Below are 72,089 nucleotides of genomic sequence, written 5' to 3' on the forward strand. Positions count from 1 at the left end.
CCAAACTGAAATAAAACAATAAACAGCATATTTAATCTTTGAGTATTTATTAACAAAATGTCACAATATTAATGAAAATACAGTAAACACTATACTGTAATGGAAATGGGTCACAGCCACACTAATATTTGACTGTTTATGCCTTGTTCATACATAGCAATCTATAATAAAACATACAGTATACAGTATAGTGTCTTTCACTAAACTTTCACAATATTACAGTACAAATTATACTGTAATGGAAATATTACTGGGTCACAACAACACTGTAAAGGTGTTATAACAACAGTAAAAATGTCCAACATCGACTAGTGCACTACATCAACTGTACAACTCAGTGCACCAAATAATTACACTTTTTACAATGGTTAATGTTCTTAACACAAAGGCTAAACATGATAAGAACTACATTCTTGTTACATCTCACCATTTAAGGCTTGTGCAAACATAGCAAACTAAAATAAAACATACTGAACATGTTCAGTGTGTTTGGCCAAAATGTGAGAACAGTACAGTACACACTATACAGTAATGGACATATTACTGAGTCACAACCACACTACAGAGGTGTAACAACATCCCAAATTAACTTCTGAACATTAACTGTAGAACTCTGTGCATTTAACAATTTAAGCATACTTTATATTCTTCATAAATGAATAATGTGTAAATCGAGGTGGAAAATACCCAATCAAAGGGTAGTGTTAAAATCTCACAGTGGCGTTTCTTAAACAAAAAGCTGTTTTGCCAGAGACTGCACTCTAGGCTGGAGAGCATTCCGTGCCATTGACATTAGTGAAATCAAACATGTTGGCAAGTGATTTTAGGTAATTTAGGTCTAGTGAGTAAATCAGACTGAAGAGAAGACACATTGCATGTGGGAGGTCCTGCATTTTGTCCATCACTACTTGGCCTTCAAGAATGATTCCAATCAAAGAAATACAAGGAATTGGGGAGTTGAAGATCAGTGTCCTCAAATTAGATCCACAATGGCACATCCAGGACTGTGTTGTAATGATCAGACACCTAGAAAAAAAAACCCAAGTATAAATATTGTGATCAGCAATCAAAGGATTTTTTATCAATGCATGTTTATCAGAATGCGCACAAGTTAATAAGAAAAATTCTAATGACTAACCATAATCTAAAATTATATTGACATGCATACATTTGAGTTTATGTAAATGTACATGCTTCCAACAAAGAAATTTGTATACACTTTTTAAAGTATGCAGTATAAATGACGTTTATTATTTTGAAGACTTAAACAAAAAAGTTAACCACATTTGTATATTAAAGGAATACTTCTCACTCAAACTGTTTACTAGTTCCATCTCAACTCTAATGACTCTGGTGCTGCTGGAAACTTCTACAACAGCACTTGTTCAGCCACCACAACAATCAAACCCTGGATAGAGACACCAGGAAAGACCAGAAATCAAGAAGAAAGAATAGGCATTTATGGACCTTGACAAGGTAATTTCCATCACCACCTGACCAAATCCATCGACCGTCAAATAGCTGTAGCAATTCCGATGGCAAAGAATTTCATTTTTACCTTAGTGTCACCCATAACAGTTTTTAGTCACATTCTTTCTGGTCTTCCCATTCTTGATCTTTTGTCTAGCCCAGACTATCCTGTGCATCAGCCTATCAAATGATCATAACCCGTTCTCTGTCTGTTCTTGTGTGTGTGTTGATGTGGAAGTTTTGAGTTTTGAGAGATGTAAAGTATAAAGTGACACTGGAAAGCGTGGGCAAGAGTAAAAACGTCCATTTTTTATTGTTTACTGCTGCTGTACAACAGGACCATCACTCCGCATGTAGCACGAGCGAGGCCTCGATAATTTGTTACACTGAGTTTTTATAAACATGATTCAAACACAGAATCTGAAGAAAGGATAACATCATCTACCATTGGCTAGATGGACAACGCCTGATCATCTCCTGATGATCCTCCTTCTTAGTAAAACTTTCCATCACAGACTGTGTGTGTGTGTGTGCTGAGACATTGAAGGGAAATGCTTTGAAATACAGTGTAGAAGAAATGGATTTCCAGTAAAGTCTCCACACAGATTTTCTGTGCTGATGTCACAGTATACAACCCAAATCTCACTTCCTGTACCGCATTCAATGATACCTCCTACACTAGAAAACTCACAAGAAAGTTTAAAGAAAGAAAAAACAACAGAGGGCAGGGATAAGGTTGAGCTCAGAAACACTACTGATCCAGACGAACCTGCAGGACTGATGGACAGCGTTACAGGCCGTCATGTAGCGCTGAAATGCCTGCAGGACTCTGATCCAAAAACATCCTCAGCTTTGCTTCCGCTCCCTCATCCCTGCCCTCCAACTGGGGCAAAAGAAACACACCTAATGGTAAGCTTTGACTCTCTAAACCGTGTGTTTGTGTGTTGTGTGTGTGCGTGCATGTGTGTTTGTGTGTGTGTGTGTGTGTGTGTACGTGCGCGCGCTTGTGTGTGTAAGTGTGTGTGCGTGTGTGCGCGCTTGTGTGTGTAAGTTTGTGTGCGTGTGTTCGCGCTTGTGTGTGTGTTTGCGTGTGTGCGCGCTTGTGTGTGTGTGTGTGTGTGTGTGTGTGTGCGTGCGTGCGTGTGTGTTTATGTGTGTTATGGACGAAGCGGCATTGTAAGTTCGGGGTATGACAAAAATAACTGTAACACAAATAATAACACAAACAAGTAAAGAGATTGCCAAAGAGAGAGAGAAGGGAAGGGGTGAGGGTGAAGAAAGGGGAGGGGAAGGGGGGAGAAAAGGAAAAAAGTTTTTTTTAGTTCAGTTGTTAAAGAAATATTTTGTTCTGTTCCTTTCCGAAACAGGATTCTATGAAACGTTGTTCCGATTCTTTACCACGAGAGGGCGGTCCAACACCACCGTAAGCTCGAAATAGATTATATTATTATTATTATTATTATTATTATTATTATTATTATTATTATTATTATTATTATTATTATTATTAATATTATTGTTGTTGTTGTTGTTGTTATTATTATCATTATTATTAATATTATTATTGTTGTTATATTATATTATATTATATTATATTATATTATATTATATTATACGTTTATCTTAGTATCTTAAAGTAATTGCAACTGAGTATAAATTCATTGTGTGTGTGTCTTTGATAATATTGATGATGATGATGATGATGATGATGATGATGATGATTCTGTTATTGTTCTTCAGGAAAAAGGGACATCTCAGCACTGATAGTTTACACAGGGAGATAAAGTGAGTATTTCAATCTTAATTTAAGTGTGTGTGTGTGTGTGTATGTGTGTGTGTGTGTGTGTGTGTGTGTGTGTCTGATCTGGCTGCCTAATTATTAAGAACAAAACCATTTGTGTTCATACAGAACTGCTCCATCAACAAACCCAGAAAGGACGAAAGGCCAGAGGAATAAAGTCGTGTGGAATTTCATCAATGAAGATGATTTAGATTTGATTAAAAATAATTTCAATAAACCATTATTAAACCATGTTAGAAAATATAATGAAGAGGTTTTAGATTTTACGGAAAATAATTATTCTAATAAACCATTACGTGATAGAAAAGATTTAAAAGATAAGTTTTTGCAAATGCTTAAAAACCAACCAAAGTCTTTAATGGAAAACAAATATAATCAACAAGCATTTGCTATTTTAAAAAAGACAAACAATGAAGTAAATAATGAACAATGTGATTTATTTACCGAGGAAAAAGAAGAAGAAAGTATGAATAATGAGATTGAATTAATCGGTCCATTTGTTCCAAAGGGTAAAAAACACAGTGAGGACCTTTTAATTAAACAACTTAAAAAAAGGAATAATTTTTCTGAAGCTTGGATATACACAACAAATAGTCCTTGTTTAGGTAGAAAATCTCATTCCCCCAGTTTCATATACCCTGTTTGTATAATTTAATCAATTTGGCAATAAATCATAAGATTAAAATGTACATTGGTTTCTCAAAATATTATATCTTTATCAAAAACATGTATGAATTTATTCAAAATCTGGAAGACGATAGACTGAGAAACTGGAATCCTGACCATAAATTTCAGGTTCAATTCAATATTACAGAATTCATATGTACACGTAAAGAAAATATGAAAATAAATGACAATAAGTGGAAAGCAGCCCGTAATATAATAAAGAACATTGTTTCTGAATATTCAACCTTAGAAATGACATACAGCGAGTGGCATCAGACAGGATCAGAAACATCAGTAATGTTTGAATCCACACTGAGAGAAGAGATGAAGAAGATGATGGAGAGCTCTGATGAAGAGTTCAATAAGATTACAAAGGAGTATAAGAGCTGGTGGACTCTAAGTGTAGATGAAAATCTAAACAGACACATAGTTCCATCTGTTTTAGAACACATCCAGGGCCTTTATCCTAATCTGGAGTTTTTCCAGGTTGATTTGGAGCAATGCTTGAATTTGGCTAATGAGGAATAATTGGAATATAATTGGAATAAATCTCGCTAATGCTAACTTGTCGCTTTTGTGATTTATTGTTTCTTTAATGTCTACCACTGTTTTTAGAGCTAAACACACACACACACACACACACACACACACACCACTGTCATTATTTGATTAATTAATGACATCGTTGTTATAATTTTACATAAAATGTTTTATCCCACAGAGAGGTTTAAGTGCTCAAATCTGATTGGTCAGGAGGTCTTGCCTTTAAGTGAGCTCAGACTCATTGTCATTTATCAGCTTTGGTGTTGCATCCCGTTACCCTAACACGCATTCGTGCATTATTTCTTACTGATAAATCTGGAACAGTTTCCTTCCCAGATAGAAAAAATGATGATCTTATTGTTGCTTACTGTTGCACAATTTTTTATTCAATTCAATTCAGTTTTATTTGTTATTTTATTTGCTTTGAACAATGAACATAATCTCAAAGCATGAAGTACAACTGAAATATAATCTAGGGTTTCTGATTTATTCCTGTAACAGATGCTGTAGTAAATTCTGTATAATATAATATTAATAACCCTACAATATATCGCAGTTGAGGTGTTTTAGCTCGCTGTGTCATGAATAATGAAATGTCCTCACTCAGAGAGATCCTTTACTAGAGTTTGGAAAGTTTTTATTACATTTTGGACAGTACAAAAAGTTAAAGATTAATATTAGACTTATTGTAACATTGCGGGTGCCTTTTAGCCTCTTTATAGTCATGTAGCTGCAATTAGCACAACACGTGACACCTGCTAGAGTAGTGCAGTAATACTGCCTGGAGGGGATAGGGACGGTTGTGGCTGTGCACAGCAAGTTTGCTCTTTGCTAAGGTTCAGCAAGTTTCTGATCAGCTAGGGCAGATCCAGGCTTTACGGCAGCCTAAAGGGGCCCACACCTTCGGGTGATGCTCCTCGGGCCAGCAGCTTGTATCCGGTCACTTCCACATTTCCAGAAACATATTTGGCCCCCCGCAGCTCTATGTGGGGCAGCCAGTGGACTGCAACGCATATACAGTATCATGCAGTGTTTGTTGGTGTTTGAGATGCAGCTTTGATGCAGGATGTTCTGGTGTGTTACATTGAATGTAAAGAAAAGCCATGAGAAAACATAAATTACGCTCCACCTGTGTGTGTGTCAATTGTCAAAGTAATTGTACCCCTTTGAAGACACAATATTTGTATTCCTCTCTGATACTACGTACTTTGCTCCCCTTCCAGCTGGTCTCCTGCACACGTCCGCCAGCTCTCTACCTTTCCCTGTCATTGTACCAACAATAATTGTCCCTATTCTCGACATATATTCTTGCCTTTCCTCTTCTCTCTCTGTCTACGATACCCTTCTCCCTCCTCATCTTCCTTGTTCAATTTCCACATAGGTGGCAATTGTAGTTAACCCGGGCCTCGACCGATTCGGTATGGAATTCACACTGAAATACTATGTTTAAATTTGGCACGTTTTATGCTGAATGCCCTTAATGACGCAACCCTCTCTATTTATCTGGGCTTGGGACTGGCACAAAAGTCATTGGCTTGCAACACCTGTGGCTAGATTAAATATATTAATATTAATCTAGTGGTATAAATGATTAGAGTGGATCAGAGGGGCATATTTATCATATAATGTTTTCTAAATAAACAGGAAAATGAATTCAACTGAATTAATTTTTGTAAACAAACGTTTATTGTTAATAAAACATACGTATAAATAATTATACAGTGAATTAATTGTGAATGTGGATCACTTTTCATTGCTTTGACACAAAAATCAATAAATAAACTTTAAGCATTAAAATATCATGAATTCTTTTCTCCCACAAACTCAACCTGCAACAAAACTCTGTATCTACTGCACACAGGTTTACATCCTGTTGTTAAAACCAATCTTATCTTATTTCTCACCAATATACTGATTTAAAATAAGTTTTTTCCATGCTTTTCCAGTTTCCCATCCCATAACTGGGTGACGCATGTTCTTCACGACTCTGCAGAAAAGTGACAAAAGATTCAAACCAGAATTCCACATAGATATTATCATCAACAGAATTATTTCCAAAAAAAACTGAAAGACTTAAGAACTGAACCACAGTAGTGCTGTAGCTGTAATGCCAAAACTAAGTGATGAAAGGCCAGTGCCATTTTGGCACCCTCAATCTTATGGACCGCAGCAACAGACATGGCCACAGGGTGGAGAGGCAAATCAGTGAGGCAGCACAAACTCTTCACCCTCCGGGGATAGTCTGTTGGGGTCATCAAGCAGTAAAGTTAACATGTTTGTATCCCTCATTCACAGTGGAAGAAACAGAAGACGATACTCCCTTATACTGCTGCACCCCATCAGCCTCCTGGGTCACACTTCTTCACCGCTCCCTCACTGCACTGATCACCCCCTCCATGCCAAGACTGTCTGTGTTATGCTGCTGCTTAATGTCTTAATCGTGCACCTGAGTTGCTGCAAGTAATATTCTTTAAATCAATTCCGCAGCAAAATTTTTTAGAAATCAACAAGTTAGAATAACGGCTTTAGCTATACATTAAAAAGTGATTCAGTAGTTAATATTATAGTGATGAATGGTGGGGACATGGCTTTAGTACTCTAGTACTGGGTCTCAGGGACTTTTAAACTAATTACATTTTTAGCATTATGGAAGTTTAGGTTGTTTTTTATGTTTCATTATTATTATTATTATTATTATTATCATCATTATTATTATTTTTATTATTATTATTATTATTATTATTATTATTATTATTATTATTAGTATTATTACAATAAGCTGGTTCAGACTACACTGTAATCCCAAACAGTTCTACTAGCTCATAACTAATAAAGTGTTGAGCTCTGTGAAGATTTATGCCACTTTAATTGAATAGGGCTCAATATTTTATAGCTACTTTCTGTGGAACGCTCAAAAATTTTAGGAACCATACAATAGTGTCATGACGTTATTGACGTCATGACGTTCTGGTGGGTGGGTCTTATCTCTCCCTCAGGAAAGTGGAGTCAGCCATCTTGAATTTGCCCTGATGCGGGAATGTTTTTGCCAGCACGTGTGGACGTGGAACACAGTTTAATTTGTTTTAATCTGTTTGGAATGTGCAATTTTCCCCCGCTTCAAACCACCACTACCTTAGTTATTTTCATTAGACTTATTGCCCTCGTTTTCTTAAGCGCCGTCTTATCATCAGCCCTGATTTGTTAAGTAACTCTAACGTTTTTTATTTATTGAATTTCGATAAATAGTCTTACATTTTGAACTGGGAATACATTTGTTCAATGTGCACAGTGAATATTTGTTGTAAATAGTTTACAAATCCAAGTAATTGTAACTTTAGAAGTTTTGAACTACATGTCCCATAATGCATGTTTGCCCGGTGGAGCAACATTGACGGTGGAGGTTAGTTTGAACTTTCTGGCAGACAGATAACGAGAGCATAACGTTATACCTGCTTCCCGGTTGTTGTTTTCGCTGTTCGCCGTTAATATATGTGCGTACTTTGAGTATACTTATTTCAATAAGTGTCCGCGTTACACCGTCAATATTTTACGTTGTCGAGCTGTCTGTATGTGTGTGCTATCGTGAAACGAACAATAATAAACATAATGTGAGTGTGTTATGATGCTAACTAGGCATGTGTTTGTATTTCTTCGTAGGCATAAGTGTGTGGCTTTGATAATCATCTCGAAATTTTTTTTAACAGTTCAAGTAAGATGTATTATGAAATAGTGTTATTAACAATTGGTTTTATTTTATGTGTTTCCACAGTTGTTCTTTTGCTATTTATTTAAATGTTTTTATCTCAGCTGTGGGATCCACAGTTGATCACTTGAACCCTTTATTAATACTGTTTATACTGTTAATATTGTTAAAACAACAACAGAAATAGCAGATCTATAAGCACATAACTTTGATGCTTTGCTTGTTAATAACTAACTTGCTCATCTTTTAATGTTTTAAATTTTACTATTTTTTCATTTTTACTATAATTCGTGTACAATTAATGTTTTTGATAGGTTTGGAAACTTTTTTCTGTATATTCACGTTTTAAATTTCATTTATTATTATGTTTTATTTTAAAATGTTTTTGAACATTAACAAATCATCTTTGTGTGCATGTTGTGTACAGATATCGGACTACAAAGAGTGCTACAGAGAGTCAGCGTTTCACCATCAGACAGGTGCCAACAGGTGAGTTTTTTAGGTTTTTTGCAGCAGAACAGACTTAATCAAATTACTGATGTGTTGTCAACTGGTTGGCATAATCATTTTCTCCCTCATTCAAAATTTTACAACACATTTTAACTTTTTTGCCAAAAGTGCAAATCAGGGCTGAAATGGTTTAGACTTTAATTGAAAATATTTACATTGCAGGCTGAAGTTGGCCTAATTTATTGGAAGTGCAAGTTGTGTTGTTCAACTTCAAATACCCGGGGAAAATTATTTTGGCACTATACTGTACTACATAGCCAATATTCAAGAGTGTCCCCCCTGCCATGTCTCTATGTCAGTTGCATTTGTACTTTTCCATCATTTGAAGCGATGAAAGCTCATTTGTCAAGATCTCATAATGATTCATGTAGAGTAGATGCAACTGAAGGACCATGCAGTTTTTTTACATGTCCTTTGTATAAGGGAAAACAGCCATTTTCGGAGGAAATTCTATTTCGTCATTTGAGAAGTCATTTACGAAGTCATGAGATGGTAGCATGCCCATTCAAGAACTGCAATTACAGAACAAATAGCTACTCAGCATTTAATGCACATAAAAGTAGAAAACATGGTGGTGATTCCGACTTTGGTGAATGTGTTGTATTGGCAGACAATGATAGTTGTAGTTCAGTTGTAGTTGCAGCAGAAAGTCTTGGGGAACCTGCTGAAAGTCACAGTGCAGGGTCTGCGGACACGTTTGATCTCGATGAGGTAAACAGTCAGTGTGACACAGACACTTTGAGAGCCCAGTTGCACCAAAACTTGGCATCATTATTCCTAAAGATGCATTCTATTCTTCATGTATCTTACATGGCATCTCGGGAAATAGTGGAACATTTGACTCAATTATTTTGACTCAATTATTCAAACATGACATTAGAGAGGTCTTACAGAGTCATGTCATCACTGTCAGTGAAACACTTCTAAATGAGGTTGTCAGTACTGTTATGGACCGTAATGTTATTGTCAGTGCCACAGCTAACGGGAAGCAGTTATCCTCAACAAAGAGAAGGAAAACCTTCATCGAAAATAATTACCCTGTGGTAAAACCTGTACAGTATCTGCTACAGCCAGGACACACAGCAGTGCATGTTCCCATTCTTGAGATGATACAAAAAATCTTCAATCATACAGATATTCTGGACAAAATTAAAGAAACAAAAGTGGCACAAAACAGTCATTATGTAAGCCACCAAGATGGTTTGTACTTCAAAGAGAACACATTCTTGTCTTCAGATAAGTTAAAGATAACACTCATTTTGTACATTGATGATTTGGAAATAGCCAATCCACTTGGTACATCACGCAAAATACACAAAATCTGTTTAGTTTACTGGATGCTTGCTGATCTTCCCAGTAAATACCGATCAGCCCTGCATGTAATTCAGCTTGCAGCTTTATGTAAAGTGGTTGACATACAGACATTTGGCTATGAAAAAGCTCTTGGTCCTTTGTTGAGAGACCTCCGCACCCTTGAACAAGATGGGGTATTCATTGAGTCTATTGGTAAGGTAGTTCAAGGAACAGTCATGTGTGTGGTGTCCGACAATCTTGCAGGCCATGATTTGGCAGGCTTTTCAAAGTCTTTTAGAGCAGAATATTTTTGCAGATTCTGCACAGCAACACAAGCTAAACTTCAGACTCATGAGGTTGCAAGTGGTGAGTTCAGTCTTAGGACAAAAGACAGCCACAATAGTGATGTGTATGCTGTAATGCATGGGGATAGTCAGAGTCAGAATGGTGTTCAGGCAGATTGTGTCCTGAGCCAGCATCTAGAGCATTTTCATACCGTAACTGGCTTTCCACCTGATGCCCTCCACGATCCTTTTGAGGGAATTGTGCCCGTAGAGCTCGCGCTATGTATCGGAGAGATGATCCGTCGCAAATACTTCACCCTTGAATATTTGAACGAGAGAATTTTATCGTTTCCATACCAGCACACAGACAAGGTTGACAAACCTCATAAAATACCACAGACCTTTGCTGTAAAGAAAAGCATTGGTGGTAATGGCCATGAAAATGCCACATTGCTTAGACTGCTTCCTTTGATTATTGGGAATGCAGTTCCTGAAGATGATGGATCATGGACTGTGCTTATGGACTTAAAAGAGGTTGCAGAGTTATCGCTGTGCTCAGAATTCACAGAGGAGTCCATCCAGTATTTACAGTCCAAGATACAGGATCATAGAGAGATGCTGAAAGAAGCCTTTCCAGATTTCAAACTCCGTCCTAAGCATCACTACATTGAACACTATCCTGACCTTGTACGCCGTTTTGGGCCACTTGTACACTTGTGGACAATGAGGTTTGAGGGTAAACACCGTTTTTCAAGAGAGTTGTACACGACACACAAAACTTTAAAAATGTGTTAAAAACGCTTGCAGACAGGCATCAATACATGGTAGCATACCATCTCAGTGCCCCAGGATTCTTCAAACCTCACCAGCAGACATCAAATGTCTCTTCTGTACTGGTATCAATGCTTCCAAATGTTGCCAAGACATACATTGAACAAATAACAGCAAGCAATGTTATTTACAGCACATCAAAGGTCTGCATTGATGGAACGGATTATGATGTAGGAATGTTTTTGTCTGTGGGACAAGAGGGGGGACTGCCTAATTACTGTAGAATTGAACAGGTTCTCCTGGTTAACAGTAGTGTTGTCTTTCTTTGCCAAGAGCACAAATCATACTACATTGAACACCTGAGATCTTACGAACTTTTCCCAAACAATCTGGCTGTTCACACCCCATCAGAGCTAAATGACAAAACACCTCTCTCCGCTTACAACATAGATGGTAGATTGCTCTTGACACCCAAACGTTTCATATTATTAAACTGAAGATTTGTTGAAGCAGGTAAACAGATGAACTAGGGCTGCACGATAAATCGCATGCGATTGTCACGTGCATCTCGTCTCGGAGCGGCATTTACTACACACAGTTCACTGACAAGCAGGTAAATATCGCATTCATAATTGCAGGCGATTCATCCGCGATTATGAATGCAATATTTCCAAACTTGTCAGTGAACTACGGCTCTGTGTAGTAAATGCCGCTCCTTCTGAAAGCAGCTGATGGCGATTTACTACTAATCAAGGAACCGGCTTTACTGATGAGATGTGCGTGACAATCGCGTGCGATTTATCGTGCAGCCCTTAGATGAACACGTTCACACACATGAACACATTCTCTTGGAGCTGTGCGGACCAGTGAGTCCATGAATAAACTGCCCCACTACAACAGCTGGCCTTCCATACATCCCATCGTTCAAGTGGTGTCCCAGTGTTTGTGTGGATCAGTGGGTATGTGGATATGTATATGTAGTGTGCGTCACCTTCACTTTTCATGAAAATTAACAGGTTTTTGTCTTTTACGAACCAAAAGATGGCTGCTGCCCAGAAACATGTGCTGCGTGTGTATGTTGCACGAGACACCGCCCTGAAACTTACTCTACTTGAGCGACCAAAGTCAGTGGAGGAGCTGAAAGAAATAATGCAAGAGAGGTTCAAGCCGAGACTGGATGGGGACTTTAGCTTGCACTATGAGGATCCGGATTTTGATGGTGATCTTTGCCTTCTTGTGGACATCCAGGAGTTACCAGAGAAGGGCACATTGAGAGTCATCAGACCTGAAGGTGAGACCTCATCTACTGCATCTTCTGACACAGACATACTCCCACATGCACCTGCGTTATTGCGCCAGAAGAGTTGGCCTGATCACTTTGTTGTTCCTGGTTTTGATTATGAAATAGAGCATACACTAGAAGAAGGAAATCGTGTTTATGAAGAATCAGGAAAATTGCTGAAGTTAAAGAGGTCACAGAAGAGTGAAATCCTTAAAAACATGGCAGAAACAGATCTACAGTTTTAAACCATACCCACATGAAAAGGAATTGGCAATGGCTGCTCAAGCTTTGATTACAGCTCATCCATGTCTCAGAATGACGGCTGGTGAAGACGGGGAGTTGGGATGAAAACGTCACATAGGGTACAAGGTTGCGTCTTACCGTAACAATCTGGCCAAAGCTGGGGTTGCAGAAGTAGCCATCAACACAGGGAGGCGGAGCCGAAACAACCCCAACAATGATCACCCCCATCAAAACATAAAGAAAGCTCGAAAAGCTGAGGTCAACTACATCATCAACCTACCGAAGGATCAAACCCCAGCCACTCTGGAAACAATGAGAGAAGAAAGTCGAATGAGTGTACATGAAGTCGAAAAGACTGAGAGAAACCAATTAGTCATAGGCAAGCTCATGAACACAACCTATGCCCTTCGTCGCCAAGAAATTGTTCGATCTCTTGTAGCTCCACGGGTGAGAGACATCGTGGACAGATGGCCAGCCCTACTTATGGAGTCACAGGTAAAAATAAATAATTAAAAAATCTTTATCATTATTTTACTGTTCTCCCTGTTGAGAGCAATTAATCAGTATTACTCTTTATCATGCCCACTTTGAACATGATTGACTTTCCAATATTTAAATTTAATATTTTAATATTCACCAAAAAGCAAATGGCAGATGTAAAAAGTTGACAACACATCCCGCTTTGACATATTTTTGCCATTCACAGTAAACAAAGTATACAGAGGTCTATTATTTTAATTTTCTTTAGATAACATAATACTTCCTGTTTTAAATTAATGACAATTAACTTTCTATTTTGACCTTGGTTCTGACTCATCCCTAATAGAATTGCCCTTGGTTTTGCTACCTGCCAACTGAAAACTTAAAATACATTCACAATTCTGTTTCTAATTCATCTTTGTACATTTCTGTGTAATTCTGTCCATGTACAGGTGTTTGCAGAGTTCCACCGAATCAACAACGTTAACCTGCGCAATCAATTCTACAAGGAGCTGGACAGACACGCGCCTAAACTCATCACCTTGTTCAGAGACAAGGCCACCAAGACTGGCAAGATAGCGGAGGAGCTAGCCAAGCTCATGAGGATTTATGACCTTCAGGTGAATTTTTAACTTTGCATGTTTCAGAAACAGATTATTAACAGATTGTTTGCAGATAACTGTAAAAAGCCATAGTGTGAATTGCCTTGACTGTGTCCTGAGGTTAAATGATTATGCCATGAACTCAACATTATCTCATCAGAGATAGACATCTTGACAAGATGCATTCAGAAAGAGGTACCCTAAAGATACTTTAGCAGCTTCAATTTGATGAAGTCCAAATAACTACTGTTTTCGTAAAATTTGATTCACAATTTTAAGTGTTTTTCCTTTGTGAGTTATTAAAGTATTTACAATAGAAAGTTATAAATTTGAAAAATGTTTTACTGTAGAAATGGTGACCTGACCACCATCAGAATATGGAGCTATTTAACACTTTGATTTTTTAAAGGAACACGCCGACATTTTGGGATTTTAGCTTATTCACCGTATCCCCCAGAGTTAGATAAGTCCATACATACCTTTTTCATCTCCGTGCATGCCGTAACTCTGTCTGACGCACCCACCGCTAGCCTAGCTTAGCACAAAGACTGGAAGTAAATGGCTCCAGCTAGCATACTGCTCCCAATAAGTGACAAAATAACGCAAACAGTTTCCTATTTATATGTTGTGATTTGTATAGTCACAGCGTGTACAAATAACAAGGTCATGAGACACGGGCATCTTTTAACAGCATACATACAGGGAACTATATTCTCAGAAGGTGAAGCACTGCTACTTGGGCGGAGAGATTAGAGCAACTCTGAGCGAACTCTTTGCTCCTCATCAGGGGGCTTCTCAGGTGCTGCGAGCAAATCACTCCGCCCAAGTAGCAGTGCTTCGCCTTCTGAGAATATAGTTCCCTGTATGTATACTGTTAAAAGATGCCTGTGTCTCATGACCTTGCAGAGTTACGGGACGCACAAAGATGAAAAGGGTGTGTGCGCACTTATCTAACTCTGGGGGATGCAGTGAATAAGCTAAAATCCCAAAAAGTCGGCGTGTTCCTTTAAGTGTTTTGTGTAATTACTATTGTAATGGATATTTTTTGTCCATCTAGGAACAACGTGATGTAAATATGAGACGGGCCCTCGTCCTTCGTGCACTTCCTGTGTACCTGCGCGAAGATGCCTTCAAGTTCTTCAGGACCTGTAATGTAAGTGTACTGGCCTCACTATCAATCCATTTGCCTAGCTATTCAGTCAGCTTAAACATATGACATCACTCAACGAACTCTTGGAGAACCAGGGGGATATTCCTGAAAGCAGGTTAAGTGAAAACTCGAGTGATGCAAAATGAAAAGACAACTTCATTTAAAACTGAAGCTACTGACACTGAAGAATGATTTGTTGAGCTAAGTATTGAGGAGGTTTTTGTTTTTTTCCCCTCTTTACAAATGTAATTGCCTGTTCTACCTCTGATATAAGATGTGACACTGTTTGCCATCTTGTAAAAATTTTGCAAATTTTGTAAAAACAAAATGTTTGTCATTTCCTTTTGTTTTAATTTATCTCACTTTGTTTTGACTGATCCATTTTGATTCATGCCTTTTAAAAAGCACATTGTGTTTAATAATGATTAAACACAATTTAGATTACACAGATGATTATAACTGTGTAGTGGGCCGACATCGGTATTTCAGTTTAGAATTAATTTTGAGTGCATGTCCCACATTGAGCTGAAGAATATTTAAAATTTTGAGTGTATTTCCCACATTATATGAGTTGAGGAATATTTAAAATTTTGAGTGTATTTCCCACATTATGAGTTGAGGAATATTTAAAATTTTGAGTGAATTACTTCCTAATTATAAGTTGAGGAATATTAATATTTATAAGATAACATTGAGATAATTTAAGGCAACTGAACATGTAATTTTTGTTTTATCTAAACTTAAAACATTTAAAAACATCACACAAATATTTTTGTGTAATCTGTTACAAAATAATTTTTGAGTTCTGTGAACTTATTAGGGTTTACAGTGTACCATATCTCAGAATATGGACACACACACATTGAGTCCTGAAAACAGAGAAACACGTTGCTCTTTTCTGAATTGCCCAATGTTTTAAAGTAATCAGACATGGCTTTGGAGAGATATAAATAAGAGCACTGATTATTTTCAAAGCCAATTGTTCTAATGTTGTAATAGCTAGTAGTATGAGCTAGCAACAGAGCTTCATCATTATTACACTACAAACTCCCTAGATGTCAAAATGTAGTCAAACAAGATTCAAAGAAATTTGACGTATACCTCTTTATACCATAATGACAGCTCATCTCCTGCTTTGAGAATTTGAGAGCAGCAGATAATATTTCCTATATACTGAAATGTCACCTGATTTTTTTTCTGTATAGCTACAACATTTTGGAATGTGGGTTTCAGCATTAGTGAGGTGGAGCACTGATCGTAGCCTGGCATGCATCAATGTGTGAGACAAAGAGAAAGCAAAGCAAATAAGACTTATATCTACTATCATTACATTAGTCTTATTTACTTTTCTTTCTCTTTGTCTCACACTTTGATGAATGTGAAAAGTTTCCGAGAAGAGTATCTCTTCTCAGAAGTGTGGAGAATGCTCCTCTCAGCAATAGAAGACCAACTCATTAAAAAATGCTGTAATAATTCTGCAATAATCCTGTAATAGTGCTGAAAAATCCTGTATTAATGCTGCAATAATGATGTCAATAATGGTGTAATAATTATCCTAATAGTTGTACAATTATGTTCTATTAAATGTCTTGTAATGCTGTAGTTATGAACTATCAATTATGCCATTATAAAGTTATAAGACGTTCTATATTTTCTATAGATGTTCTATAGAGCAGCAGTGTGCTAATTGGGCTACAACTGTAATAACACAATTCCTACTTCTGATACCTGTGAGGATTACTCCTTGATTGTTAAGCATGATATTAAGAGAAACAGATGTGTTGCCGAGGAACACTAAAGAAACATTAAAGCCTGAAGCCCTCGAGTCCTGCAGGATTGCCAGCATAATTTTCTGGGCATGCAATTAGCCAAGCGTCAGGTGAAGATCTGCTAGCAGTATGAAACTGATGTCATGATTATTTTATACTGATGATGTAGTTTAACAAACACCACATAAACTGTATATTCATTATATTACATATAAGCATGTGCTTGTTGAACATACTGCTATAAACTCCTCCACCCTTCTGAGAAAGCTTTCACAACATTTTGGAAGTTGGGTGTGGGCATTGCTGAGTTTGAGCACCATTGTCACACGTAGTACTCATGTAAAAGAAAGTGAAGCTTATAAGACTCATGTTAGGAAAATATGAAGAAGTAATATAGTGTAGAAGTAAGTACTGCAAAAAGAGTAGATGTCTTTTGTTACTTTTCACCCTGCTCTGGAAAAATTTTGAACCCCCTTATTTTTCTTTAACCATCCATCCACACCAAAATGGCTCTCCAATGTGAATCAGTTTCAATTTAGTCATAATCAATTTAACTAGAAACAAACCCAACATTGTACTGCAGTACTTGTCTGCTCTCCAGTATTATAGCATTGTTAAAGATTAATGTCACTTTGTACAATGTTCAGACTGCTTTTTTAAGGGGGACTTGATGTTAACTTGCACTGACTTTGTGACGTGTGTGTGTGTGTGTGTGTGTGTGCTTGAGACATTGATTTGAAATGCTTTGAAATACATTGTAGAAGAAATGGATTTCCAGCAATGTCTCCACCCAGTTTCAGTTTGCTGATGTTACAGTATAAAAACCCAAATCTCACTGCAAATGAGACCATACCATATTGAATGATATACCATATACCATATTGAACTACCTACAAAAGAAAACTCACAAGAAAGTTTACAAAAGAAAAAACAAGAGATCCAGACGGACCTGCAGTAGACTCTAATCCAAAATCATCCTTGTCTCTGGTTCCTCTTCCCGAACCCTGCCCTCCATCCGGGGCAAAAAAAAACCACACCAAATGCTTTAACTCTTTAAACCGTGTGTGTGTGTGTGTGTGTTTGTGTGTGTGTATGAAAGTGTGTGTGTAAGTGTTTTTGTGTGTGTGTGTTCTGTGTGTGTGTCTTTGTGTGTGTGTGATTTGTAGTTGCTAAATTTTAATATTTTTTTTAGGTTGTTTTGTTTTTTGTTTCCTTCTGAAACCATTGTTGTACTAAAACTGTAAGATGATTGGCCAAAAAAAGAGAAAGAGAGAGAGATAAAAACTGTCTATATTTCTTTGTTTGAAACAGTCTGATCTATCACACCGGACCCCCTCTTCCTGTCCAGAAGAATTAATGCTTGTCTCACACACACACACACACACACACACTCTCATTTATTTTCTACCGCTTATCTGAACTACCTCGGGTCACGGGGAGCCTGTGCCTATCTCAGGCGTCATCGGGCATCAAGGGAGGATACACCCTGGACAACCTACCATGCATGTCTTTGGACTGGGGGAGGAAACCGGAGTACCCGGAGGAAACCCCTGAGGCAAGGGGAGAACATGCAAACTCCACACACACAAGGTGGAGGCGGGAATCGAACCCCCAACCCTGGAGGTGTGAGGCGAACATGCTAACCACTAAGCCACTGTGCCCCCGCAATCACACACTACGGACAATTTTCCAGAGATGCCAATCGACCTACCATGCATGACTTTGGCCCGGGGGAGGAAACTGGAGCACCCGGAGGAAACCCCCGAGGCACGGGGAGAACATGCAAACTCCACACACATGCAAATAAGCCACATAAAATATATATAGCCTTAATTTCTTTCCGCTACTCCACACCTGTCCTTTATGTATCCTCCTTTATGTGTCCTTAATTTTTTCCTCTATATATTCCAATCCTCATTTTCAAATTCATGAATTGTTTTGTCAGTGTTTTCTGTTTGGTTTTGTTCTGTTTTTAGTTATATAGTTTTGAGTTTTTATCTTATTTCTTGTCCAGTTATGTTTTTTCCTTTTTTTTCTCATTGTTTCCTGTCTTTGTTACCTTGTCATTGTATAAATAAATTCTGTTTGTCTGCTATACCTGCGTTTGGGCCTGGCTTTTTATCCTGATAAACACCGCCTGTGTTGACAGTGACTTACAGTAACATTTCATAATACTAGTACATTCCGATATATGTAATTTTCATTCATTAAATGAATATAATAAAAAAAACACTTAAAAACCCATTAACAATCATCAACAATCTTTCACTCTTCTGTCCAAGAAGGAACACGCTTCTTAGGATAGTGCAAGACTTCAATGGAGTCTTCTTTTTATGTACGCCATCAGGAAACAATAATCTCATGATGCTAACGACCACAAGGCTTCACTGTACGAATATTTTGTGGAAGTGAAGGAGACTGTCTTGGGTCTGCCCTACAGACAAGCCAATAAGCATTAAGAACCAGGGGCTGACTGGAACGTAAAAAATTCTCACACACACACACAAAAGAAAAAGTTTCTGCTTGACTGTCAGAAAGTTAATCTACACCTTCTGACCAATCAGAAACCAGTATTTAACAGAGCTGTGTTTTAAAATAAATTAAACTTTGGGATGGATGACGGATAACTTTGAACATGTTTACACAGCAGCTTTACAACTGCATGTTCTATCACATATTCATTATTAAGAATATCTTTGATTGATGTTTTAAAAAGTATGTTTTGAATATTTTTGAATACTTTTCATTGATGTTTTAAAAAGCAGAAATCATGTCAAACGGAGTCATCTCATCTGTATGATTTATTGTTCCTAAGAATAAAATTCACTGATAAAAGAAGCCACAGACTCTCATTATTTTCCTTTAAAATCATTGTACAACTGACAGAAAGTGATTTTCACTTGCTGAAGAAAGCAGTGTCTTGGATGAGAAGGTAGAGGACACTGATAGACATGATCAGTCAAATGAAAAGAAGCTCTTGGCTCTTGTTGTAGAAAAGCAGAGCAGTTTCAGGTAGATTCTCTTTGCTTCCTGCTCCATTCAGTTACTAAAATAAAATGTTCTAAAAGGATTTTATTACAAAATGACAATTCAAATGAAATTTTGTTAATTATCCATCTGACAGGTAGAGGGACTGGAGATCACCCAGGAGACCAAACAGTTAGAGGAAATGAAGGTGTCCTGAATATCAGGATTCATCTAATCACTTGATACTGGAATTAATAAAACAAAAACACCAGGTATTAGTGTTTGATGTCCCCTTTTCAATACTCATAGCTACAGTTATGTTAATTTAATAAACTTGATGATTAAGAGGCCAAGCAGTTGTTATATTTTGTTTTCTTAAATTCTTTATTGCCTTTTTTTAACTTTATTACTTGAAGTGTACTGAATTTCCTTTAAAATGTGCCTTCATTTTTCTTTATAATTAACTTTTATTTTCCCCCTTTTCATTTTTATTTTAAACCTTTCTTTATTTTTGTTTTAAACATTCCACACTTTTTAAATTAAAAAAAATGAAATTCCTTGCTGTTAATATTTCCTTAATTTCTTCTGTTTATTTAATGCCATTTATGAGCTTTCTAAACCTCCTCAATTTTCATTAAAAACTTTTTTTTATTCCACGCTTAAAACATCTCTAAATTATTTTAAATTGCATATTCTGTATATATTTTTAATTTTTGTGTAATGTTTTACAGAGTAAGGTGATTTATTGTAGACACAAGCGCTACAGACAGAATCCCAAATGTGTGCTTGAAACTGACTGAACAGTAAAGAACGATTTTCCAAGAATTTTCACAGTTGGTTCTTTTTGTCATTAAATGATTTATATGTAGAAATCTATATATTATCCAACAGCGTAATCTGTGAGGCTGCATAGTTCTGTTCCTGCACAGCTTCCTGTGAAACGTCTAACAAATTTCCATCTCTTCAGTAAGGACAGAATACGACTGGACCGTGAGTCGCCTTAAAGGGCCCAGGGGCAGGTCTAAAGAGGGTGTGGCTAAACAGAGGTGCTTGGAATATGGGGGCAGGCAGATGACCGTGACTTGGGGACAAAGTTCCAGTTGCCATGGCCACAGGGCTGAGGGCTGATGTTAGGAAGCTGGAGGTCACTGTTCTGGCGAGTTGTTTCTGAAGAGTGAGCTTGGTCTGAACACAGAAAACACACACACACACATACACACACAAACACTCCTTTTAAACTAAATACTTTATTAAAGGGAATCCGTTTAAAATGTGTCTTAATTTCTCTGTAGATTTCCTTAAAGATCTCTTTAAACTGTACTTTTTCTCTGAACAATCCAAACTAGTGAAAAAAGGCTTCTTACTCATTATAACTTTGCCACAAATGTTCAAAATCATAAATGTACATATTTGCTTTAAATTCCTTAAAAAATCTTAATTCGTTGCCTAACATTTCAATAAATAACAGATCTGCGATTCTTTTACACTTAAATATAAATCATAAAAATAACAAAACATTTGTAAGAAATTGTAAGTTGATCAGTCAATCAAAATGTATGTATTTACATGTATATTTAATATAATACTCTATAGTTAGGGTTAGATAGGTAGAGGCAGCATTAATTAATTGCATCAATATTTTTGTCAGAATATAGGTCCTCACAATGTGTGTGTGTGTGTGTGTGTGTGTGTGTGTGTGTGTGTGTGTGTGTGTATGTGTTCTCAGTGACTTCTTAGTAAAAGGAATCCCTGTGTTGCCAGAAATAACTAAGTCTAAAAGTGAGCTTTGTCTAATACTCCAACAGCTGGACAAATTGTGTGTGTGTGTGTGTGTGTGTCACCGTTAACACGGAGTGGGCTGAGTTGTTGATGTAGGGGCTGAACTTTGTATGAAGTGATTTTCCAGTGGCTCGGTCTCGGTGTCTCCTGCTTCTCATGTGCTGAAGAGTAAAGAAACTCTGTGAAGATTTAAATGATTAGGACCTGACTTCTGGTGTGAAAATGGCATTTCACTAAAAAGTGTATATATGTTACTAAACCTTTTACAGAATAAATGTGTGTTTAGACGACGTGTTGTTTCAGACACAGGGAGTGCATTCAGCCATATTCTAAATGCACATTTCCTTCTATTTATTCATTAAGACCTTCATTCATTTAGCCTAGGAAGACTTTAAAGCTAGTTTTAAAACTCAATTCCTATTCATTTCTACTGGTGATTAAACTTGAAATCTACTTTCACTAAACTTACTAAATTCACTGAAACTATTTTTCACTGATACTTTTACTAAACAACTGTAATTAAAATGAAAAGCTTAATTTGAAAATTCAACAGCTACCTTTTAATTGATACTTGACAACTACTTAGTTTTATTCTAATTAAACTGATTTTTTAAATTAATTTTGACTGATACTTTTTCTAAACATAAAAGTCAGTTTTTAATTAATCATCAGTTCTCATTAAAGATGTTTTAAATGAGCTTTTATTTCATTTGCTAGCACGCATTTTAGTAGTTCTTACTGAACAGCATTATCAGCTTTTGTTTAAATTAATAAAAGTTTGTAGTAAACATGAAAGCTACTTGTTATTTGGTGTGATCACTAATTCCACCTGAATTTCTAATAAGGGAACAGAGTTCTGCTTTACATTAGATTTAGACTGATATGCTTGTTTTTACTGACTACATTATACAAATGGATATTAGTAAATCTTTGTGAATGAAGCCTATGTGAATGTGTATACATTTTTATATATACGTTTTGAGTGTTTGTACATTTTGTACAAATTTTCTTTAATGTTAAATAAAGCACAAACTTGTTGGAGCTGAGCTTCTGAGTTGACGTCTATATCACACACATTGCAGTGGTGTGATAGTTTGGTGGAGGCGGAGTCGACATGAAGCCGCGGTGTGGCACGGGATGAATCCTCTTTTCTGCCCCGTTTCCGTGGCAACATGCAGTGACCTCCCAGCATCAGTCTGTGTTTAGAGCCTACAACCACGACAGCATATGTCAGAGCAGGTCACTTCCGCACCACTGCACCTTATTCAAAATTTTATGAAACCTTTATACCAGCAAGAAAGGATTTTAATCTAAATCAATGCTGATACATACAATAATTCTCTAAACTACATCCACAGGTTACAGTACATTAGCACTTTCTTGTTAATATATTTTTACAAGATTCAAATTTCTAGATTGAAAACAAAGTTTCGCTGAATGTGATCACTAATTTGGCTTTTTTATCCATTTTATAGCAAATTCTATTAAACTAATACATTTTAATTATTATCTATATTTTAAATAAAATTTTTCCTCACAATTGATAGCTAATTTTATACTGATAATAGCTTTATACTGATAATAATTTTCCTATTTAATTTCAAAACTAGTTTTAGTTAAAGCCAGTATCACCTAATTGACTAATTTTTATAACGCCTTAAAGCATATTAAAAAAATCAGATTTTTTTACAATTTCAGTTTTACTACTTGATTTAACTTTAATTTAAACCTAATAAACCTTTTTTTGTTACTTTATTAGATACTGTAGCTAATATCTAATTATAATATCTAATTATAATATCTAAAAAAATATCTAATAGTCTAATTTATTAATTAAAACAAACTGACTAATAGTTTGTTTTGACTGCTGAATCTTAATTTCTATTTCTAAATTAAAGTGTGTGATTACTGTTCACTTAGTGGGTGATTAGTGGAGATTAGTACCTTTATAGTGATCCTCAAGCTGTGAGCCAGAGTTGACGGTCACTTTACAAACAGCACACTGAAGACTCTTGCTGCATTTCGTCCTGTTTCTGTTTCCCTTCACTATGGATTCAGAGTCCCACAAGCCTTTTGGTTTGGCTCGAGGCACCGGAACAGAGGATTCTGGGATACATTTGCTCTCACACAGTCTTTTTGAGACAGAAGTGTGTGAAATGGGCATTAACGTGACTGAGATACCCTGAACACTGTCACCCTCAGGGTTTGATGCCTGTGATGTACGGATTGGTTCTGTAGATTGAGGGAATGGAGATAAAAACATGTTCATGATTATTGTGCAATTATTAGTTTGTTTACACCCCCAAACACACACAAACACACACCTGTCCTCTCAGACAGATTGCTGTCCTTCCCATTGCTGTTCTCCATCTCTCCCAGTATTGGTTCTTTTCTCTCCCTTACCCTCCACACAGACTTTCCCAGAATCCTTTGCTTGTTCTTTAGCCTGTCTATAGCTTTGAGTTTGCGTGCATGCTTGTGCCCTTTGTAGTGTGCTTCTGCTTGGTTCTGATGACAGCAAGAGTAAAAAAAAAATCTTTAGGCAAAAATAAAAGCAATTATTAAACAAACAAGCAAACCTGATAACATAGATTTGCATGAAACTCAATAAACAAATAAGTAAATAAATATATAAATAAATCATTTTGAAATAAGCAAATGGCAGACATGAATATTTAATTAAGGAATGTGTGTGTGTGTGTGTGTGTGTGTGTGTGTGTGTGTGTGTGTGCTTGATATTTAATATATTACAGTTTTTTACAATGGCTATGACAGTTTTTTCAATACATTTAACAAGTTTCCAACTTGTTAAACTTGTTTAAGTTTACAACTCTTAACGCACCAACACACCTAAAACACACAATTGGCATAATGGTTAATTTCATGCTCAAAATCACACATTGTAAACTAAACCCCAAAACTAATTTTCAAAATACAATAATAAACTAACACAATACAATATGTCTAACAAAACACTGCAAACATGTTTCAAAATCAAATATTTATTCAAAACACTATCACATGTTCTCTTCCAACAGGAACATTTAGTCAATCATAACACAATGACAAAAAAAAACACTATCATCAGCTGAAATTACAGAAACTGCATTATTTTATGTGTCAGGTCTGCCCTTATACAATAGACAGTATATTGCATTGATCATAGATCGTGTTTTGCATTATGGTTTCTTTTGAATCCTCTCTAAATTTTTGTTTTGTTGGATTTAGTAAATGCATGCATTTTGTTTCTTTTGCTGCAGAAATTCAATACAAAAAATGAATGACCATCTCAGAGTAGCTTTATAAAATGTTCAGTTTATGTTTAAAAATACAGACACAGAATTGCTGCAGTAAAGACTTTATTTGCAAAAGGACATTACTGCAAGATATACAAGCAGAAAAAGAACCGGAATTATAATACTGTAAAAAAAAAAACAAAGTAATCTTCTAATCTGCCCGGTCTTCTGCATTTGGCCACATTCTGAGGGAGGTAGATGTTGAATCCTTAGAGGGACAAAATACAGTTGCATATTAGAGACCGGAGGCATGCAGTCACTCTAATACAGTAAATGGTAAAATTATTTACACTTTGCTGTAGGAGAAGTAATATCCTACCTGTTGGTTTCTCTGAAATTACGGACAATGGATGCCACTGTGTCCCGGCTGAGATTTGGCTGTACTCGTTCACCAACCTCTCTGTATGATAGCCCATGGTTTATAATATGGTCAATGAGAGTAGCTCTTATTCACCCTAGCTCTGGTCCTTCTTTGAGCCCCTAACTCCTCTCTCTTGTCCTGGTACTCGTCTTCCTCTCCCTTGTGCAGACATTCTTTCTTTCTTTCTTTCTTTCTTTCTTTCTTTCCCTCTTTGTGTTGCTCTATATTGTTCCTTTTCCACACAAGATCAGCCCAAAGAGTCCTCTTTTAGAACATATGATCATGCGATTGAAAAAACCTCAACACCTGAGTGTGGTTCCTACATGGGAATCAGCTGTGATTTATATATTTGCATAACTGCAATAAGCTGTTTCTCATTAGCAATGGAATAAAATACAGGGAATATACTGTATTTGTGTTTCAATTCACAATATGAACAGCTGTTCACTTTGACTTTAGTTTATATAAGTTATGTTTAGAACATGATGTCATCTGTTCTGACATACAGTGTGAAAGTGTGAATTTGTAAATTTTACTGTAAAATTACATTGTTTTGGTCTTGGTTGAGCTTGTTTGTAAAAAGAAGTTCAAACATTTTAAATTTGTGTTGACTGTATGCATTTTGTATCAAAGCAACAAGAAATGTGTTAATTGTATAGCATACAAAGACGGATGTTGTGCTAACCATGTTAAGAGTTTAGGAAACTTAAATGTATTGAAAATCTGTCATAGCGATTGTGAAAAACTGTAATTGGGAAAAAACGCTACACAGAGACACAGGAGAAATAGAAATAGGGTGTAATTCATCAAATGTCCACTAGAGGGAGAAATAAAACAGGCAGAGCTAGAACTCAAGGATACTGGATTCCAGTGGAGGTAATCTCTCACAATTTTAATGTCTCATTTAATCTTTCGTCATTTATAACACCAGTCACTCAAACTCTTTATTAATTTTTACTTTTTCACTGTTGCTCAGCGTAGCTTGTGACAGAAATTCAGAAAGTGTAAGAACACCACACACGCTGAACATCATGAGATAGGAATCCACATAGTAAGAGCTCAGGTGTCTACAAACCGACGAGGAACTGATTTTCTCTAAAACTTCAACTCTCTCACATACAGTCTAAGAGATGTAAAGTGGAGTACATGAACTTACTCCTGCAAGAAGGCAACTGCACCCCCTAGGAGGCAACTGCTTTCTGAAATCAGATGTAAAAATATAGATCTACTCAACCACAACTAGCATTTAGACTTGCACAGGCTAAAAACCTTAAAAGTGAGTTCATGTTAACAAATTATAACTTAACAGACTATGCAGAATTTCAGATCTTCCAGGCAAGAGACTGTCAGTAGAATATAATGGAAACAAATGAAGGCTGCTCACTCCCTGAGGGGGTTGATTTCCAAGGAACTATAAAAAGCACTGAAGAGGAAGAAATCAGCAAATTGCTCCATCTTGGCCCATTGCTGTGACCTCACTCCATCAACTGCAAAAGCCATGCAGCTTGATTGGTCCCATTTTTCACTACGGGAGAGACTGAATGCATCAGTGATGATGCATGGGAAGTGGTTCAGAAATACATGTCCTTGTCTGTGGTTCAAAGAGACCACTCACTAGACTCTACACTGACTCAACACTAATCTGAGGAGACAACTGGTGGAGAGTGATGACTGTTTTCATCACCTTTCCATGAACATGCCTACAGTACATATGCACACTACAGAGGCAGCAGTGGCCAGATGGGAAAATATTAATGAGAGAAAAGAATTTTAAGAATTTATCAGAAAAGGTTTTCCTCAGACATAAGAAACAGTTACTCATTGTATATTATTTTTCATTATTCTCTCTGGCTGATGAATTTATTTTCTGTCAATTTTTGTCATTCTGCCTTTTTTCTTCCTCCAGCAGGTAGGTGGTTTTAATATAATGGCTGATCATGATGTACATGCATATCCACACTCAATCCACAGGCAAAACTGAACAGGTGGATATGGAATCCTAGGTCACATTCAACTCCTTTTCACTTCTGCTTTACGCTGACAAACTGCACCTGCCTCCACTTAACGCTGCTTATTTAAGGACTCTGATGTTCAATTAGCTCTGGCTAATTTCATAAAGTAAATGCCAGATGACTTGTATGTGTACCTCTGTGCCCTCTGGTTCTTGGACACGGTTATTATTTCATGTTGCTGTATAGTTCTCTCTGTACTGGGACATTGAGTTTTAGTCTTAATTGCCTTTAATCTTCATCTGTTATTGTGCTCATCTCACTCTGACTCTCTGATTGACAGAGACAGAGACTGTGTGTTTCTCTCTCTGTGTGTGTGCGTGTGTGTGTGTGTGTGTGCGTGTGTTTGTGTCTATGTGTGTGTCCATCTCACTGTGGAGTTGAAGCGCAGGTGACAGATGTTACAGGTGATGATTTGGGTTTTTTTTAGCAATTGTGCGATGCTGAAAGTGTGGTTGATGACTGCATTCTGAACTGGATCCATCTATGTACAGACACAGTAAAAAAGACCTTAATAACAGTAGTGCTAATGCAGCCTCAACGTCTCAACACAAGATACAAAATGTTCACATGCAGAAACACACATTGAAGTTGGGTAATAGGCTGAGGGGGGACGAGCAGTTTACTCTGATAGGCAAAACGTGCTTCAGGTCCATCTGAGGCTGAACAGGGAGTGATGTCAGCAAACCGCCACCCTGGGCTGGACCTCCTGTAAAGATAGAAAATAGAGAGATTTGCATGAAAGTAGTTGTCTCTTATGGTAAAGAGGAATAAAATTAAAGAGTTTGTGATAAACAGATAAGTGAAAAAACATAATGAATGTTTCTAAATAGGTGTACAGTGTGATATGATGAAGTAATTGATACCCTACCGTTATCTGTTACTTTTAAGAAGAGGTTAGAACAAAAAAAACTGGACCAAGCTCAACAGCAACACCCCAGAGGTACACTGTAAATTATGTTGTGTATAAGGAAAAACAAATGGATGGATTTATTAAGAAACCAATAGATGCCATTTGGATAGATGCATGGATGAATGGACTGATTGTAAGAGATGATAATGGATGTAGCAGATAGAATGAGAGCAGAGAGGATGCATAAACAGATAAGTCTGTGAATGGGAAGAAGAGAAATGTTGGATGGTAGATGGATGCATGGGTTTATGGACATAACGATGAATGAAAGCATAGTTGGATAAAAATAAATAGAAAAATAATAAGACAGACAGACAGACAGATAGACAGATAGATAGATAGATAGATAGATAGATGAATGAAGGGATGACTGAATCCATATTAGGAAGCCTTCTTTAGCATTAGCACGTGTAAGAATGTAGACAGCTTGCACTATAGGTGATAATACATCCCTGAGGAATCCCAATTACACATATAATAAAAAAACAGCACAGTCGGATATAAATAGCCGGATATAATAGCATGGCAGCTCGAGGATCCACTGGCAATTCCGATGCCTGCTTTTGTTTGGATCATTTCCACTGAATAAATGGGATTGATGTGGACCCATGCCAGAGCAGCACTGCTGTGCTTAGAGACACAGTACAATGCAGTGTGGATGATGTGCGGCTACTAAAGCTTCCAAAAGAAACCTCAAATGTTTAACACACTGAGACCAGTAAGTGGTATAAACCAAAGTGTCCGGAACGTTCCATTTCCTGGACAGCTTAAAACCCCTCTGTGTTAAATGAATACCCTGATATTGTGAATAAGTCCATTTTGTGTGTGTTTGTGTGTGTTTGTGTGTGCTAGAGTAATGCAGTTTATCTACGTATCTACAAGTATAGTCATAACAAAACATCCTCAAGCAAAATCTGAATATTGCACTGATTGCAGTGAAATATTCATGTTCATGTTAACAAATTATAACTTAACTAAATAAAACTTTAACAAACTATGCAGAATTTCAGAAAGAAATTTTGTTACACACAAAAAAATTGTTTTTCACATAGACAAATTTGACCAGTCTACTACAAAAAAAAACCTAATTTAATAATTAACACATTAAAACGTGCGGGAAGCGAAAAGGAGGAGGACTCACTATATACACTATATACGTGAACATGAGGTGGTGTAATCCTGTTAACGTAAGCATCAAAATCTTCAGCTGCTACAGGGACATTGAGCTTCTGGCTGTAAGTTTGCATCCCTATTACTTGCCTAGTGAGTTTGGCTTTGCCATTGTTGTCATAGTATACATGCCTCCATACACAAACACAATCACTCAGCTGAGTAAAACATCCTACATCATCCCAGTTCAGAATAAACCACATCCTGGAGGGCTGAATAACTTCAGGCCAGTCGCTCTCGTCACACATAATGAGGAACATGGAGTGGGTGCTGCTACACCACATGAGGTCACAGGTCTGCCATGCGCTTGATTATGTGCAGTTTGCATACAAGGAGAAGGTGGATGACATTATCTAAATGCTATACCGATCCCTCTCTCATCTGTAAGCAGGGCTGTGAGGAGTTTTGGATTTCAGTAATATCCAGCTGCTCCTCAGAGATGAACTGACAGAGATGGATTACGGACTACCTGACAGGGAGGCCTCAGTACAAGCGACTGGGAGACTGCAGGCCTGACATTGTGGTTTGCAGTACGTGAGTGCTTTTTATCCTGTAAATGTCGGACATTAAATACAACTCTGAGTCCTGCCACATGCAAACGTTTGCAGATGATACTGCTATTGTGGGCTGTATAAGGAGTGGACAGGAGGAGAAAACAGAAAACTGATTCAGGACTTTGTTGCATGGTGTGACCTCAATCTCCTGAACATCAACACCACCAATTCCAAGGAGATGGTGGTGGACTTCAGGAGGCTTAGTCCTAAACTGGAGCCTGTGATCATCAGCAGGGACTATGTGGAGGTTGTAAAGTCATTCAAATACCTGGGAGTGCAGTTGGATGAGAAACTGGACTCTGTGTAGGAGAGGACAAAGACTTTCAGACTGCTGTATGAGATGGTTAGGTTCAAAATTGCTCATATATTTCATTTTCAAACAGCTTTTATAATTTGATGGCGTTTTTTTAATGCATAACATTTATGGTTGTCAACAATAGCAGTTTTCTGGTGCTGAGTTTCTCCAAATTGATTCTGAATAATTCAGATTGCTTTCATTTAATTATTTCAAAATGTTTTGTGTTATGTTGTACATTGTTGATAGTTTTCATACTTAAGCTGTGAAAGGAACACTCTTAAGGGCTCAACACAACAGATTTTATGATGCAGAAGCCACTTTAGTTTTTGATTCTGAATATATTATTCAGCTTGTTTTGTTATTTATTTCAGAAATCCTTTTGATATATTCAGTTTGTGCTGGTCTGACTGAAATAAAATAGTGTTTAAAAATTACTTTGTGTTTAAGTCAATTTTGTGTTTGTATAGACCATAACGCATAAAAGGGCATCAATGGAAACATTAAAGAACGTTCTTTAAAAAAGTAACTAAAAAGTTACTTTTAACAGTTACTTTTAAGCGTTACTTTTTGGTGTAAGTAATCAACAAAGTAATTGAGTTACATTTTGAACCACCCAACAGTGGTAGCTTGGCAGTGCTAGGGCTCAAACCCCAACCTTCGGATCAACAACCCAGAGCCTTAACCGCTGGTGAATTTGGAGCACACAACATGGATAGGTGGGTTTAAGGACAGACAGACCGTGGATGCGGAGTTTAAATTAACTTCTTAAGCTAATATAATCATGCACACACACAGAGCTAAAATCTGTCAGTGGGTTATGATGGTTTTGAAAAGTACCTGCCAAGCATTTGCACTGGTTGAGATAAAAAGCTTTAAGCAGGTCTAGAGATTACAGAGAGTCTAGAGCAGCTTTTCAACCTCTGCTCTCTCTCTCTCTCTCTCTCTCTCTCTCTCTCTCTCTCTCTCTCTCTCTCTCTCCATCCATCCCGTGTAATCTAATTAGACTAATTCAGAGAAATGTAATTATGCTGTTCTGGGGCATTAAGAGAAATGATCACCTCTTATACAACAAAAGATGGGTCTTTTAAAGACAAACATACACAAAAATACTCCATCCAGTTAAATTTTGTCCCATCAGCATAGCCATTTTAGAAACCTGGGGGATTTGAAGCACCAATGTGTTACTGCAAAACTCCAGTCAAGTCTGCAGCTGTCACACATGCACACACACACACACACACACACACACACACACACACATTTGAAACCATGTCATGGTAATATTTAAGAAAACAAAAAATTAATTATTTTTTAAAGTACCTCGAAAAATTCACAGGACTCAAACATTTCCTAAGGAAATCCCCACCTCAAAGATTACAAAAATAATTCTGGGTCAATATGAATTTAAATAATATTTGTTAGACATGGCATACTTTAAATTAATTTAGATTTAGAATTCACTAAAATCAAACTCTCAGCTTTGCCAGATCAGAAATTATAGATCAGAAATATAAAGCAGAATGAATATTTTTACCCGTGCTGTTTCTGGCCCCTCCACTGCTTTTGGCCCTGTTGGCTTGCCGTATTCGGCGCTGGTGAGTTTTCCCATTGTAGTGGATCTGAGCCTGAGTACTGGAGTTCAGCTGAATATTACACACTTCACAGAGAAGTATCTGCTGCTTTTGCTTCTGTTTTTCCTCTGATGCTTCACATTCCACTTCCACCAGACGACTCAAACCTGAGAATTTCAAAAGGTTAAAGGTCACACATGAGAAGGTATTAATACGTTCCATACATAGAAGTGTTCTGAAACTCTGGTAAACATTCACAATTCACATGTAATGATAAATTTACAAAACTTATACAACAGTTTAAAGAAAAGTGGCTAATCTCTGTGTTTCAGTGTATTATTTTTTTTGTGAACATGGACAGTCCATTGTTATTATGTTCCATTAGATAAGAAATGGTAGGTGCCAAGATTGTCTTCAGGGTCCTGGTGTCAGGATTTCACAAAACAATTCCACCAGACACCAGCAGAGGTCCCTATCACCAAAATATTAGGCCACATCTGGGTCTACTGTTTAACTTTTGCTTTATATACGCTGGTTCTTAATGATTGTACGGTCCTCATTAACTCATTGAGAAGTCTCCATTGGCATTTTTGGGACTATATATCTTGTGTATGATTTTATTTTTCTGATTAACATCTTTTACCTAGCCTTGTTAAGTTTGCTAGTGGTGTGTCTTAATTAATGAGATAAATTCAGAGCCAACTCAGTCCTTTAAGTGAGTATTTTTGTTAGTTTTGGAACATTTTCTGAAATTAGCTGTGTGATAATAGTTGCCTGACTAATGAGTACTGTTTTACAAAATATAAATGAGCTCAGTCTAAACGGAACACCATGAAAACCTCTGTGTTATATATATTTATATTCACAGCTCAAGTGGTGGCAGTAAACACGGCCAAATGAACAGCTGTGGCTTTACCGAGAAATTGGAATACCAGGGGATACACCTTACATGAGATAATCTGAACACCACACAGAGGTTGACTGGAACAGATCTGTCAACACATGTCACTCAACACACACAGGCACACATGCACAAATACACACACAGTGATGGACTACTAAGCTTTGCCATGTCCTCATAGTAAGATCGGATTAATAAAATAATACCAAAGTTTTGTTATTTGATGCACTCTTCTGTACAGAATGAGAAATATCTCTGGTTAATTCATTCATTCATTCATTCATCTTCTACCGCTTATCCGAACTACCTCGGGTCACGGGGAGCCTGTGCCTCAGGCGTCTCAGGCGTCATCGGGCATCAAGGCAGGATACACCCTGGATGGAGTGCCAACGCATCGCAGGGCACACACACACTCTCATACTACGGACAATTTTCCAGAGATGCCAATTAACCTACCATGCATGTCTTTGGACCGGGGGAGGAAACCGGAGTACCTGGAGGAAACCCCTGAGGCACGGGGAGAACATGCAAACTCCACACACACAAGGTGGAGGCGGGAATCGAACCCCGACCCTGGAGGTGTGAGGCAAATGTGCTAACCACTAAGCCACCGTGCCCCCCTATCGCTGGTTAATATTTAAATATAAATATATTCAATGCTAAAAATTCATTCATCTCTCAATAAGGCCTTTAGCATGTAGGTTATTCTTTTGTACTTAAACACACTTGTACACTCAGCTCATGTTTGAATGTACTTTATTTCTGTAATTGATCTTACCTGTTAAAAATCAGGCCAACATTATGGAGGACGCAACATTTCTAGACAGACATAAACTCTGTTGAATAGGTCTTCATATGCTGTAGTATTAACATTACACTTAACTGGATCTAAAACAGTCCTGAGTCCCAAAACAGCCCCAGATCATTATCCCTTGTCCACCAAACCTTATGGCTGGCAGCTTTGTCCTGGTATCTATCAAACACAGATTCATCTATCAGACTGTCAATAGTGAAATATGATTCATCATCACTCTAGAGCAGGGGTCTCCAATCTTATCCGGAAAGGGCCGGTGTGGGTGCAGGTTTTCATTCCAACCAAGCAGAAGCCACACCTGATTCCACCTGTTTAATCAGCTGTTCTTGGCTTTTAGTAGACTCTGTTGTGGCTTCTGCTTGGTTGGAATGAAATCCTGCACCCACACCGGCCCTTTCCGGATAAGATTGGAGACCCCTGCTCTAGAGGATATGCATCTACTGCTCCTGAGTTAGAAGCAATATTTTACACCAATCCAGTCCACACTGGTTAGTGTACAGAGTGAGCCAATTTATAAAAACCCAATTTATGAAGCAATGACACACAGTTCTTTTGTTGATTTCTTTTCTTGAATTTATGCACACAATAACAATTGGTGTGGCTAAAACACCCGAGCTCAGTAATCATTAGGGGTGTCCACATACGTCTGGCGATAGAGTGTATCTTGTTATTAGAATTTCTCCACCACTTGGCACAGTCCTACTTTCTCTTCTTCTTCATTTCAATTTCTTTACTTGCTTCTAGATATGTACATTCTCTTCATTTTTAAAAATTGCTCAATAATAAATGTTTTTCCATCACTTCTATAATTATAAGTTGATTTTCATTGTGCTCAGTTGTTGAGGAATGTACACAATTGTTGAGGTACAGAAAGTAGTTTTTATCTAGTGTGGCACTCTCTCTGTCTTGCTCTCTCTCAGTAGTATATGGGTGGTGTCTTATATATTAGATTATTTATTCCCACAGCACACATACACTCTAGATCCACCATGACCCGTATTAGGATAAAGTGCTTACACGAAAATGAAAGTAATTATTGATATTAATATACATTTCCTTTGATGTGAAGAAGCGTTTCATGAGAACTTCAAAGTAGGTCCGTTATAGGTCCGTGTGCGTGTGTCAGGGATGTCACCACTGTCCAAATGCAACACACACTGATCCATTGTGTGTTTGAGAAAGGTCACTGATAAACCCTTACAGTGTGTGTGCGTTGACTGATCTATTCCAGCCGACCCTGGTGTAGAGTTCAGAATATCGCACTCAGCACACTCGCACGCAAAAAAAAACATGCAAGATGGATGTATTTCTGTTAAAGGTACAGCTGTTCATTTTAAGCGTGTTTACTGCCACCACTTGTGCTGTGATGTCATGCTTAAGACTTCATGTGCAGAGGTGCATTCTGGGAAACATGTTTTCTTTGAATCTATATGTGGGGACATGCACATGTACATACCAAAGTATCATTAGGAACCAAATATTGACACTTACACCACACTACACAAGTTAAATCCTGCTTGTTAGATTAAAACTAGCTCTTTCCAGGAATCTAAAAATAACCATCTTAAGTTTTCCCAGGGGATGTGAATGTTTATTCAAACACATTCAGTGTTTCACATGATATATTTTTTAATTGCCGATATAACAGAAACACTTCCTGGTCATGTCCTCAGGATTTTGGACATGACTGCATACTAAAAATAACTGATAATGAGGTGCTCAAGTCAGTGTGTAAAACCACACATGCTCTCGTTAAAATACCACCACAGGCTGCTCAGACTGACTGTTTAACGCTCATCAATGCTGTCAGGATTAAGTACTACAAGAGAACTGACCCAGGATCACAAAGAGAGCCAAGACAGATACTGTAGCATTCACTTTAGGCCACCAATCACTCTCGCTTCTTGTCGAGTAGACATACTGAAAGGCAAGGTCACTATTTTAGGATGCGACCTTCTACTATCTCTATCAAGAACTAAGGTAGTGGGTGTTTGGGTCAGATGCAATTTGGTCACACGGCCATAGAGAAACTGCTGAAAGGATTTAGTGCTGCTGTTGTTATTTAGTACAGTGCATTATTATTGCATAGAATTTGGTATTTTTGGATGTTAGCATGGACGTACAACAATTAACAATAACGCCACCTTTCTATTATAGTGTAGGTCCCTCTTGTATTTCCAAAACAGCTCTTACCCACAAAGGCATGGACTCCACATGACATCTGTAGGTATTCTATGGTACCTGGCACCAAGGTGTTAGCAACAGATCCAAGAAACGCTTGATCAGACTGAGATCTGCTTCATGGAAAATGTTTGAAGTGTAATAGGGTGAATTATTCTGCTCTAAGAGCCCATTGCTTTTAGGGGAAACTGTTGCCATGAAAGGGTGCAGTACATGTCTAAAACATGTAGGTGGTACTTGTCAAAGAAACATCCACATGAATGCCAGGGCCCATGGTTCTCCAGCAGAACCTTGCACAGAGCATCAAATCCATCTCCACCAGCTCACTTCTTCCCAGTTCAGATGCTCATGTGTTCATTGTAGGTATTTTGGGCACTCTGAGCTTAGTGAGTTCACCAATTCTTTGTTAGACCATGTTTGGTAGGCAATAACCACTGCATACTGAAACACCCCACAAAATTATTTATCTAAATAGTGTGAAATAAATGACATCATATGTAATTCATTATATTTAGTAAGCACTTTTTTTATCCCATTGTTTAGCTAGATTGTATTAAACTAGAAAAGTTGCAGTTTTTGGTTTGGCTGTGTCCTTATCAACTAAGTTATCATTAGGTACATATTCAGGAACTCAGGAACTTTAGACACATATCACATCATTTGTGTGTATCATTGTGTGTATACTGTGTTCTCTTAAGCTAGTAACTTTGATTGAGAATTAACAACTGTGTGTCCGAAAAAATAAAGTATCTGTAAACGTCAAATGACAATTGCATCTGCTACCTCACCTCATCACTCACTCAGTGTGAAACTGAAGCTATGGTCCTGTGTGTGTGTGTGTATGTGTGTGTGTGTGTGTGTGTGTGTGTAAGAATTCTGTGAAGAGTGTTCATGGAAATGCTCCGGAGCATCAAAAATAGGGCGTATTTTCCATATGCCTGTTTGAGTGGGTTTAAAATTACACCCTACAGAGATTCTATTCTCCACGGCTGTGTCCCAAAGCACAACAAAATAGATTGCTATAGATTGCTACAGTAACAAATGATGTACTATTCTGTCATATTGTTAACATGGCAGTATGGAGGCTCTGTGCTTCGGGATACAGCCAGTCATCAAAACTGGGAAATCTCTGTTTGAGGTGCTAAGAACTTAGTTAGCTAAACAATGCTTACTAAATAACACACTTCAAACTTGTTAGAGTCTGGGAGAGAGCCCTTACCTGTGTGTGTTTGAAGATTCTGAATGTGGTGATCTTAATACTGTGGAAGTGAGTTTGTGGTTATATTTAAACAAAAGGCTCTGATTTTCTAAGTAACCAAATATTACTTATTATGTTGGCTTTGTAGAAACCAACATTCTGTTTTCCTATTCAAGCTTAGACAAAAATTTATAAAATTTAATGCGGCCTAGGGCTTTTGAGCCACATGCACCAAATTCGGAAAGGGTGTAGACTCTGGTCTGAAGTTTGTTGCTATTATTTTTCTAAGCAATCTGAGTACCGGTACTTCCGGTACCGGGTCTCAAAGTGTCCTTTTTTCCCATAGACTTGCATTATAAAATTTGGAGGTTTATAACTCGGCAAGCTTTCGAACTTTCTACACTAAACTCGGCCAGCTCCTTTATGGTGATACTCTGAACAAACTTTTAAATTGGTGTACCTACTGGCCTTTCGATTGTCCCGCAGCCCCGCCCCCAAAATATGCAAAATCAAAAAACTTTTTACAACATTGACATGTGACATATCAAAACACTCAGAACAATGAGGGGAACTTCCTCACGTGTATTCTGATGACGTCACGTGATGTCACGTGAAAATCAAAAATTAGCACAACATGAACATGTGACATATCAAAACACTCAACCCAATGAGGGGAACTTCCTCAGGAGTATTCGGATGACGTCACATGCTCGTCTCCACTTGCCTCCAAATGTTTTGGCACCCTATCTTTCTGTCCACTTGCCTCCAAAAGTAACACTGACCCTTATGTCCACTTGCCTCCAAAAAACACCGGCCTTTGCAAATACTTGCCTCATCAAAGCCAAAATCAAATTTTGTCGCAATTAACTTTACAGATCTAGTTTGCAGTTTGTTGGTGATTTAGGAAATCATGTATAGTGCTTTGAATGTTTAATTATCCTTCTTTACCACTACGAGAGTGGAACTCAGTGTGAAACTGAACATCTAAACTCAAGAACAAATGAATAAACAGTTTAGTAAGCATAAAAAAGAAGTATAAAAATCCTATTACTGTGACGTCAACATTATATCTTTATTATATAACCTGACAATGAAATTTAAGGTCTCTTTAAGAATTTGCCTAATAATTTACCAGAATCTTTTATAGTGTTATAAAACTGAGTGGTCAAATGCCACAGTCCAAAGCTCTTTACATGAATGTGAAATACTTGGTTTTCTCAAAGGTTTTCAGTTTGTTGCTAGATTGGAAGCATTTTCAGCCTAGTAGTGTGGTGTTCTGATTTGTTCCAATGGCAGTGGAAACCTGATAGCAAACACAGATCTTGACAATTTACAATTTTTTTTAAATGCTCTAAAAATTCTAGGTGTCTACATTTATGACTATGAGAAGAGCAGCTTGATTTGCTTTAAGATGTTCAAGTGCTTTATCATTTTCAGGTATGCCTTTTTTGTCTATTCTTCTCCATGTCCCTATATCCTTCCATATCTTCTTTTTCAATACATACTTCAATCCAAGACTCCCTACATCTTTTCTGCTTTGGCTTTTTTATTTCACCACATTTGTCATCAATTTTCTTCTGTGTTTAATCTGGCCTCCTCTCCCTGATGGTGATTGTGGGATGTGGATGGGATGACTCATCATTTATGTCAATGTGCTTAGGTTCAGTGCTTCTCTTCCAGACAGTGATGTTATGATATTATGCTCATATAATTAATGGTTCAGATTTTGGGCTCTGGTATCTGTTATGCACATCGCTGCAAACCAAGCTCACCCCTTTATGGCAACAGTGTTCCCTAAGGGCAGTTGCCCTTTTAAACAGGATAACATGCTATAAAATGCTCTAAAAACTATACCAGAATGGTTTTCAGGACATGAAAATGTGTTAACTTAGCCTCGAAATTCTGACAAAACTGATTGAGCATCTCTGGGATATGCTGGACAAGTCCAATAATCTAACCTCATGGTTAGATATTTTGTATATTCTGAGATGCTTTTCAGCTCACCACGATTGTAAAGAGTGATCGTTTGTGATGTAGTCTTCCTGCCATCTCAAACCAATCTGCTCATTCTCCCCATGGCTTTTTCCCCATGCAGAACTACAGCTTTTTTTCCCCATTTTGTGTAAACTTTAGAAACTGTTCTGAAACTCCATCCATCTTCATTAAACAGATATTTTGATTTTACTAATATCATAAATCAGTGCTAATTTAGCAAAAGTATGATGTCCATATGAAGTGCATAATTTACTATTTAAAGTAAACTCATATTATATTATTTAAATTATTCCTGGAAAAATATAACTAAAATTTATCACACACACACCCAGTGGGATCTGATGAAAACTGTTTAAACACAAACAGGTTTAAACTGTTTACACAAAAAAAAAAAATCAAATACAAAATAACGTGTTTTTAAATTGCAGTTGGTAGATTTGTGAACATGCAGCAAATCTATAATAGAAAGTCATTACTTAATCTTTCAGTCATTTTGAGATTCTAAGGCATATCTACTAAGCAGTCTCCAGTGTCAGTGCTATGCAACTGTCAGAACAATTACATAAAAATGTAATTGGGTTCAGTTGTACAAATTTACAATTGTAAAATGTAAAAATTTCCCCTTCACAATAAAGTCTTCTGGGTTTTCTTATTAATACCGAGGTTACAGATCTGGGGCCATAAAATCACTATTGCAGATACAATCAGATACAATATTCTCTTACTAAATATGACTAAATAAAAGTTCATGAAACTACTACACTGAAGGCCATCTGTAACCATAGCAACTTATCTTAACCTTCTAACATGTGAACCCCCATCTACATTTATGCACTCATCTTTCTCTGTCTCTGTCTCTTGCCAACAGCATTTTCAGAAGTGGATTTGCATGTAATTGGCTGAAAATCCTGTAAGCGAGACAGATGTAATTGACTATTTTGAACAGAGCTTTGAGGGGAGGATTGAGGGGATACATACAGTGTTTTCAGGAAGATATAATTATATATTATATAAAACAAAATGTATGTGTAAACAAAGATTCTAGACAGTCAGTTAGACCGAAAAACTAGAATATAGATAAATACTATATATGAATAATTAAATAGTTGACTAGTCAGATAAACGTGTTAGTTAAACAGTTAAGATATTTAAGGGATAAAGAGTGCTGTTAGGAAAATTAGTATTGATGGTTGGTGTGGTGTAACCTGACAGGAAGCAGCATTACTCATAGTTCCCTGAATTCAGGTATTTTCCTAAACCAGTGCAATGTATTTATTAAGAACAGCAAGTAATACATTTTATTCATTTTCATTTGCTGTTTTAGAAACTCTGTGAAGCATGTTACAACAGTGATAAACAGTGTTTTTTTATTTTTATTTTATTAACAATAGTGAAAAGAACACTGTTTTGTTACTAAGAAATCACAAAGTGTGAAACTCCTCAATCCTGAAGATGTCTGAAAACGTGAAGCTACCTCTGACTTTCATCAGTTGTTGATAGAAGGTACAGTATTGTTCAAAATAATAGCATTACAATGTGACTAACCAGAATAATCAAGGTTTTTAGTATATTTTTTATTGCTACGTGGCAAACAAGTTACCAGTAGGTGCAGTAAATTCTCAAAAAACAAACAAGGCTGTGCAATTGGGCAATTACTGTAGTTGAAAGGGGTGTGTTCAAAAAAATAGCAGTGTCTGCCATTGACTGTACAAACTCAAAACTATTTTGTACAAACGTTTTTGTTTCTAGTGTAACCGGGTGGTAAATTACCTTCAAAATTTGTTTCTTTCCTTGCATGTTAAATTCTGTTATTTTATTATTCTCATTATTTTCAGTGTATTAAGTTAAGATAAACAGTAGTTACATGTATGTTCCTGGAGTGGTCAGCAGGTGGCACTGTGTGTGTTATGAGACAGTGCGCATGCGCTCTCACTCGTTGAAATATCCCGTTGAGATTGCGAGCAGTGCAAGCAACGCGTGTTCTCTGGAAATTGTGATCATCCATGGGTAAATACACTGATTTGTGATTATAGTTTAGTTAAATACCCATTTTGGATGTATATTTTGTTATGTTGATTTGGAGAACTGTCGTATTTGAAACGATATGTCGTGTATAATGTCCATGCTGATATGACGTCATACCATGCTGTTTGGCCCGTTTCATTTAACATTAAGAAAATGTTGTACACTTTATTCTTCAAATGTTGTTGTGCTTTTCATGTGATGTGTATTTAATGTGATTCTTTACGCAGTGAACAACATATGTTGGAGATTTCTTCTTCTTCTTCTTTCGGCTTTTCCCTTTGCCACAGCGAATCTCCACCTAACCCTATCTTCTGCATCCTCAACACTTGCACCCACTAGCTTCAAATCCTCATTAATTACATCCATATACCTCCTCTTTGGCCTTCCTCTTTGCCTCCTGCCTGGCAGCTCCATGTCCAACATTCTCCTACCAATGTACTCACTCTCCCTCCTCTGAACATGTCCAAGCCATCTTAATCTCGCCTCCCTAACTTTGTCCCCCAAACGTCCAACATGGGCTGTCCCTCTGATGTACTCGTTCCTAATCCTGTCCAATCTTGTCACACCCAAAGAGAACCTCAACATCTTCAGTTCGGCTACCTCAAGCTCTGACTCCTGTCTCTTCTTCAGTGACACTGTCTCTAAACCATACAGCACGGCCGGTCTCACCACTGTCCTGTACACCTTCCCCTTGATTCTTGCTGATATTTTCCTATCACACAGAACTCCTGACACCTTTCTCCACCCACTCCAACCTGCCTGCACTCGCTTCTTTACTTCTTTCCCACTCTCTCCATTACTCTGGACTGTTGACCCCAAGTACTTAAACTCCTGTACCTTCTTCACCTCTTCACCCTGTAACCTTACTGTTCCACTTCCCTCCCTTTCATTCACACACATGTACTCAGTCTTACTACGACTGACTTTCGTTCCTCTTCTCTCCAGCGCAAACCTCCACCTCTCCAGGTTTTCCTCCACCTGCTCCCTGCTCTCACTACAGATCACAATGTCATCTGCAAACATCATCGTCCAAGGAGACTCCTGTCTGACCTCCTCTGACAACTGGTCCATCACTAGAGCAAACAGGAAGGGGCTCAGAGCCGATCCCTGATGCAGTCCCACCTCCACTGTGAACTCCTCTGTCTGACCTACAGCACACCTCACCACTGTCCTGCTCCTCTCATACATGTCCTGCACCACTCTGACATACTTCTCTGCTACTCCTGACTTCCTCATACAGTACCACAGCTCTTCTCTTGGCACCCTGTCATACGCTTTCTCTAAGTCTACAAACACACAGTGCAACTCCCTCTGACCATCCCTATACTTCTCCATCAACATTCTCAGAGCAAAAATTGCATCTGTTGTGCTCTTTCTGGGCATGAAGCCATACTGCTGCTCACAAATTTGCACCACCTTCCTTAACCTAGCTTCCACTACTCTTTCCCACAACTTCATAGTATGGCTCATCAACTTTATCCCCATATAGTTGCTGCAACTCTGCACGTCACCCTTATTCTTAAAGATCGGCACTAACACACTCCTTCTCCATTCCTCAGGCATCCTCTCACTTTCTAATACCCTGTTGAACAAACTAGTTAAAAATTCCACTGCTGCCTCTCCTAGACACTTCCAGACCTCTACCGGGATGTCGTCAGGACCAACTGCCTTTCCAATTTTCATCCTCTTCAAAGCCTTCCTGACTTCATCCTTTCTAATCTTATCTACTTCCTGTTCCACAAAGTTCACCCCTTCTACTCTTTTTTCCCTCTGATTTTCCTCATTCATCAGCTCCTCAAAGTATTCCTTCCATCTCCTCTGTACACTCTCCTCACTTGTGAGCACCCTTCCATCTCTATCCTTAATAATTCTAACTTGCTGCACATCCTTCCCATCTCGATCCCTCTGTCTAGCTAACCTGTACAAGTCCTTCTCTCCTTCTCTAGTGTCTAACCTAGTGTACAACTCTTCATATGCCTTCTGCTTGGCCTTAGACACCTCCCTCTTCACTCTGCGCTGTAACTCCTTGTATTCCTGTCTATTCTCTTCAGTCCTGTCCATATCCCACTTCTTCTTGGCTAATCTCTTCCTCTGGATACTATCCTGAACTTCCTCATTCCACCACCAAGTCTCCTTAACTTCTTTCCTCCTTCCAGATGACACACCCAGCACCTTTCTCCCTGTCTCCCTGATCACTTCTGCTGTAGTTTCCCAGTCATCCGGCAGCACTACCTGACCACCCAGAGCCTGTCTCAACTTCTGTCTAAATTCCTCACAACATTCCTCCTTTTTCAGCTTCCACCACTTAGTTTTCTTCTCTATCTTTTACCTCTTCCTCTTACAGACCATCAGAGTCATCCTACACACCACCATCCTATGCTGTCTGGCTACACTCTCTCCCACTACCACTTTACAGTCACTAATCTCTTTCAGATTGCCTCTTCTACAAAGGATGTAGTCTACCTGTGTTCTCCTACCTCCACTCTTGTAAGTCACTCTATGTTCCTCCCTCTTCTGAAAATACGTGTTAACCACAGCCATGTCCATCCTCTTAGCAAAGTCTACTACCATCTGTCCTTCAAGGTTCCTTTCCTTAACTCCAAACTTGCCCATCACCTCCTCATCACCTGTGTTCCCCTCACCAACATGTCCATTAAAATCCGCTCCTATCACCACTCTCTCACCCGTGGGAATACTCTCAATCACCTCATCGAATTCACACCAGAATCTCTCTTTCTCCTCTAACTCACAACCTACCTGCGGGGCATAACCACTAACAACATTCAACATCACCCCTTCAATCTCTAACTTCAGACTCATCACCCTGTCTGACACTCTCTTCACCTCCAGAACATTCCTCACAAACTCCTCCTTCAGGACCACACCTACCCCATTTCTCTTACTATCCACACCATAATAAAACAGCTTGAATCCTGCTCCTATACTACGAGCCTTGCTACCCTTCCACTCTGTCTCCTGTACACACAGTATATCCACCTTCCTTCTCTCCATCATATCAGCCAGCTCTCTACCTTTCCCTGTCATAGTACCAACATTCAGAGTCCCTATTCTCAGTCCTACACTCTTACCTTTCCTCTTCTCTCTCTGTCTGTGCACTCTCCTCCCTCCTCTACTCCTTCGACCACCGGCACAGAAGTCACTGGACTGTGACCCCCATGGCTAGATTATATGTTGGAGATTTCATCCTTTGTAAAGTGTATCTGGTTTTATGTTGGAGCTCATCGTGATGTGAGTGTTATTTTCTCTCATTTCACTCAAATGGTGTAAGTGGGTAATATAAAAATGTACTCATGTCATTTTGTCCTTTTTATACAGTATTCCCACTTCCGTATTGTAACATTTTGATATTGTTGCATTACTTGTAATTACTTGTTTTATTTTCTATTTTTTTTTGCACTGAGATTTTTGTAATTTTCCTATTCTCTTGCATTTGAAAATAACATCGTAGAGCTACGAAGGTTTAATTTGTGTCATCAGCTCTGTGTCAAAGCGCTCATTTTGTTTATATAAATTTTGTTTCGCTTTTACTGATCTTTTTGTAAACTTTCTTCTCAATTAAGTTGAGAGGTCACTTTTGATAGTGAATCATTTTCTCGAAAACAGTAAATGAATAAACAATAAAGTAGAACCCCTTAATGTGTTCCTGGTGGTGAATTTAAATCCCCGGTCACACATTTTGGTACCAGGAGTGGGGCTGTTTATTCAATCTGATTAGGTTTTTTTTAGAGCAGTTTAGTTAGACAGTATGGCAGTGGTGAATATTTTACAGAGGCGGAGGACTTCCAGAGTGCAGAGGATCGCGGAAGAGGTGGTCAGCGTGCGACCGATTGGGTTTCCAGTGTGCCAGGCTTGACGGCTGCTAAGAAGAACGGTCTAGACTGATGCGTTTCCTGCTGTCAACGTGTGGCCTTCCAGGATCTCATGGCTGCATCCCAGGAACTGTGCATTAGTGTGAGGGTGTGTCTAAGGTACTAAAAAAAAAAAAAAGACAGAAAGTGGGACGAGTTTCACACCAAGGACATTAATCTTCAATTGAGTTGAGTTAATTCTGAGTTAATGCTTTTTGACCTACTTCTGTAGAAAATGTCTGACTCTGACGAACAGCCTGAAGAGAGCGTACAAGTCCCTGATGTTGGGGCTGTGGGGAATGATGTCATAGAGCAAATAAAGGGTCAAATTCAAGATTTAAATGATTGGAGGAATGACACTCTGGCCAATAGGGCTGCTGGTGGGGGTAATACAACCCGCTCTTACATTTATGTTCCCCGTGAACGCCAGGTTCAACCTTTTAGCGGGGAGTATAACAAAGATGGAAGGTCTGTAGAGGAGTTTATTGAGGAGGTGGAAAGGGTTCTACGGGCGAGAGACCAAACACAAGAAGAACAGCTGGACGTTATCATCTCACTTTTGCGGGGGCCTGCACTGGAAGAGGTGCGTTTATATGTGGGAAATCAGTCCAGACAGGCCAGTGATTTGTTTACTTTCTTGCGGGACGCGTTTGGGGAACGGCGTAGTGGGACTCAGATGTTGCAAATGTTTTACAATCGCAAACAATTGGAGGGGGAAGATCTCCGAAACTACTCTCATGCTCTCTCTCGCCTGTTAAGTTCCATTGTGAAACAGTCCCCAGATGGTTTGGCTAACGAGCAGGGGATTTTGCACGATCAGTTTGTGGAGGGCATGCGAGATGCCGCATTGAGGCGAGAGCTGCGTAAAATAATCAGGGAAAAGCCCTATTTGACCCTGCTTGAGATTCGTAATGAGGCCATTCTCTGGTCCATGGAAGAGACCAGGTCAACCAGAGTAGCAAATAGTCGACCGGTCCATTTAGAAGTGTTAAGGAAATCTGAAGGTACTTCTGTCGGGTCTGAGAATCAAAACTCTTCTGTGTTGAATGATATTTTGCAGGTAATTTCCCGGCAAGACAAGCGAATAAGTGAGCAAGAGCAGACTATTTCAGAGCTCACTAAGGTGGTCAAAGAATTGACTGTGCAGCGGTCAGTGTCAGTTCTGCAGAATTTTGCACCTTCATCAAATTCTCCTCCCAGGTTTACAGAAAAGGGAGAACCTATCTGTTTCAGGTGCAATGGGGTTGGGCATATCGCTAGACGCTGCACTGTGAGACGGGGTGGGAGACCTAAAAGTGCTACCCAGACCACTGAAAGTCAAGAAAAACCAGGTCCTTCTGTTGCGATGAGTCAGGCTGCACAAGGGGTAGTTTCTGGTTTACCGCCTGAGGGAACTAGTCGAGACCGTTTCTTGGAACGTGCAGTTGGAACTTGCCCCATGGTAGAACTGAAAATCAAGTCTGTTCCAGTGTCATGTTTGCTTGACACTGGTAGTCAGGTCAGTACTATTACTGAGGAATTTTTCCGAGAGCACCTGTTTGGGGATGAGAGTGATGTGTTGTCTACTTCTAGCTGGCTGAAGATCATAGCAGCCAACGGTTTAGATATTCCCTATTTGGGTTACATGGAGCTGGACGTGGAGGTTATGGGGATGAACCTGCCCGAGTGTGGGTTCTTGATCGTGAAAGAAGCTCCTAGCCCAACGTCTGAGGCTGTGCTTATCTGAATGAACATTATCAGTAAGTGCCGACAGATCGTTCACGCTGAATTTGACACCACACTGGGTGGTAGGCTGGATTCTGACTGGAGGGCAGTCTTCCAGCAGGCACAATCAGTGGAGTTAGTTGAGCGAGTTTCATCTGCTCGGGTCGTGGGTAAGACTCCTGCTCATGTGCCAGCTTGGTCGGCAGCCACTGTCCTGATTAAGGGGATTGAATGCAGTAAAAAGGATGGTTCTGTGTGGTTGGTAGAACCAGCAAATTTGCCCTTACCAGAAGGTTTGGTTGTAGTACCTACCTTGGTCACGTCAGAGTTACCTGTGTGTCCAGTGAGAGTACTTAACCTGTCACAGGAAGATCTTTGGCTTCAACCTAGGGCCTGTTTGGGTTTGCTGTCCCCAGTAGGTGGTAACAGTGAGGGTTCGTCCTGCGAAGTAAGGTTTCAGCGAATCTCTGCAGACACAGAACAAGTCACTATGGGTGGAGGTCCTGTTTCTGAGCCTCAGGCCCAGTCAGTCTTAGATTATGTCAACATGGGAGGCACTGCTGAGCAGCAGGTTCAGTTACAAGCTCTGCTGAGCAAGTATTCAAGTGTGTTTGCCCTGGAGGACGATTTGGGTTATACAGATAAGGTTCAGCATGAGATGCATCTGACTGATGACATACCAGTGAATCAGCCGTACCGACGGATTCCCCCAAATCAGTACCAAGAGGTTAGAGAGCACATAACTAAGTTACTGAAGAAGGGTGTCATTCAAGAGAGTGTGAGTGCTTACGCCTCGCCTGTGGTACTGGTGCGAAAAACTGATGGGTCGCTACGGTTGTGCGTAGATTATCGCAAACTCAATGCCAAGACGAGGCGTGACGCATTTCCGCTACACAGAATTGACGAGAGCTTTGATGCCCTCAGGGGAGCAAAGTTTTTCTCAACTGTGGACTTGGCCTCTGGGTATCATCAGATCACGGTGAGTGACAGGGATAGGGCCAAAACGGCGTTCACCACGCCTTTTGGTTTATTTGAGTACCGGAGGATGCCGTTTGGGGTCTAAAGGTTAGAGATGGTGCTGAAACGGTTGGCTGAGGCTGGTTTAAAGGTCAAGCTGGGCAAGTGCCGGTTTCTCCAAGACTCTGTGCGGTTCCTTGGCCACCAGGTGTCAGCGCAAGGGATTTCTCCTGACCCAGACAAGGTTGCTGCAGTCAGTAATTGGAAGACCCCAGAAACCGTCAAGGAGTTGAGGTCATTTCTAGGGTTTTGCAGCTATTATAGAAAGTTCATCGAGGGTTTTTCTAAGATAGCTGGCCCCTTACATGACCTAGTAAATGCGTGCTTGAGTGAAGGCAGATGTGTAAGGAGGGGTCGTCACTTTAGCACTCTGTGGTCTGCTGAATGTGACCATGCATTCAATCAGATGAAGAGGGAGCTGACGACAGCACCTGTGCTTGGTTTCGCAGACTTCACTTGTCCTTTCATTCTCGAAACCGATGCAAGCCAGAATGGCTTAGGAGCCGTCCTGTGCCAGAAACAGGGTGACGTGAAGAGGGTCATTGCGTACGCCAGCCGCAGGTTGCGTAATGCAGAGCAAAATGATCGTAATTACAGTAGCATGAAGCTCGAGCTACTGGCTCTTAAGTGGGCTGTAGTCGAGAAATTTCGCAGCTATTTACTTGGGTCTTGGTTTGAGGTGATTACGGATAATAATCCGCTCTGTCACTTGCAAACTGCCAAGTTAGTAGCGATCGAACAGAGATGGGTAGCACAGCTGTCGGTATTCAACTTCGAGGTGAAGTACAGACCGGGCAAGAGTAACGTTGCAGCTGATGCTCTGTCTAGGCAGGAGTTTGCAGGGGAGCCTGAACCTGATCCAGAAGCTTACTGGGATGAGTGTGTAGCGATTTGCGGTGTAATAAGGTGAGGTACCACCTTGGAACCTGAACTTGCATTGAAGGGTGTTGATTGCAGCAGGTTGAGGCAAATTCGTGCGTTGGAGGCTGGGGAAGATGCTATCACTGCTCTCCAAGGTAACACTCATACGCTTCCCAGGTACACCAGGGAACAGTTGGTTGAGTTTCAGAAAAGTGATCCTGTTCTGCAGGTGTTTCGAGGGTTCTGGGATAAGAAAAAGAAACCAGTTCACCTGGAAAGACAGTCTCTGTCCAGGTCTGTGAAATGCCTTCTCAAGCAGTGGGGCCTCATAAAAGAACGAAATGGGTTGCTATATCGTGTGGTAGATGTCCCTTCTGAGGAGAGCTGCTGGCAACTGTTGTTGCCAGGGTGTTTAAAGGAACAAGTGCTGCGAAGTGTGCACGACGATTTGGGGCACCAGGGCATTGAACGGACGTTGGGGTTGTTGAAGCAGAGGTGTTTTTGGTCCGGTATGTATGAGGCTGTGGAGGAATGGGTAAAGAAGTGTCAGCGGTGCATCCTCACAAAGTTGCCTCAGCCCAAAGTTCGTGCCCCTGTGAGAGCGTTTTTGGCTTCCAGACCCCTGGAGGTGATTGCGGTCGACTTCACAGTCTTAGAGCCTGCTTCTGACGGGCGTGAAAATGTTTTGGTTGTTACCGACGTTTTCACAAAGTTTACACAGGCGTTTCCCACAAAAGATCAAAAGGCCGATACCACAGCAAAGGTCTTGTTAAAGAAGTGGTTTATGAAGTACGGCGTCCCAGAGAGGTTGCACTCCGATCAAGGTCGTAACTTTGAAAGTGAGGTAATCGCCGAGCTGTGCAGACTCTATGGGATGAAAAAGACTCGTACGACCCCGTATAGGCCGCAGGGAAATGCCCAATGTGAACGGTACAACCGAACACTTCACAACCTGTTACGTACATTACCGCCAGAACGTAAGCGGCTTTGGCCTGAGTACTTGCCGGAGTTAGTCCATGCGTACACAAGCGGAAACAAGACTGGTTGTCTGTGCATCAAGAGAGGCTGAGATATGCCCATGAGAAGGCTAGGGAGTATTCAGAAGAGAAAGCTCTAGAGAGAGTGACACGTCTGAATGAAAAGATTTTTTGTCCCCCGGTCAGTGTGGGCGAGTTGGTAAATCTGCACCAGCGGCCTCCAAGCAGGAACAAAATTCAAGATGCCTGGAGGCTGACTGTGTACCAAGTTGTGGAAATAGTAGGCACAACTTACACTGTGGAACCTTTAGAGGGAGGGCCGTCGAAGAGGGTTCACAGGTCGGAGTTGCGTCCAGGTGCCGTGCCCACTCCTAGGCCTAGGAGTAAAGAGAAATCTCGGCTAGATATAAAGCCTGTCATCATGGATCAGAATGGGATGTCTGAGCCAGATTTTGTGGTGGTAGAGGAGGTTGTGCAACCCTCTGTGAGGATGGCCGCAAACAGTCCAATGGTTTCAGAGGCACCAGTTACTTCAGAGTTGGGAGGTGACAGCTCTGACGGTATCCAAGTTAACGGATTTAATTAACGGATACTGGTAGAGAGACTGCAGAATATGATGATGTGTTCCCGAGGGCTACAGGTGAACATGGCCAGTCGCAGGAGCTGGAGACTGGTGACATGCGTAACTCGGAAGTACCAGTTCCAGCTGTGCGCAGAAGCAAACAGTCAACTGTAGGTGTTCACACAAATCCTTTTCATGCACCCAGGTCTGCTTGTCATGCAGTAAGTGTCACCACAGATATGGTGTCTCAAGTGTTGACCAGTATTGGCAATGCGTTGTTTGAGAAGGCATTACAAGGTGCCATGAATGCCGAAATTTGTGATTGAATGAGTCATCGAGGATGCTGACTTATTGCAGGGGAGAATGTAACCGGGTGGTAAATTACCTTAAAATTTGCTTTCCTTGCATGTTAAATTCTGTTATTTTATTATTCTCATTATTTTCAGTGTATTAAGTTAAGATAAACAGTAGTTACATGTATGTTCCTGGAGTGGTCAGCAGGTGGCACTGTGTGTGTTATGAGACAGTGCGCATGCGCTCTCACTCGTTGAAATATCCCGTTGAGATTGCGAGCAGTGCAAGCAACGCGTGTTCTCTGGAAATTGTGATCATCCATGGGTAAATACACTGATTTGTGATTATATTTTAGTTAAATACCCATTTTGGATGTATATATTGTTATGTTGATTTGGAGAACTGTCGTATTTGAAACGATGTCGTGTATAATGTCCATGCTGATATGACGTCATACCATGCGGTTTGGCCCGTTTCATTTAACATTAAGAAAATGTTGTACACTTTATTCTTCAAATGTTGTTGTGCTTTTCATGTGATGTGTATTTAATTTTTATGTGTATTAACATTTTTATATTACCCACTTACACCATTTGAGTAAAATGAGAGAAAATAACACTCACATCACGATGAGCTCCAACATAAAACCAGATTCTTTACGCAGTGAACAACATATGTTGGAGATTTCATCCTTTGTAAAGTGTATCTGGTTTTATGTTGGAGCTCATCGTGATGTGAGTGTTATTTTCTCTCATTTCACTCAAATGGTGTAAGTGGGTAATATAAAAATGTACTCATGTCATTTTGTCCTTTTTGTACAGTATTCCCACTGCCGTATTGTGTTGTAACATTTTGATATTGTTGCATTACTTGTAATTACTTGTTTTATTTTCTATTTTTTTTTGCACTGAGATTTTTGTAATTTTCCTATTCTCTTGCATTTGAAAATAACATCGTAGAGCTACGAAGGTTTAATTTGTGTCATCAGCTCTGTGAAAGCGCTCATTTTGTTTATATAAATTTTGTTTCGCTTTTACTGATCTTTTTGTAAACTTTCTTCTCAATTAAGTTGAGAGGTCGCTTTTGATAGTGAATCATTTTCTCGAAAACAGTAAATGAATAAACAATAAAGTAGAACCCCTCAATGTGTTCCTGGTGGTGAATTTAAATCCTCGGTCACACTAGGATTTAGCAATCCTGTGAATCACTAAACTAATATTTAGTTGTATGACCACAGTTTTTTTAAAACTGCTTCACATCTGTGTGGCATGGAGTCAACCAACTTGTGGCACCTCTCAGCTGTTATTCCACTCCATGATTCTTTAACAACATTCCACAATTCATTTACATTTCTTGGTTTTGCTTCAGAAACAGCATTATGATATATCCTCACATGATATAACCCCACAAGTTCTCGATTGGATTAAGGTCCGGGAATTGGGCTGGCCACTCCATAACATAATTTTGTTGGTTTGGAACCAAGACTTTGCTCATTTACTAGTGTGTTTGTTGAAACTCTCAAGGGGATGGTGCGAGGGATACTTGAGACACAGACTATGGGGGATCTTACCCAGGCCTAGTATTTCTCTCCATTTGAGTTATTTGGCCACCGGCCTTTTAGATGTCGCAAACTTTTCTGAGGTGCAGCATGAAGAAAATCAGACTTCATATTTTACCCTAACGCTAAAGAAACAGCTGCAGTCTTTAAAGACTGCGCGAGAACATGCTGGAGACCATGAAGAGATGTCCCCAACCCACCAACATGTCAAAATAAATATAAAAAAGTGCCACCAGACAAGGAGTTTGACCAACCGCACATAAACCCACACTGGCAACAACCATCAAATGTTCAAAGAGATTGTGGTGGTAGTGTAAAGCGTAGAAACGTTGCAACAATGCAATGGGAAGAAATTGTTTAACGTGGGCAAAAGTAAAACAGATACTCCCAATGTTGAACAGAATCCTCCAGTTGTATATCTAAAGCCATGAGGTAAAGTGTACCCTGGTAGCCCAGAACTGTAATGAGGGGTCTTTCTCACTCGTACCACCAACCTAAACCACTGGTTCAGCACCAAGGCCAGTGACTCAGTCAGCACATAGTACAGGACTACTGTACAACCACAACTTTTGTCTGCTTCACTCATTCATGGTGGAAGGACAATAAAAACACCCAGACTCCCTTGACAGAAAGTGTTAAAGAAGAGGTAGATAAAAAGTAGATTAAACAGAATAATAATAAAATAATTCATAGAGTGGTTGAAGAGAATGTTATATATTTGAATAAAGTGTTAGAATTAGGTTGTATATATATGTGTGTGTGTGTGTGTGTGTGCGGCTAATTGTTGAGGGAGGGAGGAATAAAGGGATGAAGGCATAATGAGCTTTGGGACAGAGCTTGACAGATATTGCTCTCACTTTCTTCATTTGTGTCCCTACAGAGCTGAGAAACTTTAACACATATTTGGTCCAAGAAAAATCATTATTAATATAAAACATCCATCCATACATCCATCTATCTAAAACCAGCCAATCATAACAGACTGTTAATCTCAAAGGAAGCTTAAAAGACCACAGAAAAACAAAAGGCAATCACATTACTTACTGTAACTGAAGTATAAATCTTCATCTTGTTGAATAACAGCAATAAAACACAACAAAGCTTGCAATTAAAGAAAATAATCAAGGATGTGGTGGTGAGAAAGTGGATTACTGTGCTATAACTAAACAACCTATAGCAGCACATCCTCAAGGTATTTTTAATTAACTAAAGAATGACATACATTTCATCCAATTATAGTTTACAGTTTACATACTAATTTGTTGTGGAGCATCAGCAAAATAAGTTAATTTCTGTTATCACTTACGTTATATCATATGTAAGTCAGTTTGATATATGAATGATTCCCACCTATGTTTATGAAGCTCAGCCTCCAGAGTCTACAGATGCCTATGCATTATAGTGTCTATAAAATGACTGACAGGAGCTTCATCCAATCACACACAAGCATTCTGGACCAGCTGTATGCTTACCAAACAGAGTCTTAATAAACCTTTGTTAGGTCTTAGCTTAACACACTTGTTTATCATGATTTATATATATCTTTTGGATTATTTGTACTAAATTACTAAAGTGTTAAATAAATAAATAATCAACTACTGCTTCTTTAAATAACCTTTAAGGGTTTTATTATTATCCTTAGATTATGTGGACCCTCTGCTATGCAAATTTTTGAATGAGCTTATATAGAAATTATACCTTATTAGAAAGGGTTTTGTTAAACTAAAAGGAATAAATTTATTTAAACCTGCGATTTAAAATTAAAGTGCAATTATTTAGGTGCAACTATATAAACATGTACATTTACACATGTCCTCAGTATGTAAATGTTACGTGAGTAAAGAGGATGTCAAATATATATATATATATATATATATATATATATATATATATATATATATATATATATATATATATATATACACACACACACTGAGGACGTTTACAGCAAAATAATAACTTTATTATTATTATTATTGATATCAGGAATCCCTGTTTCTATTCATTCGTCTATAATTTAAAAAAAAAATACTGTTTTGCACTACATAAAAAGTGCACTAAAAACACCGCTACGTAACATTCTACCAAGTGCGTAAATGAAGGGAGCACAGAGCAGTTTTAGATTCAGTCCTCAGTTAAATAAATAATCCAAATACAAAGTGTCCGTTATAAATCTCTGACTGACTACAATTAGTTCTCTTACCGGTTTGGCTCCAGCAGTTCGTTTTCTCTTCCGCACTGGACATTTAGACTCTTTAATCGCAGACTATTTAGAAAAAAAATGTGTGTGTGTGTGTGTGTGCGTGCGTGCGAGCGCGTGCGTGCGTATGTGTTTTGTGTGTGTGTCGCCGTTAGCGATAAGTCCGTCCTGTCCCAACCGGTGATCCTGTGGAAATGAGCTCGAGCGCTCCCTGGGATTCCCGTCTTCTGCAAGGCGCACGGTCACGTGACTGACAGCAGCGTCCAACGTATGTTCAGAATCTCCAATTCTTGTGAACCTGTTGCTTGACATTACTGTCGTATATCTTCTCTCCTTCTTCAAGAACTGTCACTGTTACAAGTTCCTCATGATTTAAAACAACTGAGCTACAGTCAAACTACCTTTTTGAGAGCTTGGCTAACTGGATGAGGCACCCCTGTGTGTGTTGCATTAATTGGGAGTCAAACATTTCAATAAAATTAACTCAGAAATATTTTGAATTTGTAATGTGAAAAGTTAAAATGTGGTGTAGCATTTTGGACTTGGAGCTAGCTGCTTCAGATATCTTCTAACAATGAGAAGAATTATAAAATCTAACAAATGTATTACTCAGAAATGACATGCAGTGATGCTTTGGTACAGCATAGCAAATATTAAAGTTCCAAGTGATTTGTTAAAGATGGTGATAACAGGATTCCTCTATTTCTTAACAAAAGCAGCACGGCAGCACTTGTCAATCAGCGAGACACCTCGAAAGGGCACAGCAATACAACCGTGGCATTTTAGTTAAGTCAATTTAGGGGTCAGGCTGGATATCAAATCTGACATAGCAAGCAAATTTAGAATGTGTGAAATTGTGTAGCTAACATATCCAAGATTAAAAAAAACGTTACAAGTAGTAATGTGACAGATAAGGAGCTGGATGTTTTGATGAAACTTGCAGATGTAAAAGGTGACAAGGTGCTCTCTCTCTCTCTCTCTCTCTCTCTCTCTCTCTCTCCCTCTCTCTCTCTCACACACACACACACACACACTCACAAGCACACTCTCATATGCATACACACACACACACAAAGTTGCAGTGCTCATTAAAAATATTTTGTATAGCTGTGTACCTCTCTGTGACTTTGTCCTGAACCTTAGTCCTAAGTGTATAAAAACATTTTGGTAAATGTCACCTACTGGAGTCATAAGTATTTCTCAAATTAGTTAGCCCGTTGGTGTGTTTGGATGAAATGTAGTCCAAAACAATGTGCACATTTACTTATTTCCAAGAAAAGTCTTCAGGACAAAGCAATTTGTTCTTTGCCATTCTTACATTTACATTGATGGCGTTTCGCAGACGCACTTACCCAAAACATAGTATAACAGTGCTTTGAAGTCTCTATCGACGAATAACACTTCACTAGTTTACAGACTTAAGATACTACTAATTAGGATTTTTTTTTTTTAATTTCTACTCTTAAAAAATATAAAGACCTGGTACGGATGCTCTTTTTGGATTGGTTGGTGTCTCTGGAGACATGGAAGCTCTTGACCTGCCCTTGAACAGAAAGATGAAATGATCACTTGAATAGGACTAACCTACATTAAATCACACCCAATAATCAGCCATGACTGCCTCCATATCTTTTGTTTTGTTATGCTTTTCTGCATTAAAATCAGAAAGGTATTTATTGCCAAGTATGTTTTCACATATGAGGAATTTTTTCTAGTACAGGAGCTCCACAGTGTAAACATATAGCAATGGTAAGAAATGAACACATAAATAATAGACAGTTGTATGTGCAAATTGAAGTAAAGATGTGCAAATTCAAATATAGATGTGCAAAATAAAATATAAATGCGTACTTGTAGACAATGTAAGAATAGGGTATGCCTATGCATACCTAATAAGACAAATTTCCAATTGTTTGGTAAATAAATTCGCGTAGTTCATCTGAAATTAATTTCAGTGTGGCCTAGGCATGACGTAACATGCTCACTATAAGGTACCTGAATAATAAATGAAAGAAAATATAATTGTAAAAATGTCAAGCTAATATGCTATTTAGCACAGTAGTATTTAAGATTTGTGATGTAGCCCCTGTTATCGTATCAAAATGACACCCCTGTCATTGAATATGGTCGTAAATGTCACCCAAGTGTCCATGGTATTTATTTATTTACAGCAGTGTGTGGTTTGGGACGAAGCCCGAGAAGCACACGCTCCACAGCTGCAAGACACTTTTTGAAATCCATCCAGTCCGAGTACTTTAGATCAACTAAAAATAGCTCAAGACACAATAGCTGTGGCTGGAGAGGTGACAGATTTAGTGGGCTGATGTAAAATGAGACATAGCCCACTTAGTGATGGATCCTTCTGAGGAGGAGGTTGTAAATCAGAGGTGTTAACATAAATGGGGTGGGGGGGATCTGTATTGAGTGAAGGACATATCCAAGAATGAAATGTCCAAACTCACTAGGGACGGTGTGTGTAGGCTGGCTGTGTCCTAATTCTGTTTCAAGGTGCCGTCACGATGTATAAACTACAAGAGAGAGAAAAAAACGTGGCCGATCTTCCAACTCCTTTCCCAAATTTTCGATTTTATTCAGAGAAAAACTGAGCACAGTGTTTCAGTGAAGTGCCATCATTTGCATCTCCACCGAGGCGATGTTTAGTTCTCACTCTGTCTCTCTTGCATTACTAGCCTGGCAAAAGACTGGCACCCTAATCAACATCCACTCACCTGGTTACCTTAGCAACGTACTTTGAAGTTAGCACAATGATTTTAGACATTTAAAGGAAGTGTGTGTAGGTGTATCATGGGGAAAGCATAAATGTATTGCGAAAAAAGACCAAAGAGATGCTCATTTTATAGCAAGAATTGTGTGTGTGTGTGTGTGTGTGTGTGTGATAGTGACACAAAGTTTTCACCACTTATTCTCTCTCTCTCACACACACACTTTTCTCCACTGAATTTATATTCTCTTTAAATTTAGCATCCACCATCTGCCTCACATCTGTTTGTTTTGAGAGTGAAATTTATGGAAATATGTATTTTCTTGTTACTATATTCCCAAGATTCCATGCTTCTACATTCCATGCCACTGCATAGAACATTTATGTCCCAAGCTTCTACTTCTATTTAAGATAGTGCTCTAGACACTAATGTAAAACACTATCAGGTGTTACATGCAGGCAATATACACAAAATGATTACCTCAAACTTTTGCTAATTGAATACAGCCCTATGTTCTCAGGGTTCTCTCTTTGACGTTCCATCACCCCATCAGAGAGACTGAAATACATTCACTAAATGAAACAACCCTGCAAACTGGTAGTTTATGGGAGTTATCCAACTAGCTAATTACCACACAAACTAGTTAGTAATGCTAATTACTACTAGTTAGTAAGGCTGTGTACAATGTAAGAATAGATACTGAAGTGTAAAAATCTGCATCTCCACCGCTCCTCAACTCCCAACAGCTTTCTCTGAGAGCTGCTTTCTTTTTAATGACCGTGATTAATGCCTGTGCTAAATGGAGGGATGGAGAAAATGTTCCAAAAAACCAGATGGCAAAACACTGAAGTGTGATGAGTCATTTAGGTTTTTATAATTCCCTCACCATTTTCTGTCAGCGATGTTAATAAACTGTAATAAGGGTTTTCTTTGGGGTGCGGGGGTCTGGGGGGAAGGGCCCCCCCCCCCCTTCCCCCCAGACCCCCGCACCCCAAAGAAAACTGTTTCTGGGTTTCTGGACTGATGACTGAGTCATTGATTTTCTTCACTGACTCTGTGGCAGTGCTAAAAAATGCATGACTATATGTAAACTATATGTATTTTACTTACCCATTTTTTGTTTTTTTTCTTACGAACTCAATCCAGAGCTGTAGAGAGGCATTTAGTACGGGAACAGAGAGCAGTTTATTTTTGTGGTGCTGCACTGAGCTTTTTCTGTAAACATGTATACATGACAAAGCAGTCATCACTCTGTGGTAAACAAACAGCAGGGTCAGAAAAACATGGCGTCTTATGTGTAAATGTTGAACTTTGTTGTTTGTTTTTTTTTTTTTTTTGGGGGGGTATTTTAAAGTCACAAGTGAAAGTGAAGAGTACAAACTAATAAGGTACACTGTCATCTAATCCTATACACAGTCTGTCCGTCTCATGTAGCTGGAAGTTTGTCTTACAGACTGTAACACTGGCTATCTGTCTATTTTCAGTGCGCACAGAATCTCACTGTGTAATATTGTGTTACAGACAGAAGAGAACAGCATCCTCTAGTGTCTACAGTGGATCAATGCAGGTGTAGTGTGTGGTATGTGTCTGCAGTCTCTCTCTCTCTCTCTCTCTCTCTCTCTCACACACACACACACACACTGCAGTTTATTCTGAATGAGGAAGAGCTTGGTTTAGCAAGAAACACACAACTAAATGCACTCAGGTGACCATGAGCTAACTTAATCTAATAAGGTTGTAATTTGGTCTTGAAAACAGATCAATAAAAGAAAATATATAGACATATATTTTAACAGCCTGTATTAATTCTGTGTGAGACATTTGTAGGTTGTGTGAAGTTTGGGCAAAAATCAAAAACTCAAAGCATTATTTTTTAATTGGAAAATATATATAGTTTTTTTTCACATTTTAAAAACAATTTGCCAAAGTATCAGGTGAAATCAGCTCAGCTCCAGATTAAACACGCTCTATTGAAGCCATGACATGTCAGCAGTGCTGCATGTTAGTTCATTGTTGCAGCACACACTAACAACCAACACAAAGTGGATTAAAGTAGCACATCCCTGAGGAACACTCAGCAGGTATCTCCAACCCTCTGGTCTCTGACTGGGTTGAAGTCCAGAAAGCAGGTTTGAATTCAAATGATTGATTTACGTTGATGTGGTCCTGCATCCTCTCACTGTGAGTTTCTGAGTTTATGAAAACTGCTGTGTGAAACTCTGATGAAACTCTTTTATCTTTTCCAAAACAGTTTTCAGCTTTTGAGTTGGAGGAAGGATCGTCATCCTGACCAGTAGGAAATTGTTCATGTCAAAACTGCAGTACTCGGTCAGTCAAATATTCAAACAAAAAATAAAACATAAAACTAATCTCATACAAAACTAAATCCATCTAAGTGAAACTGCCACAAAATGCTAATCTAATCTGTACATTTATCTAGTTAACCCTGCTAACAGGAGTTTCATCTAATATAAACTGTAACTGAAGTCAGGTTTAATGTAAACATTCATCTAACTAACAATCTGAACAAAATCTTCAGGTGGCTAATACTTCCAAATGCTAAAAATTGAATCATAACATTCAGTTCTTCGACACATGCTAACAAAAAGTCAAAATCATTAACATTACCTAGATAACACTGCTACATGGCTGCTAATCTAATCCACGTATTTGGCTGAATCCATAATGAAATTCTAAAGTATTTTAACTGTTATGTTAGCAGGCACATTTGAGTCTATATCACTGGACAGTTGGCCAACACAACAAAGTATATCAGCTAGTCAGTTAGCTATATTGATTAATGTTAAACATGTAGCTATTTAGCACTGCTAGCTGCCTAACACCATGTTAATTAGCTATTTCAATTCTTTTTATTTGCTTTACAAACCTGAAATGGTATGTTCCATCTTTCTGCCCGAATCCACTTCCAGGTATGAGGCAGATGCCCATCTCCTCGAGCAGTCTCATGCAGTAGAACATATCCGGAGCCTGACCTTTCTCCTGTACACGATGACAAAAAGCAACAGCTTCAGCTCACAGGACACTTTAATGTTAATTCTAAACTCACTAAACCACTCCAGGACAGTTAGGCGATGTACCTGGGCTATGGAGATGGCTTTAGGTGGAATGTGAATGCGGGGGAAGGTGTACATGGCTCCCTGGACTGGATTACACTGGATTCCTGGCACCTGATTAAGGATCTGCTGTGTCATGCTAGCTTTCTTAGCTAATTCAGCCAATGTGTATGAGCGTTCCTACAGACAGCAGCACAGACAACATCGTTTTAACCTTCTCGCCTTTTTTATGGTTATGTTACCAGTCAAAATGGACATCACACTACACCTTTGAAGATTTTAAGCACCTTGATGAAGGTGTCATACGAGGGTTCATGTGGTTCAGGAGGATTTACCACCAGGTCCAGTAAAGCCTGTCCAGTTACAGGTGGACACAGACGCACTGACACCAGCTTCGTCAGTTGAACCTTGACGTCAGAGTCCAAATTCACCACCTCCATGTAGCCACCGCGAAACCCACACCTTAGAGAAGATGGAACAAACATCTAGCATCTGTCTAGATGTAGAGCTCTTGGTTTTTAGCAATGAACTTAAACCCAGGAGCCCTGGCTCTTGTAGCTTAACTTCTTTAATTCAGCCAGGCAGCTAGTCAAATAGAACTTTACTAACATGTTAGCTAATGATATGTATTTTAATGGTTATCCAAGTTTACTTTCAAGTTAGCTACCATTAGGTCTGGTAATTTATTATTAAAACTGGTAGCCAAGTTACAACACTGGGTGAACTATTATGCTGCGTTTATTCAGCCAGGATCCATTTTGCTAGCAAACTAGCTAAGCAAGCTAGTAAACTAAATGGTAAATGTAAAATGAAGACATCTGCCTTATTAAATTTATTTAAACATTTAGCATATTAGCTCACTTACTCTCCCATGTAGCACTTGGATGTGGAATGAAACGAGGCCAGTTCCAGTCTCTCAGAGTACTCCGGCCCCATCTCAAACAGTACCTTCTTAAACGAGTGAAAGTCACAGCCATCTGCGTACACGTTGTCCTGATAAACCTGTGAAAAGTACATCCGAGAAAATAGCATGAAAGAGGGAGAAAGGAGGAGAAAGAAAGGAAGGAAGAAACAAATGATGGAAGAAAATGAAAAATGAATGAAGAAAGAAAGAAAGAAAGAAAGATACAAACAAACAAATAAACGATCGAACAAATGAACGAAGGAAGGAAGGCAGGAAGGAAGAAAGGAAGAAAAAAGAATGAAAGAAAGAAATTAACTGGAGATGAAGGATTGGGCGGGGTTAATTTTTTAACACACCTCGTCAGCCAATAGAAACAGCTTTTCCTCCGTGGCGAATCGGATTACATCTTCAATACACCGTCGACTCTGCACCTGACCTAGCCATGAGAAAGTGAGTGATAAAGTAAGTGCTGCTCATTTTTTAGGGATGGAGTCTTCAGCTCCCGCAGTGTTCAGGGCAAAAGAGGTTGATCTACAGTGTGATGAGGTTTGTTTTTTACCGGTCGGGTTTCCAGGGTTGATGATACACAGGACTCGAGGTGTGCAGTGTTTCTTGGCTTCCTCCACAGCACGCTGCAGCTCTCTGATGTCCAAACTCCAGCATGATTCCTCGTCCAGATAATAATTAATCTGCACAGCGGCGAGCTCGGCCAGAGCGGCGGAGTACAGCGGGTACTGAGGGATGGAGATCATCACTCCAGTCCGAGAAGATCCTTCACCTGAGACCAGCAGCTTCAACATTGTCTGAGAGAGAGAGAGAGAGAGAGAGAGAGAGAGACAGAGTAAAAGAGAGAGAGACAGAGAGAGAGAGAGAGAGAGAGAGAGAGAGAAACTTGATAATAATGCACTATGAATGCTAGCTAGTTAACAAACTTAATCAGATGTGATCATTAAAACTGTCATTGTTCTACAACAGTAGCATATTATTTGATGCTGAACTGAAGGCTGTTAGAGTGTGTGTGGGTGGGTGGGTGTGTGTTTGTGTGTACCACTATGCCGTCACTGGCACCAGCAGTGAGGTAGATGTTGTCTGGATTGCTCTTGATGCCTCCGTCTCTCTTCTCAATGTATCGTGCCACATCCTGTCGAATGAGCTGAATCCCCTGACTGGCGCTGTAGGAGCCTGAGGGTGGAGACGGTGCACTAACCATTACAAAATATCACTGACTTCCTCTCTTCTTCGTCTTCATCCAATTTGTTGTATTATTGAGTTTCTTTGCATGAAATATTTAATTCGAATGCTTCATCCCACCTTTTTTATTGTTTTACTTTAATTGCTGATTTATTTTATGGTTACTATATTATTTCAATTATTTATTTATCAATGGAAATTTCAATCCCTGTTTAAAATTTCCTTTTTTTTCTTAGCATTTTACCTGATACTAGAGAACTGGCTGTGTTATATAATATCCCACAATGCACTATGAGAGCTTATCCTGTGTTCAGCTAAAGAAACATCAATGGATCAGGAATATTAAATTTAAAAAAATTATGTTTTTAGTGTAATTAGCATTAGCTAACGCACTAGCTCAGAAGTCAGTTTTGAAAAACTCAGCTTCTGTTTACACTTTCACCGTTTAAAAAGAAGGATGCTTGCTTTAATTAGATTGGAGGAAAAGTAAAATGAGGACTGTTGCAGCGTGAGGCTTCACCCAAACTCCCTCCACTGCAGGCCTGAAGGATCCGTCGAGCTCGACTTTTCACATCTTCTGGAAATCTGTCATCATCCAGAAGATCGGGATAAGAGCAGATGGCCAACACCTGAAACACACACACACACCATCAGCCATTTATTCAACTGAATTAAATTAAATATGTTCTATTTATCTAGACATTAGTGTCACACACACACACGATCAACTAATGACTCAGTAACTCTGCTGTTTGATACCAACCTGTCTGAAAAAGGTGATGGGTTTCTGACCCATGGCGTGACAGTCTCCGATATTTGCCCTAATCACTTCAGTGAAAGGCTTCTTCATGCCCTGCACGAGGGGAAAAACAGTATTACACACATCCTGCTCACTACATTGGCATCATTCTGTGGGTGTGTCCCAATCCTCAGGCCCTATTTAATATATAGGACATATAAACATCAGCATTACAACACTTTGGGTGTGTCCCAATCCTCACACCCTATGCTCTATATAGGCCATGTAAACATCAGCATTACTCCACTCGGGGTGTCCCAAACGTCACGCCCTATAGCTGCATGTGAACACAGTTTGACAAATCCATTCAAACCTGTTGAAGTTCCATTTCGATCTGCACGGCTCTCTGCACTATAGGCCCGCGCACTGCATACTCCACCTTCTTCACGTTCGGGTTCATGGTGTCCAGCGTCAACACATTTACATGATTCGCCATTGTTTCTCTAGCTGTAGTCCCTCTGACAGGAAGTGACAGTGTATGACAAAATAATTCTGCAGGTAAACACGGCAGAACCAAACAACATACAACACAGTAAATAGCTAGCAAATAGCTTTAAATAATCACATTACATCCACATTAAATTAGTCAGTCAAAATAGTTAGCTCCAGTTAATGTTACTAAATTAATGTTTCTGAATTGTTACGAATAAATCACATTGGATAAAAAAAAAGTTTCAATCTAATGATAGCATAAATAATAATAAAAATGGATTAAGCTACTACTAGAAACTAAACTGCACTCAATTTACATTCAGAAAACAAAGAAAACTATCGCTATATTGCACTGAAAACACAAACAGTTAAAGTTTCTTTTCAGATAGCAAGTTTAAGTGTTCATTCATCACTCAATAAATCCTTCACAGCAATGTGGAGTCTGTCAGTGGCTTTCTAAAAGATGAAGAGTATGGACATCTGTGGTTAACACTTCATACATGTAGCATTTCAGACAATTTACTGAAAATGTATTTATCATTGTCATTAATCTGAGTGCTCTGTACTTCAACCAGCTCAATTTAGACATAAATCCTAATACACGTGTGTGGGTGTGTGTACGGTTCGCTCATCCTGCTTATGTAACATGAGCGCTTCATTTTCACATTTTACTACAGGGATCCATATAAATAGCTTATAGAAACACCTTTCCTACCTTAAAGACCATCAAAACAACACCGGAGTAGAACAACATTTGCTTTGTGAGAGCATCTTTAACTTGAGGAGTTGTGAAGCATAGCACACACTTGAAAAAGGTGTGGTATTTGTAAAAAAGTCAAGAAAAAAAAATGGCAGGAAAAGCTCAGACATGTTCAAGACTCCCGAAGCAATGCCGTTTTGAGCTTCTGTGATATTTGGCAGCGAGTTGAAGCACATGCTGGTCTGGATATTTTTAAACCTGGCCAGCACACACCGTACACCTCGAGGGTAGAGTGTAGAGTTTCTATGATCGCACATGTTCAAAGAAATCACACGCCAATCCTGCAAGAACACACTCCGACCAGCTGAAGCTTCTTCAGGAACAACTGAATCACTAGAGTTTCCAGACTGTATGAACCGTTAGCATGTGCTTTATCAGTCGAATGTTGAGTCGTGAGGCTGTACATCTCAAGATAATATTAATGCTGAATAATGCCAAAGCATGTACTTTTACTTTAAGACAGAAAAAAACATGGAAGGAAACAACATTGCAATGGGCTGCACTACATCACTGGTACTGATTATTTTACTATAAGAGAAGGCTGAGATTTGTTTTAGTTCTTACAGAAACCCATAACTCAAGAGCTTTGTTATTACAGCAGCCTTGGGGCAAAGACACAATCCTGGAAATAGTTCAGATGTCAAATAAATCTTGCAAATTTGTGAGAAAAAACAAAAATAAATTATTTAGGTTTTGTTCTATTCTGTAGTAATTGCTGTAACATTTATTTTTGAAGGATGCTTTCAAAAATATATATTTTAATAATTGGATTTTTGGAAACGAACATAAGAAAACTCTAAATGAAATCAATATCAAACCAGCATCTTGCACACTTTGTACAGTTGCACAAAGTCAGGGATTTGGGTATATGGTTAACAATTCTACCAAGCAATGCTGATGCTGCTAATGTTCATCAATTACATATGTAGCTTGAAACAGAGTCATTATCTGAAATAGGAACAGCTGTGGAGGAGCTAATACCTTGCAAAACAGCCGAACTCTGCTACCAAGGTGAGGTGGTGGAAGATGGTTTCATGTCACAGCTCATACATCATGGCAAGCCTGAGCACAGCAACAAGACACCAAGTAGTTCTACAACAACAGCAAGGGAGACCTTAAAGGCGGATATTAAAAAGCAGACTAGGGTTTTAAAGCATTTCTGCAAATGGATTTGGAGATCTGGTTATGATTAATGCAGTCCTCGAAGCTCAGAAATACAGTCAGATACTTATCAAGGACAGGAGGCAGGACAATGTCCCCAAACATTGAGTCCTGGAAGTGATGGTGTTTCCCCACAGAGCCCTGATCTCAACATCAATCTGAGTTCCTTCAAAAACTGTCTGAAAGCAACAAGACACAAAGTATTTCTACAAAATCAGCAAGATCTCTCCAAGGCAGATGAACATCAACTCAGCATCATGACTCAAAGCAACAACGCTGTCAGAAACCTGCAGATTCTCTAGCAGAATCCCAGCAGACTCCAGGAGGATCAGGACCTGACTGAAGAACATATACTGAAATGGTCAACTTAAACCAGTTTAAAACGTAAACGCAGAAATGTAGATAATGTACAGAATTACACTAACCACGCACAGGATATGACGACCAAATATGGTGTGTATAAAGGAAGTGAGAACAGAAGAAAGTCAGTCAAGAAGGTCAAAAGCAGTGTGGAGATAAAACTCCTGTATAATTAAATGTTCCTTTTAAACAAACTGCAACACACAGAAATAACCAAAACATTTACACAAAACCTTTTGTTAAATAAATGGGCCAAATGCTAATTAGACAGAGATAGATCTGAACATGCGTAGTGTGAGAAGCTGGATCACACACAAACCCATTAGCCCGGTGTTAATGATCACATACTCACACTACACTCCGTGATGAACACACTGAAAGTCACACAAAGTCAAAGACAGCCCCAGTTCGAGGAACAGACACCACCTTCAGTTGGGAGGAATGACCTTTGACCTCTGTGACCTCAAAGAGTGCAGAAAGCCTTGGAACGCTCCTCCCACCTCAAACCCCTCAAACCATTTTAGGGCCCGAGGTCAGAGTGACGGTGATCTGAGGACGGAGCCAAGTGCGAGTCTGAGAGGGGGTGTGTGTGTGTGTGTGAGAAAGAGAGCGAGTGAATGAGTGTGTGTGTGTGTGTGAGAGAGAGTGTGTGCGAGAGAGAGTGTGTGCATGCATGTGCTTATCTGAGTCTCTGAGTACATTCAGATGATTTTCTTCAGCATGTAAAACAAAGACAAACATTATTTGAACAAAATAAAAAATAAACAAACTACAACTACAACTACAAATTGACTGAAAAATTAGATACTGAATAAAAGAAAATACAGGATTTAAATATCAGTGGAAAAAATTCACTAACTCAAACTCAGTCTTTTAGAGCAATTTCTTTTTTTATTTTTCATATTTTTAGAACCTTCATCAGTGTGGAGATCCTGGTGCTGCTGCTGCTTTTTTTTTTAACAACCAAAAACAAAGGGGTGTCATTTTACTTTATTCTTAAGGACAACTGAAGCACTTTTCCACACACACAAACTTTTTACACACTCATATTTCGAATAAAGACAATTTTCATCGTTAAAAAAAAGAAAGAAAGAAAGAATGACGAAATGCCAGCACGGATTGACATAATACAATAGAAGCGTGCCATAAGGTCAGTTATACAACATAACGCTAATCTGTATCCAGTTAATCTGTTTTGTCTTTTAGCCTCTAGGGGACTTAATATTCAGCTATCATTTTTTTACAAAAAAATAAAAATAAAAAATAAATAAAAATCACAAATAACAATAAAAAGTGAGAACTTTAACATGAAAATTAAATACAGTCAAAGAAACAAACAAACTGACAGTTTTAGGTCCTTTTATTTAAGCTTGATTCAAACGGAACTTTTTTGTGCAACAAAAATGTCAGACAGAAGAGACTGTCCGTTTAGACTTGTTTTTTTTTTAAATAAGATTATGAAAGTACATCATCTTCAACCGTGAAAAGACACCATGAAAATAGCTTCTATATAAATCTTTTTTTAAATTTTTTTTTAAATCTACAGCGATCCAGAAAACGTCGACTCCCTATCAAAATATAGGATTTTAAGTTGTGTTTGAGTCAGAACATAAAAAACAGACAGCAGTTAAAGGCAGCAGGCTGCTTGTGTTTTAAAAAAAAAAAAAAAAAGAAAGAAAAAAAGTTCAGACTCGCACTTCCTTCTCATGGTCCAGTGCTTCATCAAATAAATAAATAAATAAAGCTATATTTTTTTTTTTCAAATATATAGATATATAATCTTCCAGGTCCAGGTTGTTTTTTTTTTTTTTTTTAATTCATAGATTGTAGCATAAATGATTTTGAGAAAAATAGAGTAACTAATGGTCTCGCTGTATCTGAGAGAGGATCATCAGGAACCGACTTTTGTTTTTTTTTTTTAAAAATCACATTTCCTATAGTTAATAACATTTACTCATGTTTAACGGTTTTAATGTCATGTGGATCGAAGGGGCAGGATTCTTAATCACAAGGTAGCATCAAATCTCGACATGTTTTCATGCTGACGGTGTTCGTGCTGGACGTGTCTCGAATCAATCACATAGTGCACGATTGTTTTATTTGTTGTTTAGCTAGTAATGCTTCCTTTATGACAAATCATCATCCTTCCTGCACAGAAAAGCATTTCTCTGTTGAGAGAATAACTTGGATTGTTGAGCAGGATTATTCATAGTTTCATGACAAGGAAAATGTGCTTATTAGATCATTAACACGACAAGAAGAAGCTGGATGAAAATATAGAATATGTATATAATGTTAGAAATAATGTGTTACAAAAATACAAATTTGTTTCATTATCCAAAATTGATTTCATGTGACAGGAAGGCCGTGTCTGCAGCTGCAATAACACCATCAATAACATGGAATATTTTTTCGAAACATTACTAATGCATATGAAGTCATATAATCTAATTTTGGCCTGAATCCTTCACATACTTGTCCGGAAGATACATCTTTACTTTTTACAGCTCCGCACAGGCTAAAATGACAGTTTCAGGACCAGCGTCCCCCAATCAGACTTTACAACAAAATATACTTTCACCAAATCAGGTGTATTATTGCTTTAGAAGTTGCACAAGAGTGTAATATCAGGAGATTCTTTATACCTGTGCCGAGTATCACATTTCCCCGTCAAGCCATCAGAAAGTGGTTGATCGTACCATTCCGATCACAGATATGAACTTTAATTATAATTAATCACAATTTAAGTCATTGACTTAATTTCTGACAGAACAAACAATTATAACCTGAGGGATAATATTTTTGGGGCCAAGTGGAGAAGTTTAGAGAGTTGAGAGGTGAAATAAGGGTGAAAGTTGAGTGGGTGGGGTTCAAGGGCCAGCTTCAGAGAGCCAAGTGAACAAGGCTAAGGAACTAGTTTCACATAAGTGTGATCTAGAGCGCTGAGTGGGCATGGATAATGGGCTGGCTCTAGAGAGCTGAGTGGGCGTGGGTAAGGGGCTTGATCTAGAGCGCTGAGTGGGCTTGTAATGGGGCTGGATCCAGACCCTTGACTGGGCGTGGGTAAGGGGCTTGATCTAGAGCGCCGAGTGGGCATGGTTAATGGGCTGTATCTAGAGCGCCGAATGGGTGTGGTTGTGTTTGACAGAATTAAAGTTCTGGAGTTTCCACTTGTAAATAACATGATAAGAAAATGCAACAATCAGCACATACCTAAACATACCTGCTTACAAAAACTAACTAGCTGTGTTTGTACACTGGGAAAAAAGTTCTCACTCCCTAAACTGACTCCAGGAAGTCCGCTGGTCTTTCCACCGGTAACGAAATAAAGCTAAAAAGGTTTTGCCATCTAAAAATAATATCTACAAAAATATTTTCAGCTAATTTGTCTTAAATCTTTGCAGCCATCCTGGTGGCTTCTTTGTGCAGTAAAAGCCTGAGCAATAGATTTGTTCTAGTCTTCAAAACACACGTTTTAGGTTTCAGCTTCATTCCTCAATCTTCATTTTTTATACTTCTCTAAATATAGATCTCTTAAGAAAAGAGAGAATTTCTTTCATTATTTAACTGCCAATGGTTGAACAATTCAGCTAAAAATATGAAAGTGCACTCGATAGATGAACTAACAGACTCTGCACCCTATGTAGTGCACAAGTTATCCAATATGGAAGAATTTGAGAATTCCTCTCCCTATCCTTTTTGTAAGGTAAGGTTCGACACTGGATTCTGCGCCCTACACGCCGCACTATATGTATATTAGGGAACCCTATTGGATTCAGCTCTTAACACCCTACACAATATATGATATTATAAGAATAATGGCTTCTGTACCCTGTGAAGTGCACTAGGGAGCCATTAGGACAGAGAATTAATAAGACTAATGACTCGAATGCAGGTGTTCATGGAATGTTCATGGAAAGTTCATGGAATGTCGAGATGTCAGTAATAAAGTGCTGGAGCTCGGTCTTCTCTCTTCTCTGACAGGAAAGTGTGGTAAAGTAAACAAAAATACAACAGGGAGTTATGATAACGAGCGCAGGATATGAAATTGCCTTACAGTGACGGCCCGCATAAAATTCTGTAAAAGTTAAATAATAAAAAAAAAAAAACAGAACAGCACTGTTTATTGCTGAAACGTTTGAGGAATTCTGCACTCTGTGCTTGCCAGTAGAGCTGTGTGTGTGTGTTTGTTTGTGTGCTCCCTGTACGAGTCCGCAGCTTAGCTTGTAATTAACTGTTCTTAACAATGCTTCTGTTTGTCCTCCTACATAAGTCCACAGCACGGCTCTTTGTGATTGGCCGGCTCCTCTTCCTCTGGTGCCTTTAGCTTCAGTAGAGGTGGATCTCCACTCGCAGGTGTGAAGTATACTGGCTGTGTCACCTGTTCGGCAGGCCCCGCCTCTTCCTGTGTGGGAGGAAGTAGCGGCGGAGCAGGAGCCTGTCGTTTCTGAAGCTTTGCAGCAGCTCTCTGGCGTTTCAGCTCAGCTAGCGTCTGATGTGATTTGTCCCGCGTCATGGTATCTGTGTCCCCAGGGTCAGCATTCGGCAGTGCCGGACTCAGCTGATAGGAAGCGCTGCGCTCCCTGCGTCCACCGCCGCACACCTCTCCGGGAACAGAGGATGAAGATGCAACAAAGGTGCTGCCATTTCCTATGATAGAGTCGCGGTCTCCGTTTTCTAATCCTCGGTCATTATCCGGATAGCATGAATGGGCGTCCTGGACTCTAGAGGCTGTCGTCTATAACAAGAGGGAACAGCCAATCGTGTTAAAGACAATCTTAAAAACCAAGCCTCATCATTGTGTACTTAATTTCTTTAAGGTTTGACACTCCTGTTGTCTTACAGATCACCTTACTGATACAACTAATCATCTCTGACATCATAATAATGACACAAGCAGTCATTTGCCTAATTAGCATAATGTCATGGCCACACCCCATTTTTAAACACTGTTCAATTAATAACCCACACCAGAGACATGCTATGAAAATGAAACTTTGTATATTTGCATCTAAATGTAATTCTTGATGTAGAATCTGTAGAATCTGAACCAACAAAGACATATGATATGATTAAATGATACATTTTCTGAGACAATTTACTCTTCACTCATCATCCACCTTACAAATGGTATGCGAGTTATGCCCCAAAATCTTCAGTCAGTGCACGTGACCTGAATGAGACGAGACACAACCACATCATGGGTTCATGGGGTCAGTAAACTCATACTGAAATAATCATGATTCCACTGACTGACTCATGATGCAGTCTAATGCACTTAGTGAAGATCAGTATCAGCAAGTGGATCAGAATAAAGATCATAGAGTCAGTTGTAGGAAAAAGAGGGATTTGGCTGAATGTGGAAAATCTTTGCTAATTGTGGAAGACTGTGATCTCTTCTGAATATCACAGAGTTGGCTTTTGATTTTGAGTTCATTTCTGTGGTTGCAAAATGGTGAAATCCTAGAGGGACTGAATCAGGGGTGCTGGGTTTGAACTTGTGCATGTTTTTAAGTACTCTCATATGTGTTTTGTGTATCTACATTTTCTCACCATGTGTTTGAGCTCGGCGTCCGTCTGTCTGTCTTCGTCCTCATCCTCCGTCTGTCTGTCCTGTCTCCCCCTGTCCTGCCATACCATGGCCTCCTTGTGGTGCTCTCGTCTGTACAAACTACTACGCTCATTCACACTCGTTCTCCTCACCACCTTACTGCTCAAACACACACACACACACACACACATTTCAGTGCAGAATCTTCACTGTGTTCATAAACAAAAAATATTCTCTCTCACATGCACTCACATACATGGTCTCACTCTCTCTCTTTCTATCACACACTCATTCGCACACTCACCCTCGGCTGCTGGCGCTGGATGCTCGTCTCTGCAGTGAGCCTTTGTGTTTGTCCTGGTTCTTCATGATGGCATCATGTTTGTGTTTTAGCTCCAGCAGCTTTGCCCTCACCTCCTCATCCACACACACATCTATACACACACAAAGATTCAGCCTAACACCGCACACATTGTATGAGCATGAAGAGTAGAGGCTATCTAGTGCAATACTGTGTGTGTGCGCGCGCATCTGTACGTGCGTCTTGTGTGTGTGTGTACTTAGTTTGAGTATACTGTGAGCTATAATTTCCTACATGGTGCAGGAAGATAGCAGGAAGTTAACCCTAATACATAGGAAGCATATTTTGAATCATAAATAGTGCATTAATATAGGACCTAATCATGTCTTGATTACAGATCCCTGTGTGATTTGGCCTGAAAAATTATTTATTCAACATAACAAACAGAAGTGTCTTACTCACCTAGAGGAGTTTCATCCAGGAGAGACTTGGCGTTTAGATCTGCGCCATGAGCCACCAACAGCTCAACCATTTGCAGCTGAAACAAGACAAACATGTCCTAATGAGAAACACACACATCAGGTCATTTAATGCTGCACACCAATCATTAAATAAACCACAAAGCTGATAAATCCTCTATAGTGATTGGTTAGAAGGTGTCTATAACAGTAGCTCTGACGGTATGAACACGGACATTAAATGTAGGAGAAAATGGGCAAAAAAAATTGGGCAAAATGCCTAAAAAAATTTAAATAAAAAAGTAAGGATATGCTGTTACGGGAAAATAATCAACATCGCGGTGGCTCTAGTACCTCCGCTTCATTACTGGTTACTTCAGAATTACTGTTTAACAGAAGTGGTGACTGTACCAGAAGATCTTCCCCTTTCTTCTTTTTTCCTCCCCACTGTTCTCCTTTTAATTTTGTTCTTTCCTTTCTTCTTTCTTGATTAATTTCTGAATTTCACCTGTTACCTGATGACATAACACATGGTACAGCAGCTGACCAATCAGCAGCTTTGCTTCCACTCCCTTCTGTTCTTTCCATCTTTATCATCTCGATCAGGAACGCTCATATTCAGGGGTTTACAAATACAAAGAATAGGTGGGAATGAGCACTGTGCGAATAAGCTCTAATGAAATGTTTTTATTATTTTTTTTTTATTTTATTTTTTTATTGAAAAATCAACAATC

The 72,089-nt window shown here is 38.9% G+C and overlaps 4 protein-coding genes across 13 annotated transcripts in view; 1 reads left to right on the plus strand and 3 right to left on the minus strand.

Moving 5' to 3' along the window:
- The first annotated feature begins 2,161 nt into the window (after positions 1 to 2,161).
- Positions 2,162 to 4,501, plus strand: LOC132859927 (uncharacterized). Its single transcript, XM_060890911.1, has 4 exons — positions 2,162 to 2,379; positions 2,838 to 2,893; positions 3,211 to 3,255; positions 3,380 to 4,501. Exons 1-4 carry the CDS (start codon positions 2,251 to 2,253, stop codon positions 3,924 to 3,926), a joined length of 777 nt encoding a protein of 258 aa, XP_060746894.1. The 5' UTR covers positions 2,162 to 2,250; the 3' UTR covers positions 3,927 to 4,501.
- Positions 4,502 to 20,497: 15,996 nt separating this feature from the next.
- LOC132840788 (zinc finger protein 385B-like) lies at positions 20,498 to 53,803 on the minus strand. The gene is made up of 9 exons (XM_060862779.1): positions 53,645 to 53,803; positions 31,449 to 31,652; positions 27,564 to 27,688; positions 27,353 to 27,463; positions 23,638 to 23,821; positions 23,258 to 23,545; positions 22,347 to 22,522; positions 21,376 to 21,474; positions 20,498 to 20,719 (listed from the first exon to the last, which is right to left on the minus strand). Exons 1-9 carry the CDS (start codon positions 53,685 to 53,687, stop codon positions 20,498 to 20,500), a joined length of 1,452 nt encoding a protein of 483 aa, XP_060718762.1. The 5' UTR covers positions 53,688 to 53,803.
- Positions 53,804 to 58,222: 4,419 nt separating this feature from the next.
- Positions 58,223 to 65,595, minus strand: si:ch211-217a12.1 (alanine aminotransferase 2-like). Of its 9 annotated transcripts, none has more exons than XM_060862861.1 (13): positions 65,398 to 65,507; positions 64,506 to 64,864; positions 62,646 to 62,824; positions 62,297 to 62,386; positions 62,054 to 62,162; positions 61,391 to 61,524; positions 60,902 to 61,145; positions 60,699 to 60,778; positions 60,304 to 60,440; positions 59,726 to 59,900; positions 59,463 to 59,618; positions 59,252 to 59,364; positions 58,223 to 58,650 (listed from the first exon to the last, which is right to left on the minus strand). In XM_060862861.1, the coding sequence occupies exons 3-13, from the start codon at positions 62,766 to 62,768 to the stop codon at positions 58,560 to 58,562; spliced, it is 1,452 nt and encodes a 483-aa protein (XP_060718844.1). In that variant the 5' UTR covers positions 62,769 to 62,824; positions 64,506 to 64,864; positions 65,398 to 65,507; the 3' UTR covers positions 58,223 to 58,559. The 9 variants fall into 9 exon arrangements, with proteins under 9 accessions (XP_060718844.1, XP_060718834.1, XP_060718878.1 ...); XM_060862851.1 differs by lacking the exon at positions 65,398 to 65,507 and adding an exon at positions 64,973 to 65,383; XM_060862895.1 differs by lacking the exon at positions 64,506 to 64,864 and having other exon boundaries at positions 65,472 to 65,595.
- A 319-nt stretch (positions 65,596 to 65,914) lies between these two features.
- Positions 65,915 to 72,089, minus strand: part of ppp1r16a (protein phosphatase 1, regulatory subunit 16A) — a 38,162-nt gene continuing 31,987 nt past the window's right edge. For both annotated transcript variants that reach the window (XM_060862933.1, XM_060862924.1), the window contains exons 8-11: positions 71,360 to 71,435; positions 70,901 to 71,030; positions 70,599 to 70,755; positions 65,915 to 69,783 (exon numbers count right to left, since the gene is read on the minus strand). In XM_060862933.1, the coding sequence (XP_060718916.1) occupies positions 69,310 to 69,783; positions 70,599 to 70,755; positions 70,901 to 71,030; positions 71,360 to 71,435 (837 nt within the window). In that variant the 3' untranslated portion in view covers positions 65,915 to 69,309. The remainder of the gene's footprint in view (positions 69,784 to 70,598; positions 70,756 to 70,900; positions 71,031 to 71,359; positions 71,436 to 72,089) is intronic.

Source organism: Tachysurus vachellii, chromosome 2 (assembly GCF_030014155.1).
Source record: "Tachysurus vachellii isolate PV-2020 chromosome 2, HZAU_Pvac_v1, whole genome shotgun sequence".
Taxonomy (NCBI): Eukaryota; Metazoa; Chordata; class Actinopteri; order Siluriformes; family Bagridae; genus Tachysurus; species Tachysurus vachellii.

What these genes read in the sequence shown, in the direction of transcription:
- si:ch211-217a12.1 (XM_060862895.1), bottom strand. Translation starts at nt 62,768, where the DNA reads ATGGCGAATCATGTAAATGTGTTGACGCTGGACACCATGAACCCGAAC. An exon ending in CTGCAGTGGAGGGAGTTTGG is followed by an intron (nt 61,525 to 62,053) that starts GTGAAGCCTCAC and finishes CTCCACCCTCAG; the next exon opens with GCTCCTACAGCGCCAGTCAG. An exon ending in CGTATGACACCTTCATCAAG is followed by an intron (nt 59,619 to 59,725) that starts GTGCTTAAAATC and finishes TGCTGTCTGTAG; the next exon opens with GAACGCTCATACACATTGGC.
- LOC132840788 (XM_060862779.1), bottom strand. Translation starts at nt 53,687, where the DNA reads ATGTCCAGTGCGGAAGAGAAAACGAACTGCTGGAGCCAAACCG. An exon ending in AGGGGCCAGAAACAGCACGG is followed by an intron (nt 27,689 to 31,448) that starts GTAAAAATATTC and finishes CTATCTTTACAG; the next exon opens with GAGGTCCAGCCCAGGGTGGC. An exon ending in CAATCTGTCTGAGAGGACAG is followed by an intron (nt 23,546 to 23,637) that starts GTGTGTGTTTGT and finishes CTCAATCTACAG; the next exon opens with AACCAATCCGTACATCACAG.
- LOC132859927 (XM_060890911.1), top strand. Translation starts at nt 2,251, where the DNA reads ATGGACAGCGTTACAGGCCGTCATGTAGCGCTGAAATGCCTGCAGGAC. An exon ending in CAAAAGAAACACACCTAATG is followed by an intron (nt 2,380 to 2,837) that starts GTAAGCTTTGAC and finishes TTTCCGAAACAG; the next exon opens with GATTCTATGAAACGTTGTTC. An exon ending in GAGGGCGGTCCAACACCACC is followed by an intron (nt 2,894 to 3,210) that starts GTAAGCTCGAAA and finishes ATTGTTCTTCAG; the next exon opens with GAAAAAGGGACATCTCAGCA.